Raw genomic sequence first — 66,879 nt, 5'->3', positions numbered from 1 at the left:
TGAGAGATTTAAAGAGAGAGAGAGAGGTCAGGAGTGGTGGCTCACACCTGTAATCCCAGCTTTCTTTATCCTGGTCTCACCGCATTGCCTAGGCTTATATTGAACTTCTGGTCTCAGGTGATCCTCCCGCCTTGGACTCCCCAGATAATGGGATTATAGAAATGAGCCACTGCACCTGGCCTCTTTCTCTCTTAACATTTCTTGATCCTTCTGTTGAATACTTTTAGTTAATATTTCAGGGAGTAAACATTAAAGACACAACCAATGAATAACTAAATCAATGTGCATATGTTTTAGTTTTTACCTACTAGATTTTCAAGTCCTTAAGGGCAAGAAACATCATGATGTCTCCACAACATTCTATAATTACGAATAATTTGACCTCAAGTGAGTCACGTGAACTGTCTGTGCCATGGTTTCATTAGCTACAAGATACAAATGGTAGTTGCTCCAACATCATTTATTTCTTGTGATAATATAATGAAATGATACAAGTGAAGTGTATATCATGGTGCCTGACCCATGAGCTCTATTTGTGGATATGTTGCCCAATGTTTGTAAATGCCCCGTTAGACCTTTCAGTCAGAGGGTGAAATCTCTCAAAGATTTTATTGTACTGCCCCTATGAGATTCCTAGAATGCTGTAACAAAGTATCCCAGACTAGATGGCTTATCACAACAGAAACGTATTGTCTCATAGTTTTCATGGCTAACAGGCTGAAATTAAGGCGTTGTGAGGGCTATGCTCCCTCTGAAACCTGCAGGAGAAAATTCTTCCTTGCCTCTTCCTAGCTTCTGGTGGTTTGCTGTCACTCTTTGGTGTTCCTGGCTTGTATCTGCAGCAATTCCATCTCAATCTCCATTGTCATATAGCCTTCTCCCTGCATGTCTTTCTTCCTCCCATAAGACACCATCATACTGGATTTGTGGCCCACCCTCTTCCAGTATGACCTTATCTTAACTAATTGTATCTCCAGTGGTCCTATTTTCAAAGATACTGCAGGTTAGGACTTCAATATATCTTTTTAGGGGGTCACAAGTAAGCCCATAAAACGACTTTATTTTATGTTCATTAACTCTATGAATACCTATAACCATCAAACATTAGTTCCAATTAAATAAACCGTGAAAGGGGAGGTTGTTTAGATTGCCCAAGATTATGGAAGATAGAAGTCAAACTCTGCTTCACAGCTCTTTACTAATAAAATACCTAAATGCAGGTATGTGACTGTAGATAAATAAATCACAAATGAAAGGTCAGCTTTTTTGGTAAGCAATTGCTTGATTTACATGTATTTACACATATTGTGTTTATGTTATGGTTGTGTGCTCATGTCAGGCTTTTTTGCAACAATATAGAATGCAATCCCAAAGCAACAACCTGGAAATAAAGTAAGTGGTGTTTTGAACGCAGTCTGGTACAGATGAGGTAGATAAATGTGATGTTGAAGGTTTTTATTGTTTTGCTTTTGCGTGTTTGTTTTTTGAGACAGGGTCTCACTCTGTCACTCAGGGCTGGAGTGCAGTTGCACAATCATAGCTCACTGAAACTTTGGCCTCTTGAGCTCAAGCGATCCTCCCGCCTCAGCCCCTGGAGTAGCTAGGATTACAGGTATGTGCCACCATGCCTGGCCAATTTTTTATTTTTTGTAGAGACAGGGTCTCACTAGTTGCCTAGGCTGGTCTCATAGACCTGGGCTCAAGTGATCCCCCTGCCTTGGCCTCCCAAGTGCTTGGATTACAGGAGTGAGCCACTACTCCCATGCTGTGTGTCTTTTTTTGTTCATTTGTGTGTTCAATAAAGAAGAAAACATTATTTTCCAGGAAAAAGATGACAAAGGGAATCCAACAAAAAGAGCACCTTTTGGGATCTTGGTGAAGTCAGAACCAAGTTACAATGTCTGAAGTTGTAAAAGCACATAGACAGGAAAGCAGTGTCCACATAAAACACGCAAATGACCTGAGCAGTCCCGAAACTTATTATGAATGAGGATACAGAGAGACACTCAGTACCTTTTCTGTGGTTCCTGGGCAGGTATGGTTATTAGAATGTTGGACTCCAGAGCCCTTGCTTGATTAATCATCTCATGCAGCCTCTATCTAGTTGGGACCTGCCTTGCCCCACTGTTTCTACCACCTCATGAAGATTTCTCAGTCCCAGGCTTCACATTTGGGCCTCTCAAGACCCCACCTTCTCAGAGAAGATGTCATTGAGCAACAATATTTTCATTACATCATCCTTGTTTTGTTTTGCATTTGTTGAAGAATACCTCATTTTGATTATACTTTGTAGGAATAAACTTGATTATTTGAAATGCAATTAAAAGCGAAACCTATATGACAGCAAGAATAATTATGGAACATCAGTTGAGCAAGGTTTATGTACAAAACACTGCCTCACTCCTTTTTACCCATCAACCCATCAATTTGATCCTCAGAACTCTTTAGACATAAGGTTAGATATGAGGTACTGTTATTTGTTATTCAGAGATTAGAAAACAGATTCATGAGGTTGGTGCTTTGTCCAAAGTCTACTGAGAAGAGAGTCATTCAGTCTGGAGAGATGTTGAGATCATCTTTGGTCTTAGATGTTTCTGTTCTCTTCTGGAAGCTTACTAGGCCTACAGCTAGTATTGATCATACATTTTGTTTGTTTAGGTCCATTACATGGCCATCACTGCTGGTTGCTCAGAGTCACATCTCATAGTGCTGCCTGGCTATTCCTGAGGAAGTCTCACATGTGCAGACGATCAGCTCTGGAGTGCATAATGCTGCTGTTATAAATTTGCATTTTCTAGTTGTAGAAATACAAAAATATTCCAAGGAAATGCACACAAAGTGTTTTTGAAAAGCAAACATTTGTGCAAAAATGATGTTTTTCATTTTTCTCTGTGTTGCTGGCTGTATTTCTTTGGAAGGTGATTATTATACTGAATGATTGTTAGCACAGAACGTCAAGGCCATCACGATCTCATCTTATGCAGTCAGCATTTCTATTGAATTACAAATGTGGCATTCATATTCTCAAACCATTTTTGTCTTTCTGGCATTTGCCTGAAAGACTGAGTTCCGTTGCTTGTTTTAATAATCTATCTCTCTTTGACATATAATAATTCAGATCTTCCTTTATGTGGAAAGATGAGCATCCCTCCTGTGATGAGATGCTCACCGCCATTTCTGACCTAGAGGTAGGGTCGTAGCAGGTAGGGGTGGAGTGTGGGGCTCTGGGTCTGACATAAGGTCAGAATCCCAACTCTGCTTCTGTGCTCAAAATTGCTTAACTTCTTTTGTTCTTGGTTCACCCATTAGTAAAATAAGGATAATAGCAATTATACCTGTTTCTTAGCATTTTAGTGAAGATTAAAGGAGATTGTTTGGGGGGGAAATGCTTTTCCTTTTCGGTACTCTCAGAACACTTCTGCTTACCAAAACATGGGGATTTCTCCCTTACCACACAATTCTCCAATTCTTTGCAGACACCAACTGGGTGTCCTACAATTTGTAAACCAAAATTAAAATTCTAACCTTCCCAGCAGGCTGAATGGAACCCCTCTTGCCCAATGGTACCCCAAAGAAACCTGAAAAACTAGTTCAGGCCATGTTGTGAAATGGGGTGAAATGCTTCATTACACCCTCATCCCTTTGGAGCTTAGACACAACTGACCAGCATTAACATTAAAACAGATATCTTAAAATTCACAAAACACACTCTGTAGCAAGAGATACCAAATTCTGACTCTGGTATTGCATCACATGACAGAAAACAGGCCCTGAAGGGAATCAAAGTAATTTTATCCTCAAATTTATTTATTTAACATGAGAATCTCTTTCCCTTGCTAGGTCTTTTCAGCAAAGTCTGACACCTTTTAGGGTCAAATAAGAGATATTCACCATCTATTTTCTCTGAAGCCTACTACCTAGAGACTTCATGTACATGACAAGAACCTTGGCCTCCACACCTCATTTATCTAAACTTAAGCACTTTTTCTGCTGAATTCAGCTCTTCAGGCAGAGCTCACCTTTTCCAACCGATTGCTAAATATTTGAATCCACAGATGACCTAGAGCCCCTGCTTTGAGATACCCTGCCTTGCCAGCTCAAACCAATGTATACCTTACATGTGTTGATTTAAGTCTTTTCCTATAATTTCTGTCTCTCAAAAATGTATAAAACCAAGCTATAACCCAACCACCTTGGGTACATATTCTCAGGACCTCCTGAGGCTATGTTATGGGCCACAGTCCTTAACCTTGGTGAATTAAAACTTTAATCTGATTGAGACTTGTCTCAGATACTTTTTGGTTTCCAAATTCAATTAAATTCTGACACTAACATAAGTTAGTGCACACCCCCACAGGTGAAGGGCTCAGGCCCATATGACTGCCTCCATGTAAGATGCTAATTGCAAGTAGTGGGTTTCCAGGTTACCCACAACTTCTGATGGACCATTTACAAACTGGAGGGTCTCATAACCCCCTTCTTGGGTTTGAGCATTTGCTAGAATGGCTCACAGAACTCAGGGAAACACTATCTTTACCTATTTTACTATAAAGGATGCAACTCAGGAACAGGCAAATGGAAGAGGTATATAGAGCAAGGTATGGGGGAATGAAACCACCTTTGCAAAGATTATGTTACTAAAACACCACAGGTTTGTCCTAGGTCCATTTGCTTGCCACAATGAAAGCCAATCACTGAGACAATGAGTATTGCCAGGAAAGAAGGCTCTAATCCAAGGCTACAGAAGAGGAGATGGGAGGTCAGACTCAAATCCATCTCCCTGACCAACTAAAATTGGGGTTTATATAGCAGGGAAGGAACATAACTACATGTGTGTAAACAGGAATTGGGTGGGGGTGAGTAAGGAAGAGGAGTTAATTAACCAACATGAAGCAGATGGTCAGATAGGCAATCATGACAGGTGAGAGATGTGGCATCTTATTGTTCAGATTCAGTGATCTGGTAAGTTTCAGTTTCTTGATACTATCTGGGAGGACTGATGGTTGGTTTCCTGAGAAAGGGACTCAGATAAGATAAATGTAACTTTCTTAAGTTTTAAGATTGGAAGTATCAATTTCTATGTTTATTCAAAATAAACCATAAACATCACTTCTATGGGAGAACTGGGCCAGTTTCAGTCTCCCCTATTTATCAGTTCCTCAATCATGTGGAATCTGATCGTTCATCCTTCTGGCTGCTTCATGCTAAGGAAGAGCATTGTGGGTAGTTCCATGCCATGGGTGATCATGTGACCACTCAGGAATCAGAGGTTAATCTAATATCATGATTTTCTTCAGAAGTACATTTTTTTTCCTCTCCAGTCCACAACTTTCACCAAAGACAAATCACAGCAGGACCAACCTACCTGCAAAATAATCTTCAGTCCCACTATACTGGGCCTGATTACCCACATGAAGTACAACAAGAATCACTGTCCATAAAGGCTCTTCTAAATGGACTTTTCTTAAACCTCTCACAAGGCCATTTTAGTCAAAGCCCTGGGAAAATAACCAGTTCTTCCAACTGTATCCCATTATGAAAGAAAACAAATTTTTATTGAACTTATGCAAACAACCACATTGTCATGAATTGAGAATATTCACAAATAGTTTATGAATTCTGGAGAAATTAGGCAGAAAGAGGAATATGACTCAAATTCTGCATACTCTACTTATTTGCTAAAGGCTATAAATAGCTCAAAGAAAAAATTCTGTAGACTATGAAAAGCGAAAGAATCAGCAATGTTTCAAAGAAAAAAAGCCATTATAAAGTATTTCTGCCTCCATTAGTTCAGTCCATGCAATCAACTTCTGCTCTGCTCCATATTGGATTTGTAAATGTTATCAACACATCCACCTTTCAATTAGAGTCCTGGACATTTTTCTCTAGTCCAGTGGTATAATCTCCAGTTACGAGAAACATGCATTGAAGAGTCCTTTTCATGAACTCTCCCAAAGAAACAAGCCCTGGACTATAGCTGATTATAAACTGCTTTTTGCAAAGAATCAAAGCAAAACAATTGTGGATGACAAAAGTTTCAGGACAGACACAATTGACAAAGAAATTTGGCATATAAAAATTTATATTTTTGTGGCATATAAAAATTTAATGTAATAATCATAATTATTACTGACAACATATGTTAAGACATATCAGGATTTTAGGAATCTGATAAAATCCTGAGACACATTAACAGCACATCTATATAAATATAACCCAAAGAAAGTTAAATACCACCTCACATTGACGATGCTTCCTGTATAACTTTAACAGAACAAATAATCCTAATATGTCTCTCTTGAACTTTAGGAGACCCAATATCCAAAAAAGTTAGAGTAAGGTCAAAATGATGAATTTAGAAGTTGATATTTTGCTTTTGGAAAGTTTGTCAAATGTCAAAGGCTTAAGACACTTGATATCACAAAATAGATTTGCAGGTCACTATAAAATAGTCATTCATTTGGCCAAAATGATAAAAACATATACTTTTTGATAAAGATGAAACTTAGTTTTCCAAACAATAAGACCTAATACAGACAACACATGGCCAGCTAAATCTGTCTTCTCCCCTCCATTTTGTTCCCCGGCAGTTTACTCAAAAGTTAAACAAAAATCTCTTATTAATATTACACAAAAATTTTGTTCAAAAGAGAAAATGAAATTTTACATTTGTACGGTGTATTATTAATGTTAAAGCTAATTTTAATAAAGCTTTATAAACAAGTCTATCTAATTTTAATCAGTTTGACCATAAGGTAAGATTTCCAAAAACCTTTTATAACCTTTCACAATTTTTTTTTTTTTAAAGAGCAGATCGATGCTTCAAGAAAACCCTATTATACCAGCACTGGCCTTGCATCAGTGTACTTTTGATATTAATGTTTAATTTATAGAGAAACTGTGAATTAATTTCATCCCTCAAAATCTGCCCTTACAATCTCACATGCCCATGTCTCCCATGATAATTCCTGGGCCTAGAGGGATTGAATAGTTTTAATTTTTGGCTTTGTGTGAAAGCAGTTCATTTTGATTGTTACCTTCTCCTGGGTCTGAAGATAAGGCTTTGGTGTGAATGTTCAAGATTTAGAAGGAGTAAGGGAGTAAGTGCCTTTTTTAGACCCTGGAGTCAAAGCCTTGTAACTTTTCAACAGAAGGACTAGGTAATAGGACATTTATACTGTGGAAAGTCCTATCATTCTCTCTAACATGTCACAAATTAAAACACTGTGACTTAGTGTCCAGTAGTTACTGCCCACAGCACTTCAAACCACTGTACTAAAGTGGTGAGGTTATTTCTTGCATGTGTCTAATTGCTAGCAACCTAGTGACAGAACTGAAAAAAAAGCGTAAAAAAAGTGACAGCTCCTATGACAACTTATCAAAGAAAGACAATTAACTTTTCTCTTTATCACTTAAAAAATGGTAAATGCAAATATCAGTTTTAGAAATTCAGCAGAGGATAAATAATCAATTTTCACTTAAATACTATACAACCAAACAGGGACCTAGTAAGAATAAGCACAGAATAATTTCGTTTCGGCTCTTTTAAAAGAGTACCATCACACATTTTCAAGAATGGTTTCTACTGACAACTTATTAGGTAACTTTTGCCACTGGAATCTTTAAACCAATGCAACACTGGTACTTATTTTGTTTTTGAGTATATATCTGAAGGCCTAATGGTAATAAAGGCTTGGGATCAAAAGTCACTGAAAAGTCTCACATTTTTCATTACTACTTAATTCAAGTGCATGTCACTTAATTTTAATAGTGGTAAACACAACTAAAGTAATTTGAGAGAAATCCCAGTTAATATGATTTTCCTAAGAACAAAGCCAATATTTCCTGAACATTAAAACTTTGTTCCCATACCACAATTTTCTTCTCATCACCTAAAGGAAAAGACTCGAAATCAACTTAAATTATTGATTGAATTACATTTCAATGGAAAGAAACATAATTTAAACAATTCTACTCCCACCTTCTTTACCAAATAACAAAATAAATATTATACTATTTCTATTCTGAACATTAAAAATAAGTCTTTTATTTGAATTTTTTGCCAGGAAACTTAAGGCTCTTATAGTTCTCTAAATCATCAGAGGTAAGCAAAACCAATCCAGTTTTAAATAGCTGGTATGCTTGATAATTTTTTTTCTTTTGGAGGCTTGACAAAGATTCCTTAGGATTTTAGATAAACAGAGCAAATACTGAACTGTTGGAAATGCCTAAGAAACAAAATGAATATTCACAGAACCAAATACACACCTTAATTTAGAAACTAAAAAACATTGACAGTTTTATATATGTATATGTAAGTAAGACCCCAAGGAGAACAAACAGCAAGTAAATGAAAATTAAAAGCAAAAGTAAACAGGAAAGTAACCCCAATTTTTTCTCCTACTCAATTGACTATGGAGACTGCAGTTGTTACCCAGAGTCTAAAAAGCAAAGAAAAAAACAAACAAAAAAACCCCATGATGGATATCCTGTTCCTTATACACAAAGTAATGTCTTTAAGTCTACCAATACCACTACATATTTTGTACAATTAAGAAAATCACTTTAGACCCGTGACCACTAAGTGCATTAGTGCTAGTACTTACTATCTATGCAGAATAGCAGACACAGTGTGAAACAAAGCAATGTGGCAAGTATGTAAAATGTGACTCCATGTTAAATGTAGCTTCATGCTTAACTGTATTAAAAAATAATTGCCAAACTGCCAGTGTATTTCTTTATAATATTTCTCAATTCACTTTCATCAAGACTAAGAGTTTTAACTATGAGCAACATTAATTAGCCAGATTTTTTAAATTTTCTATTGGGTATTAAAGAATATTTTACTATCTAAATCTTTTCAACTTTTATTTTCTCTGCATGTATGCAAAGATAGACATACAGAGAAACAGACAAAAAAACTACATGTGACATGCACAGACCATCTATGGCACGCTTGGACTTTCTGCTTTGTCCTAAGTTTTCTCTTGTTTAAAATAACCTTTCTTACCAAAAATATATCTTTATATTCATAACTTTCTTTACATTTTTGTCACTTGTTTGCTGGTTCCTTTCTACCCTGTTTTATAAATAACATTTCCAAGTCTCTAATTTGAATGAATCTTTAGATAACTTTTGAATAAGACAAAATTATTCCTTTTTTTCAATAAAGACATATATTATTTGACACATTTTATGTACAAAACTACATATTAACTACAATTCTTATTGTTAGTAACCTTAAATTTTAGTGTAAACCTAGGAAGCAAGAACTCTGAAACTGTCTATTAGATATTAGCATTTTATAGATAAGAACCATACCACAATTTTAAAAAACATGTTTCCTTGTATCATAACACTTTCTCAACTGGAAATGACCCAGACATTCAAGGAGTATCAAAAGTAATTTTAAGATTTTAAATTACACAAAAAGTTTACCCACAAGCATTTATCCTATTTACATGTACTAAATTCCTTCATTTTATAAAAATTTATCTAGATTACTTCTAAAAACTGAGATATTAGACAAAGCTAGTCATTTAAAATTATTTCCTTGTTAACCATTTTTACAGTCTGTGAAGAGCAGGTGCTCACCTAAGTAAGAACCTTAAAATTAAATATGTAGGTATTTTTTCCAATAACTAAGAATATTCAGTTGTTTTTATTAGACTAACATCATTAAACTAGTCTCATTTATCAACGAAGGCACACAAAGATCATTTTGTTTTGACTGGGTTTATAGTTTTACAAACTTCTGTGCCAAACACTGACATCTCAAAATATCTAGCAGAGACAAAGATAAAACCCAGACAAAAATGTATCCTAACATTTCTGATGATATTTCTATTTTCATCTTACCAATAATTTTAAAGCTTGTTTGTTTATGAAAGATTTATTTAAGTCATATGAACTTGACAATGCTTGGACACATTTACTTAATTTATGAGTGTTCTTTTATTTATAAGCCAATTTGGTAGATTAAACATATAACATAACATAACAAATGTACATACACATAAACACATCTAAATATGTACACACATATACAAACAGAGGTCCAATAGCTTTTACTTCAGAACTCTAGCCATACAATCTCACTGGTCTTACAAACACATTCACATGGCTAAACTCTGTTTGCTCCAATAGGTAATTCAAAGGAGGTTGTGAACCAAAATTTTGAGCAAAGCAGTTTCCATGGTGGTTTGGTTTTTAAAGGTCAAACTTCCTCAGTGTCCAAAGAACACTGGAGTCAAACAGCACCACAGAAGAATATTGCATACTAACCAGGCCTGACCTTGCTTGCATAAAAGCCTTGATACATGGAACTCCATCCCACTTTCCCATTCAATAGCATAACCCACAGAAAGGCCAAACTTCTCCAGATTATAAAAAATGTTGAAGCCAAGCAGTATTACCAAAGGATATCAGTTTATCAAATTCTGATTTCCCATGGCTATACTGACACACACACACACACACACACACACACAATCACAAAAACACAATCCAATGGCTGCAGCAACCAACAAGCCCCAAGACTGTTCAAACTGAAACAGTTACGGTACTTTCCTCTCTCAATCAGCTGGGCTTGTTTAACACGCAAATGGAAACTCCTGTAGAATTATCCAAATAGAAAGAAGCAGATCCCGCTGTCCAGTACCCACAAAATACATTCACTTGCCTGGATGCACACACAACTGCAAACAAGCCTCCAAGAGTGTCCAAACTGAAACAGTCAGGATACTTCCCTCTCTCAGTCAGTCAGGGTTGTTCAATCTCCAAATGGCAATTCCTTTAAAAATCTCCCAAATTGAGAAGAGCAGATCCTGCAGTCTGGGCCCACTAAGGACACTCTCCTATCTTGATGCAGGTGTCAAATTTCAAAAGCTGTTCTTCCTAAGCAGTCAGGAACACGGTTGGGGCTGGCATTTTTTAAAAGTTTATTTACATTGGCAGGGTCAAATACAGAGACCAAAATCCAACTACAGGTAAAGAAGGGCCAGACAGCTGCTTAGGAGGCCTTCTGAAATTCTCTTGACCCATGACAGCTGAGCCATGACAATGCATTCTCAGTCAGGGAACCAAAATCTGTTACCACAACACCAGGGGTTTGGTCTAGGTCCCGTTGCTCACCACACAGAAAGCCAGTCACTCAGTATTGTCAAAGAAGAAGGCTTTAATCAAGCTATGCAGCCAAGGAGATGGGAGATGAGTCTGAAATCCATCTCCCTGACCAACTAAAATTGGGGGGTTTTATAGCAGGAAAGGAATGTAACTACACATAGGTAAACAGGAATTAGGGGGGGGTAATGAAGGAGCTGATCAACAGGAAGCAGGTGGTTGCTTAGCCAATCATGATGCTTGAGGGGTCTGGCATCTTATTGTCCAGATGTGGTGATCTGATAAGTTTCAGTTTCTTGACACTACATGGGAGGCCTGATGGTTGGTTTCTTAAGAGAGGAACTCAGATAAAACAAATGCAACTTTTAAGTTTTAAGATTGAGAGTATCAATTTCTATGTTTAGTCAAAAGAAACAATAAACATCAGTTCTATGGGACAATTGGGCCAGTTTCAATAACAGTGAGAAAATTATGACAGTGAGAGATCTGACCTAAGCAACTCCATCTTGCCTTTAACCTCTGAGCTACCTTTGTTCCTTTCTGGGTGTATGCCATACTAACTTTGAGAGGAATTTTGTTTATAGTTTAAGACAAAGATGATAATAGCCCCCCCGCCGAAACAAATCCTTCCTTGCTTGAAAACCAGATCAGCTTTGTAAAACCAACAAATTAGCCACAAGATTAGAAATTATGTCCCAGGAGTCAAAGAGCCAGAGGCCACAAGATCACTAGCCTCCCCAGTTGCTTGTACGGATAACATCATTATTGTAAAACCCAAGTTTAGTATTTGAGATTGATATGGTTTGGCTCTGTGTCCCCACCCAAATCTCATCTCTAATTGTAATCCCCTTGTGTTGAGGGAGGGATCTACTGGGAGGTGATTGAATCCTGGAGGCAGTTTCCCCAATACTATTCTCATGATAGTGAGTGAGTTCTCATGAGATCTGATGGTTTTATAAGTGCTTGACAGTTTCTCTTTCACATGCTTTCTATCTCACCTGCTGAGATGTAAGACATGCCTGCTTGTTCTTCTGCCATGATTGTAAGTTGCATGAGGCCTCCCCAGTCATGCAGAGCTGTGAGTCAATCAAACCTCTTTCCTTTTTAAATTACCCAGTCTCAGGTATTTCTTTACAGCAGTGTGAAAACAAACTAGTACAGAGGTAATTTTCAGACCTTGAATTCTGATTAATGAACTGGTACCACCCAGATCAATAAACTGGCTCATCCTGTATTATGGCCCTCTAACCAGGAACTGATTCAGCACAAGAGGACAACTCCAATCCCAGTGATTTCATTCCCAACCCAACCAATCAGCATTCCCCATTCCCTAGCCCCCTGCCTGCGAAACTCTCTTTGAAAAACCCTAGCCTCTGAATTTTCAGGGAGACTAATTTGAGTAATAATAAAACTCTGATTTCCTGTTTAGTTGGCTCTAAGAGTGTTAAACTTTTTATTTATTGTAATCCCCCCATCTTGATAAATTGGCTCTATCTGGGCATCAGACAATATGAACCTCCTGGGCAGTTGCAAAAAGGGGTGCAGAACTTCCATGCCCTGTCCCGATGTGCCACACCTTTGGCAACTAGAACCTTCCTAAATATCTACATTTTTGGCAACTGGAAGCTCTTTGAACTCTAAGTTTTGGGTTTTTTGGAGTCTTCATTACATAGGCATGATTGATTAAGCTATTGGTCCTTAGTGATCAACTTAAACTTCAGCCTCAGTTGAGGCTGAAAGTTCCAGCCCTCTAATCACAAAGTTGGTTCCCCTGGTAACCAGCCCCCAATCCTGAGGCTCTCCAGGAACTCCCAGCCATCAGCCATCTCATTAGCTTACAAAAGGATGCTTATCACTTCAGAGATTCAAGGATTTTAGGAGCTGTGTGCCAGGAAATGGACTAAAAGCAAAATATATATTTCTTATTCTATCACAATATCACAAAATAGTGCATTCAAAGGGCTTAGCACAGTGCTAAATAGTAAGTCTAGAAAAAATATTAGCGAATAGTACCTTCACAGTTACTTCTTCTCTCAATTCAGAAGCCACAGGGCTTGTATTCTAAATGCTTTATAATTATTTACTGAGAACTTTTACCCATAGAGATGTCTTAAGAAATCTTGAATCAGTTTTATGAATTAATCTCAAAGTGAATTTAATGAACACTTAGTGACCATTTCTAGGACATCAGGCACTCTGCTCAGTCTTGAGAGCAGAGGCAACAAATCATGATGAATCCTGTTCTCAAGGATTCTTTCAATGTCTCAAAGGAGACATTTACAAAAACATGATTATAAATTGTAGGTGCAAGGATATAGGGTTGCAGTAGGAACAGGGGGAGTGCCATTTAGTTCTGACTACAGTTCCCAGGGCAATATCACACACTTGGTGAAGACACAGACGCTTCCTTCTCTCCCTTGTCTGGTGTATCATTCATTCCCATCACATTTGCCTTGTAAACATTTCTTGTCACTCTATGCCACTTCAGTGTCCTAGTTCAGAGGCTCATCGACTCTGGTCTGGACTAGTGCAGTGGTCCCTGTGTAATCTCCAGGTGTGTCCAATCCATTGTCAAAAATAAAACATTGGTCTGGATTAGTAAGAAGAGGCTTTATTCAAAATGATTATTGCAAGATGGCGGGTAGTAGGGAGAATGGAAGGAAGGAATTATTGCATCAGGGAGGTGATTGGATCATGGAGGTGGTTTCCCTCATACTGTTCTCATGATAGTTATAATAAAGAGAATGCTCTGACCATGAGATCTGCAAACATCAAAAGAATCTCTCTTTCAGGGGGAGGAATAAATAAGGAGAGAGAACCGGGTGCAGGAAAATGAAATAAAAGAGAATGGCCTGAGTGGACAGTAGACCAGAGTGTGTTGTAATGCCAGCCAGTTCTCAGTGTAGGGGGAGGTTGCTACGGAGGGTTGTGTGCTGGTTGAAGCTGAGGGTGGGCCAAAGTCAGGGAGTAGGCGGGGAGGAGAGAATCTTCACCAAATATTAAATGAGGTTTGACTAACAAGCATTTTGTTCTGGTTTGTCACCGGGGAAAAACATTTACCTAATTATTTCTGAGGCAAAAAATGGGAATTTGAAGGGTCTGTGTCTGGCTTTGTCATAGGTAAATTAGAGTGATGGTGGAGACACATATGAGTATTATTTAAATTATATAGGGACTCGTTTCCTTGTAGTAAGCTGTCTCCAGAAAACAAAAGGGATTCCTGCATCCCTAAACCATTACCATTTTCAAGGAACACAGGGCTCAGGCAAGTTCAATGTTGTTACCATCTTCTACTCAGCCACAAGAACTTTCTTTCTGAATGCAGGTATGGTCAAGTGAGTCTTTATTTAACATAGTTCCATGGCTCTCACCACAGGATAAAGTCCTTAACGGCCCTTGCATACCTCTCCTGCCATATCTCCAGCCTTGCACTCCAGCAACCCCAAACTGCTTGGAGAGTGTGGTCTATGCCATGAGATTTTCAGCCTCTACACCTTTGCCCAAGCTATCCCTTATGCCTGCAATGCCATCTCACCCCTTTACCTGATGAAACCTACACTCTTAATGATCCTCAATGTCTCAGATAAGGCAACATCTTCAGAAGCTGGATACTCTCTTTGGGTTCCTGCAGTATTCTGAAATTACAGCTCTTGTTACACACAGCACATTGTAATAATTGTTTTTCTTGTGTCATTAGCATCAGGAACTATATTATAAACCACAACAGTTAACATTTATTTAGCGTATGTCTGCTTCTTCACCAAGTACTATAAACTCACTTTATAATCTCCATTTTTCAGACAGGAAAACTGAGACTAGAAAAATAAGCAACTTGACAATTGTCATGCAGAGACACTGAATTGCATAGAATGGACATGCTAATGTGAAGATTAACTTAGAATTGCATCTCCCATGTTCTCTAGTGGTGCCTAGTACCCTAGTGGTGACAGAATGTTGGAGCTTGGAGGGATTGTGGTGTATATATCCAGTTCATTGCCACCAGTGTACAGATATTTAACCGTTGGGAGGCAGAAGACACAGAACGTAATGTGATCTAACAATACTGCCTATTCTAGTTCCTGTTGATGTTTAGGATGGCAAGTATATATTTTGTCAATAGTGTAATACTCAAGTTAATTTATGTGTACAGTAAATACAGCCCTAGAAACCTGATATCTTTATTCACAGTTCTGAGAAGCATCCAGCAGCTGTTTGGCTTTCACTCCCAGAGAAAGCTTTCTGGTGTCCAGGGACTTCTCCTTTGCCTCATTCCCTGATCCTCTGATAGTGGCAAAATGTGGGTTCTGTGTCCTTACTATGGCAGATAAAGAGCTACTGAGAAATCCAGTGGTCGTGACTTGTTATTTCATTTATTCACTCAAGCAGTTATTTATTTATTCATTAGATAACCTGACCAATATAAATTTTATTATTTTTTAATTTTATTTTTAAAATGTAATGTAATTTAATTTTTTTAAGAGATGGAGTCTCCCTTTGTCACCCAGGCTGGAGTGCAGTGGCGTGAACATGGCTCACTGCAGCCCTGACCTCTCAGGCTCAAGCCATCATCCTGCCTCAATCCCCCAAGTAGCTGGGACTACAGGCTTGTGTCACCACGCCCAGCTACTTTTAAATATTTTTTGTAGAGATAGGGTTTTGCCATATTGTCCAGGATGGTCTTGAACTCCTGAGGTCAGACAATCCACTCGCCTCGTCCTTCCAAACTGCTGGGATTACAGGCGTGGGCCGTTGTGCCCAGCCTGACCCATATTTATTAAGTACTTAACTTGTGCTGGGTACTATCCTAGGCTCTGGAGATAAAAAGAAAAATGGGACATGATTCCTATCTTCAAGGAATTTCCAAGCTTCTAGAAGAATCAGTCTGGTAAACAAAAAAGCAGTATGAAGATATCACTGCTAAGTTAGAAATAATGTTGAGTAAAGAAGAAGGAATAAAGAAGCTGTGATTCATCAAAGTATTATTTATGGTAATTATGGTATTATTATGGCAAGACCATGGGCTTCCTTACTATTCTAGGATTCATGTCACTCAAGTAATTATAAAAATTAGAGGCAAATTACCAATTAGATTCCATTGAGAGACAGCATGATTCCATCAAAATGCTATTATGATTTTACAGATTTATGTGTGTGTATATATATAGCACAAAATAAGCATACACTTTGAATCATTAACAAAACAGGCAGAGAACATGGGTGCTGATCGCTGAGTCTGAAAATTAGTACATGTCAGAGCATCAGGAATGAAATTGTCTGCCACACTCTCTTGTTAAAATGCCATGAGAGACATCAATGGGCTTTGTTCTGCTTTTCCATCTCTTGTAGGTGGTTGACAAGATAAACTCTGAAAGATCTTCTTAGGAGATACTGTTTCTCATTTTTGTTTTCTTTCCATTCTTGTCCTTCCACACTTGTCAAGGTTCTGTGGGCCTGGTGCCACCTGCCTCATGTCCAAGGGCACACAAAAAGACTGCCGTTTTTGGTAGAAGGCCGCTGGGGGAATACCAACTTACAAAAGAAATACTTGTGAAAGGGAAGTACATACAAGTCCAGGAAATATTTCTTTTTCCTCATGTACTTCTTGTTCGAATGAGAACAAACCATGGTAACTTATTCTGACTGCAGTGTTGTCGGCAAGATGTCATCCTCTTCTTTGCTGAGCTGGTAAATCATTGTAGATTCCTCTGAAGACTTGGCCGGGAGCCCTACACCACTTATTGAAGGCACTTCCTCTTCTCACCAACTAAGGATAGTAGTAATTTTCTTCCCCTGAGGACATAAGTTTATGCTTGTGAAATTCAGAACTTTAAATGGTCCAAATTTGGGAAAATGAAAAAATTATAATGTAGTATAATATATAAAATACTATGATACTAACATTGAGGATTACTTTTTTTACCTTTTTTTTCTCTTTTGAACATAAACTCAAGATTTTACTGTCTTCATAATAAAAGATGACACTGAGAATTGGATCACTTGGCCCTTTCTCTTCTTATATCCTCCCAGTTCAAAATGCATCTTTTAATAGCCTTAGACTTGCAATTGGGCTCAACCACTCAAGCCTTAGCACAATCTTTTTTGCAGTTTTAGCCTTTTTCTGGAAAATCGGTTTAGTCTGCCCACCATAGCCACTCTGCTTCCTGTCATAATGCCGCTTTCCCTGGGCATACAGAGAATCCTTGCTCTTCTTGTACTGTGTCACTTTGTAGGGTTGGTGCTTGCCACCCTTCTTACAGAAAGTCCGACAGGTTTTAGGAACATTCACCATGTTTGCATGAGTGCTATCGGCATAGAAAGACAGAGGCCGGGTGGGAAACAGAAGTATACAGCACTTTTTTACTTTTCTTTTAACAAGGGCACCATGGTGGAGAGTGGATTGTGTCTTAAAGCCAGATGGCCTTGTAATTGATGGCTTTTGTACTTGCTAGTCAAGTGTACTTAGGTTAATTTCTTAACGTTATTTGTCTCCTATATAGCACCATTTATAGTGGTAGGATTAAATGTGAGTAGAGGACAAGGATACTGCTAAACACTAGCAGATGCCAGGAGCATACTCTGCCCCTCAAGTTTTGACAATCAGAAATGTTTCCAGACACTGCTTGGGTGCTGAAATCATCCCTGGCTGAGAACCATGGTCATAGACAAAGACACCTTGGACTTGGAGAATGGAAAGTGGGCTCCGCTAGTTATAACACCTACTTAAATTTGCTTTTCTCAATTTTAAAATGTAGGAGTTAAGCAAGATGATCTTTAAGGTGATTTCTACTTCTAACAAGCTGTGATTATATGAAAGAAGGAAATAAATGTACCGGAGATTGAGGAAGGCGTGGGGTTGAAGACCAGGGAAATTGGCTAAGATAGGGAGTGGTCAGGTAAGTTATATATTTCTGAGCAGATGAAGTTGAGAATCCATACCACTAAATAGACAGGATTGCCCACTGAAGCTAACCAGCTAGGGAACAAAGGATTGGAAATCCAGACAAGGAACTGGGACTTCTAGAGATGACAGTGATGGTGGTGGTGGTGATGATGATGATGATGGTGATGGTGGTGACAGTTATGGTAAGGACAAAGCAACTAGTATTTATTTAGCACTAACTATGGACCAGGTTCTCAGTCCAGGCAGTGGGGAACAAAAGATCAGCATGTAGACTAGGGTGAGGTGTAATGGTAGATGTTACAGAGGAAAGCTATAAGAGTCAGGCTGCCCTCAGATCCAAGCCAAGGGAAAACAAGAAACTTGGGACTTGGGTCTATATTTCATGGAAGGAAATGAGACAAGACCAGTAGAGAATGTATCTTTGCTGATGAAAGTATTAATGCTTCATTATTAAAATTGAAGTGGAGGCATTTTTAATAGAAACAGAAGAAAGGGAACAGTGAGAGGAGGGGAATCCTAAAGGCGCTAAGAAGCAGTGGAGGTGATCAAACAACAAATCAATCTCATCAGTGGAAATATTTCCAGGTCGTAACTCTCATTCTTTCTCTCTTAGGTAGATTTTATTGTTAATTACATTATATTTTATTTATTTTTATGTTGAAACTGAATGAGTTTTGTTTTGGATTTTAGGATTAACGTATAGTTATTTGTCAGAGATTTAATACTTAGTGGAGATGTGCATATATTTTATGTGGTCGTATTTGGTACCGAACAAATGAATCCAGTTCTTAACTTCTTGCTTCATCAGACCCGGTTTGTTTGGCTTTTATTTTTTATTTATTTGTTTATTTTTTGAGATGAAGTCTCACTCTGTTGCTCAGACTGGAGTGCAGTGGCACAATCTGGGCTCACTGCAACCTCTGTCTCCCGGGTTCAAGCGATTTTCCCAGCCTCAGCCTCCTGAGTAGCTGGGATTACAAGCACACACCACCAAGCCTGGCTAATTTTTGTATTTGTTTTAATAGAGATGGGGTTTCACCATATTGGTCAGGCTGGTCTCAAACTCCTAACCTCAGGTGACCCACCCACTTTCTTGACTTTTAGGAAGATCAGTCTGTTAGGCTGGAGTTGCGATCAGTTACCAGGAAGGAACTTTGGAACTCCAAATCCTTAGTGCATTACAGCATGTGCTTTGGATAGTGACCTGTCTGCACATCCCAAGAAATCTTGCAACAATGTACATCTGAGGTGAAAACATTTTCCCCCATGAGCAACGGTTAGCAACCCATTTTTAAGTTCATTTTTCACTGAAGTCTATGTTAGTCATCTGTTGCTGCACAACAAATTATCCTCAAACTTAGTGGCTTAAAACAAGAACCATATTTTTCACAGTTTCTGTGAGTCAGAACTTTAGGAACAGCTTAGCTGGGTGATTCTAGCACAGGATCTCTCTTGAGGTTGATGTCAAGAAGTTGGCAGGGCCATCAGTAATCTGAAAGCTCAAGTGGGGATGGAGGATCCACTACTTTGATGTGTTGCTCATGTGGCTGTTGGCAGGAGGCCTCAGTTCCTTATCACATGAGTGTCTGCACATGGCAGCTTGAGTGTTCCCATGACAAGGCAATAGGCTGGTAATTGTTTTCCTTTCTGTGCTCCTAGCACTTATCACCAGATGATGAGCAGAGTCCCTATCTTGATATTATTATTATCAACTGTAGGACCTAGTGTAATGCCTGGGACACATGGCTGGTGCTTGATAATTATTCCCTGAATTGACAGCTAATGAATTATTTTTTTGTGAGACTGTTTTGCTCCTGACAGCAGAGTCAGAGCCCTGGAAGTGTGGCAGAGAGGTGCACCAATGGAAAGTGGAAACACTCAGAAAACTTGGCCTCCTTTGTTTTCCCCTAGGATAACATCCAAGGAATTTAGCAGACTCTGAAAGCCTTATCCTGTGTCTCTTCTTGACCCAGATAAATACCTTCTGCTTTTCATATCTATTCATTAATTCAACAGATAATTCCTGAGTTTCAACTATGTCTCAGTCAATTTTCTATGTACTAAGGACACAGCTGTGGAAAAAAAAAAATCCCTGTTTTTAGAAAGCTTACATTCTAGTGGAGAAAGAAAGACAATAAACAGATAATATCAGATTACCTTTTTAGCAGATATTGTTATGCAAAATCCAGTAGTTAGGTCATTTAGAAAGAAAACACATTTAAAATTTATTCTTCCAGGTTGCCTGGAGCAAAGAAAAACTATTTGACACCCGCTATCATAGCGATTTCTACCAGGGAGCTGATTATGTATTGACAGATATGCACATAGGGACTTTGTTTCAAGAGAATTTGTAGGGGTACAAAATTACCTAAAATTAGTTAATGAAAACAATAATGAATTATACTTGATGATTAGCCTGATGTTCTAAGTAGAACAGTAGTATTCCAGCATAGTAGTCTAAGTAGAATACTAGACTAACTTAAGAAAATAGTAGGGAGGGATAATGACTTTTTTCTATTGTAAGACAAAAATTGGGATTTTCCAAGGGCAATGTCAAAGGTGTATGTAGAAGCATAATTGAGATCTAATATTGCATAGATAGGTGAGGCATTAAGAATGTGAGTTTTTGAAAAATAATTAAAACCAAGTGAGTTAATAACAACAAAGTATAGTAGTAGTATTGGCTTTTTCCCTGGGAAACACACTGGTGATTTTTAATATTATGATTCCTTAATATCTCTTATTCTATACTTCCAGAATAATAGATGGGGTTAGTTTTCAAGGGGAGGGTGACAGGGGTGATGGGGGAGATATAATGTCTCTGACCACACTGAGCTTATATGCAATTCAGGAAAAAAACTCTCTTTCTCTCTGTATCTCTATCATCTCTATCTATCTAAATTTTCTATAGACTTTCCCACTCTTTAATTATGATAATTTATTGGCACAAGTTAATGAATTTGGAAGAAATTTTGCTTCCAGAAGTGAGAGTAGTCCTTAAATAAAATTTTGTAGTGAGGCATCACTTCCCCATAATACTGTTAACATAATCAGTGGAAGCTTGACTTATGCATTTATACTTCTCATCGTTGTGCAGTAACTCGGACAAAAAAAAAAATTTTTCTTATGGATCTTACACTAGGTGTGCTTAAAATCCCAACCCATCAACACTACTTTCTTAGAATAATAGAGAATAATGATTTAGTTTGGGCAAGTGGTAAAGAAACCATCACCATTAAGAGTGTAACCCAAACACAAACAAGAAATATGTACATTCCTCTTACTTACATTTGAAAAAAATGCAATCTGGAAAATCAAGTATGCGAGTTTAAAAGCATGTAGGTATGCATTTTGATTTGATAGTATGGCTAATGAAAGAAAAACAAATATTACATGCACAAATTTAGAAATCATGTAGTTCTAAATACATTTCAATTAGTTTGGCATTTCCACTACTGATTGGACTAGAAAATTGGTGTGAAAAAAGTTAGCATTCTCATAGGATTACCAAGTAACTCAGTGGTATGGTCTATGGTAGCTATGAAAATAAAATTAATACTTTACTATCAATATTTATAAAGTGTCTCATATCTTCAAAACAATTCACCAAATTAATGCTATCACTTGTTAGGAAGCAGCAACAAAAGTCATTTCAAATAAAATGCAAAAAGAACTTTTGTCTAGGTCTAGCTGAATTATAAGAGTTGGAAACAGATTTTCAGTCCTTTAGCTAAAACCTCCACACTTTGCCAAGGCATGTCTTCTTGGTCTGATACTTCTTTAAAAATGACCTCCAACTATATGTTTTTGGTTTTATCTCCTATTTTCTCATCATGCCCATCACACTCTAGCCAAGCTGAAGTTTTTGGGTTTTTTTTTTTTTTTCCTGTCTCTTTGCTAGTAAATCCTCCTCTCTTGCTGAGAATTTCCATTTCTTCATCTCCGTTTGTGAAATCCTTCACATACATGAGACCCACAGCCACCACTGCACATTTTTTTAAGATCGCTTATGATTTTTCCTGCTGGGTGTGATTTCTTATTTATTCTGAGAAGCAAACCTGCTATTATTTCTCACACAATGCCTACCCCAGAGTGCTGAATAAGGTATGAACTCATTAAATATTGATTAGATGCATTGTGTGTGGAATGATTTTAGTAGGGGACAGCAGAGATGTATTTTTCTTCCCACATCCACAGGGCATTATCCATACCCCATGGTATAATATGGGCAGAAAAGGAATAAATCTGTCCTGGCTCAGAGGAACAATAGGAGTACAGGCAAAGTGCTCAATAAAAACATCCCAAATATACAATATATACAGTGGCTTGCAACAGACTGAAGCTTACTTGTCTCTCATGCAACAGTATCTGATTGAGGCTATAGGGCAGCTCTGCTCTATGTGGTCATTCAGGGACATAGGTTGCTTCCATCATCTTCCTCCTTTTCCCAGGACATTAGCTTGTGTGGAAAGCAGAAGGTGCTTTTCAGGCATGTCTGTGTCCAGTTAGCATGAGGAGTAATAGAGCAAGTCCAGGGAAAATCATTTCCTATTAACAAGTGAAGCAGAAGTTACATCCATCACTTCTGCTTGCACTCCATCAGTGAGAAATTGAGTCACATGGCCACCATTAGCTGCAAGGGTGGCTATAACATTCAGTTTCTAGATGATGCCCTGGAAGAAGAGGAAAGTGCATTTGGTGATGGGGGAGGAGAATGGGTTTGGAGAGGAGGACACTACAAGTCTGCTTCCATCAGTAACTAGGTCTCTAGTCCAGGGAGGATCTAATTAAACTTCAATGAGTCCATACCACCCCTAGGAACTCAACTCCCCCAGCCCTCATCAGAACTCCTTAAGAGGAAAGAGCAAATATCACAAGTAGATGTTGGAATTCAGTTTCAAAAGAAGCAAAACGTTCAAAAAATATCATCAAGAGCTGTAATAACACAAAGGCAAACTTGACATGATGGGACATTCTTCATTATTTGGAGGTGAGAATGGAGAAAGTTGGAGAAGAAAAAAGAGCAGTGAGGATCAACTGAATTTTTTCTACCACCAAGTCCAATGTGAAGGCACTCGTGAGGATTGATTTAAATCCCTTTTATTAGCCGTATATGACAAACCCACAGCCAACATCATACTGAATGGGCAAAAGCTGGAAATGTTCCCTTTGAAAACCAGCACAAGACAAAGACACCTTCCCTTATGACTCCTATTCAACGTAGTATTAGAAGTTCTGGCCAGGACAATCAGGCAAGAGAAAGAAATAAAGGCATTCAAATAGGGAGAGGAAGTCAAACTATCCCTATTTACAGTTGACATGATCCTGTAACTAGAAAACCATACTGTCTCAGTCCAAAAGCTTCTTAAGCTGATACTCAACTTCAGCAAAGTCTCAGGAAACGAAATCAATGTGGAAAAGTCATTAGTATTCCCATCCACAAACAACAGTCAAGCTGAGAGCCAAATCATGAACCAACTCCCATTCACAATTGCCACAAAAAGATTAAAATACCTAGGAATACAGCTAACAAGGAAAGAGAAAGATCTCTATAAGGAGAACTACAAACCACTGCTCAAAAAAATCAGACATGACACAAACAAAAAGAAAAACATTTCATGCTCATGGATAGGAAGAATCAATATTGTTAAAATGGCCATACTGCCCAAAGCAATTTATAGGTTCAGTGCTATTCCCATTAAACTACCATTGACATTCTTCACAGAACTAGAAAAAAACATTTTAAAATTCATATGGAACCAAGCCAGGCGTGGTGACTCATGCCTGTAATGTCAGCACTTTGGGAAACTGAGGTTGGCGGATCACTTGAGGTCAGGAGTTTGAGATCAGCCTGGCCAAACTGGCAAAAACCCATCTCTACTAAAAATGCAAAAATTAGCTGGGCATGGTGGCGTGCACCTATAATTCCAGCTACTTGGGAGGTTGAGGCAGGAGAATCACTTGAACATAGGAGGCAGAGGATGCAGTCAGCTGAAATCATGCCACTGCACTTCAGCCTGGGCAACAGAGTGAGACTCTGTCTCAAAAAAATAAATAAATGAAAAATAAAATTTACATGGAACCCAAAAAGCCTGAATAGCCAAGGCAATCCTAACCAAAAAGAACAAAGCTGGAGACATCACACTATCTGACTTCAAACTATACTACAAGGCTATAGTAACCAAAACAGTGTGGTACTGGTGAAAGGACACATAGACCAATGGAACAGAATAGAGAACCCAGAAATAAGATCACAAACCTACAACTATCTGATCTTTGACAAATTTGATGAAAACAAGCAATGAGGAAAGGATTCAGTAAATTCAATAGATAGTGCTGGGATAGGCAGAAAATTGAAACTGAACTACTTCTTTATGCCATGTACAAAAAAATAACTCAAGATGGATTAAAGACTTAAATGTAAAACCCCAAACTACGAAAACCCTGAAAGACAACCTAGGCATTCAGGACATAGTCACAAGCAAAGATTTCATGATGAAGATGTCAAAACAATTGCAACAAAAGCAAAAATTGACAAATGAGATCTAATTAAACTAAAAATTTTTAGTTTTGTACAGCAAAGAAACTATCAAAGTTTTGCTAACTTTGCATCTGACAAAGGTATATTATCCAGCATCTATACAGAACTTAAACAAAAATTATTTTTAATTTTTTTAGCTTTATTTTTGTTTGCTTATTATTATTATTATTATACTTTAAGTTCTAGGGTACATGTGCACAACGTGTGAGTTTGTTACATATGTATACATGTGCCATGTTTGTGTGCTGCACCCATTAACTCATCATTTACATTAGGTGTATCTCCTAATGCTATCCCTCCCCCCTGCCCCCTCCCCACAATAGGACCCAGTGTGTGATGTTCCCCTTCCTGTGTCCAAGTGATCTCATTGTTCAATTCCCACCTATGAGTGAGAACATGTGGTATTTGGTTTTCTGTTCTTGTGATAGTTTGCTGAGAATGACGGTTTCCAGCTGCATCCATGTCCCAACAAGGGACATGAACTCATCCTTTTTTATGGCTGCATAGTATTCCATGGTGTATATGTGCCACATTTTTTTAATCCAGTCTGTCACTGATGGACATTTGGGTTGATTCCAAGTCTTTGCTATTGTGAATAGTGCTGCAATAAACATACATGTGCATGTGTCTTTATAGCAGCATGACTTATAATCCTTTGGCTATATCCCCAGTAATGGGATGGCTGGGTCAAATGGTATTTCTAGTTCTAGATCCTTGAGGAATCGCCACACTGTTTTCCACAATGGTTGAACTAGTTTACAGTCCCACCAACAGTGTAAAAGTGTTCCTGTTTCTCCACATCCTCTCCAGCACCTGTTGTTTCCTGATTTTTTAATGATTGTCATTCTAACTGGTGTGAGATGGTATCTCATTGTGGTTTTGATTTGCATTTCTCTGATAGTGAGTGATGGTGAGCATTTTTTCATGTGTCTGTTGGCTGTATGAATGTCTTCTTTTGAGAAATGTCTGTTCATATCCTTTGCCCACTTTTTGATGGGGTTGTTTGTTTTTTTCTTGTAAATTTGATTGAGTTCTTTATAGGTTCTGGATATTAGCCCTTTGTCAGATGAGTAGATTGCAAAAATTTTCTCCCATTCTGTAGGTTGTCTGTTCACTCTGATGGTAGTTTCTTTTGCTGTGCAGAAGCTCTTTAGTTTAATGAGATCCCATTTGTCAATGTTGGCTTTTGTAACCGTTGCTTTTGGTGTTTTAGACATGAAGTCCTTGCCCATGCCTATGTCCTGAATGGTATTACCTAGGTTTTCTTCTAGGGTTTTGATGGTTTTAGGTCTAACATTTAAGTCTCTAATCCATCTTGAATTAATTTTCGTATAAGGAGTAAGGAAAGAATCCAATTTCAGCTTTCTACTTCTGGCTAGCCAATTTTCCTAGCACCATTTATTAAACAGGTAATCCTTTCCCCATTTCTTGTTTTTGTCAGGTTTGTCAAAGATCAGATGGCTGTAGATGTGTGGTATTATTTCTGAGGGCTCTCTTCTGTTCCATTGGTCTATATCTCTGTTTTGGTACCAGTACCATGCTCTTTTGGTTACTGTAGCCTTGTAGTATAGTTTGAAGTCAGGTAGCGTGATGCCTCCAGCTTTGTTCTGTTGGCTTAGGATTGTCTTGGCAATGTGCGATCTTTTTTGGTTCCATATGAACTTTAAAGAAGTTTTTTCCAATTCTGTGAAGAAAGCTTAATGGGGATGGCATTGAATCTATAAATTACCATGGACAGTATGGCCATTTTCACAATATTGATTCTTCCTATCCATGAGCATAGTATGTTCTTCCATTCATTTGTGTCCTCTTTTATTTCACTGAGCAGTGGTTTGTAGTTCTCCTTGAAGAGGTCCTTTACATCCCTTCTAAGTTGGATTCCTAGGTATTTTATTCTCTTTGAAGCTATTGTGAATGGGAGTTCATTCATGATTTGGCTCTCTGTTTGTCTGTTACTGGTGTATAAGAATGCTTGTGATTTTTGCATGTTAATTTTGTATCTTGAGACTTTGCTGCAGTTGCTTATCAGCTTAAGGAGAATTTAGGCTGAGACAATGGGGTTTTCTAAATATACAATCATGTCATCTGCAAACAGGGACAATTTGACTTCTTCTTTTCCTAACTGAATACCATTTATTTCTTTCTCTTGCCTGATTGCCCTGTTTGCTTATTTTATATCAGTTTATAGACAGGACATAAGGAACTTAAACAAACATACAAGAGAAAAACAATGCAATTAAAAAGTGGACAAAACACACGAACAGACACTTATCAAAGGAAGACGTACATGCTGCCAACAAGTATACGAAAAAAAGCTCATCAATGATGAGTAGAGAAATGCAAATCAAAACCATAATGTGATACCATCTCACAGCAGTCAGGATGGTTGTTATTAAAAGGTCAAAAAATATGCCAGCAAGGTTGTGGAGAAAAAGGAATGCCTATACACTGTTGTTGGGAGTATAAATTAGCTCAATCATTGTGGAAGACAGTGTGGTGATTCCTCAAAGACTTATAGACAGAAATACCATTGGACCCAGCAATCCCATTACTGGGTATATACCCAAAAGAATATAAATTTTTCTACTATAGAGACACATGCACTTGTATGTTCATTGCCGCACTATTCACAATAGCAAACACATAGAATCAACCTAAATGCCCAATAATGATAGACTGGATAAAGAAAATGTGGTACATATACACCATGGAATACTAGCCAGCCATAAAAAAGAATGAGAGACTGGGTGCATTGGCTCATGCCTGTAATCCCAACACTTTTGGAAGCCAGATTGGTGGCTCACTTGAGGTCAGGAGTTCAAGCCCACTCTGGCCAATGTGGTGAAACCCCATCTCTACTAAAAATACAAAAATTAGTCAGGTGTGGTTGGCAGGGCAGTGCCTGTAATCCTCCCAGCGACTCAGGAGGCTGAGGCAAGAGAATCACTTGAACCCAGAAGGTGGAGCTTGCAGTGAGCTGCGATTGCACCACTGTACTCCAGCCTGGGTGACAGAGCGATATTTCATCTCAAAAATAAATAAATAAGAACAAGATTACATCCTTCACAGGGGCATGGATGGAGCTGGAGGCCATTATCCTTGGTAAACTAATGCAGGAACAGAAAACTAAATACGACATGTTCTCACATGTTCCCACTAAGTGGGAGCTAAATGGTGAGAACATATGGACACACAGAGGGGAACAGCACACACTGGGGCTTATCACAGGGTAGAGGGTAGGAGGAGGGAGAGAATCAGGAAAAATAACTAATGGATACTAGGCTTAATACCTGGGTTATGAAATAATCTGTACAACAGCCCCTCACGACACATGTTGACTTATGTAACAAAGCTGTTCATCCTGCACATGTACCCCTCAACTTAAAATAAAAGTTAAAAAAAAATCCCTTTTATTGTATCCTAACCTGCTTGAAACCCAACACCAATTGACAGAAACTTCTGGGATGGAGAAAGTGAATGACCAGTTCCTATTTCTCTGAAGATGTATACAAAAGACACATATTTTTTAAAAAGTTAAAATGCCAAAGGTTTAAACAGACAATTGCAGTAACAGAGAGAAAGCAGCCATTTAAAGCATTGTGAAGGAGCAAGAGAATCCGAATTAACCAGTGACAACCCATTTGGAAGTGGCATTTACACTGAGTGAGTCAGGATCTGCAATGAGGCCAACAGAAGTTTCCCCCATGGACATTTCTTGCCTATAGCAGAAGGTGGGAGCATTTTTAGAGTGCCATTTCACTGACCTTTTTATAAATTGCAACAGCAATCCAGAGAATGTTAACAGCCTTATTTTTTTTTCCTATGGAACATAATAAAATCTGTAATAGCTTTAGTTAAATTGTGGCAGCTCAGATAACTTGAAGTGCTTCTATTATTGTGTAGGCAGGAAACCAAGGTACCCAAGGATAAAATTTGGAAAAAGTAGCCGGATTTTCAGAATAAAACAATAACAATTTGTTATTCTTCCTGAGAGAGAAACTACATAACATATAAATACATTAAAATTATAAATAATTTCTTTAACCTAAAAATGACTACAAACATGAAACCAAAATTCCTTTTTTTGTTTTTTGTTTCTTGACAGTCTCGTTCTGTCACCCAGGCTGGAGTGCAGTGGTGCGATGTTGGCTCACTGCAACCTCCGCCTCCCAGGTTCAAGCGTTTCTTGTGCCTCAGCCTCCTTAGTAGCTGAGATTACAGGCATGCGCCACCACGCCCAGCTGATTTTTTGTCATTTTTATAGAGATAGTGTTTTGCCATGTTAGCCAGGCTGGTCTGGAACTCCTGGCCTCGAGTGATCCACCTGCCTCAGCCTCTCAAAGTGCTGGTATTACAAGCTTGAGTCACCGCACCCGGCTGAAAACAAAATTCCAAGAAACTAAAGGGATTAGAAATATGCTTACTAAAATAAACAAAAATGAAGGCTAAGAAACAGATTTTGTTTTTGATATAAAAGAGAAATTATTTTAGGGGGATATTGGAGAGGCTGAATTTAAGTCCATGGAAAACGATTTTTAGAAATAAATGTACTCATGTCATTGATACATTAGTGCACATATTCTGACATGAACTAACAATACAAGAGGCAGCAGTTTTATGAAGCAGAAACTTTGGGAACACAATGATTTCTGCACTCACTATGTGCTATGTGTTTCCAGCTTCTGAATCCTCTCTGTCATTGTTTCTGTGCTCATATATGTAAGTATACACAGATACATACCCATATATATGGTAAGCATTCAATAAATAGCAGTTACCTCATAATATCATGAGGTTCACATTTACTTTTCCATAGCCTAAGGTCAAGAGAAAGTCAACACAAACAAAATGAATACACAGTTCTATCAATATGGTTTTTAGCTGCAAAAAACGTCACATCGCTTAGTTCTGCTGGAAACCTCCCATAAGCAATTTGGGCTATAGAATAGTTTTTAACCATCACATCACAGAAGCAAACCTTCCTGTTTTAAGTGCCAAGTTGGCAATATAAACAAGCACTCATGTCATTTATAGACACATTTTTAGATGAAGAGCTTACAAAATAAGCTTTGGCTTACTACTGAAAGACCTATTTGGTGTAAATGATTTAATTTTCTGCTCTTTGAGCCTCATTAAATTATATTGTTCAGCAAGAAGTTTGCTGCTAACTAGATTTTATTGTCAAGACAAATCCTAGGAAGTGAAAACTTGGTAATTGTTAATCTTCCTAAAGAAAATGTTGTGTTTTTCTTGTTATGTAAAGTTTGGCAATAATCACTTTTCTAAATTATTAGAAAAATGATCTTTTAATTAATTAAAGCATAATTATATTCAGAGATAACACTATATTAGTGTGTAGTAATCTACCATTATATTGAACATTTGAAATTAAATTTCTGGTGACTCCAAAAAATAGTACATCCTGAAATAAAAATAGAAAAATGTTCTTGTTTACTTATTGATCAATTCTGCTCACAGCCGAGATCTTTTTCTCTCTCTCTTTTTTTTTTTTGAGGCAGGGTCTTGCTGTGTTGCCCAGGTTGGAATGTAGTGGCACCATCGCAGCTCACTGCAGTCTTGACCTCCCAGTTTTAAGTGATCCTCCCACCTCAGCCTCCCAAGCATCTGGGACCACAGATGTGCGCCACCATGCCTCGCTAATTTCTTAAACGTTTTGTAGAGACAGTGTCCCACTGTGTGGCTCAGTCCCAGGCTGAGTCTGGAATTTCTAAACTCAAGGGATCCTCTCACCTTGGCCTCCCAAAGTTCTGAGATTACAGGGTGGCCAGAGAGATCTCGAGGTTGCAGGCAGGGACTGTTACATTTGGCAGTGGGTTTGACCACCTAACAGAAGTTGAGATGCTATCATGTACCCACAGTTTTTTCTTTATTCTTTTTTATCTTTCTTCTTTTAGTTCTTTGATTTAATAGGAATAAATGGAATAAATTCAGAAGAGAGGACATGTTTTGAGGCTATTAGGCTATTAGTTTGTGGGGTTTTTTTTTTTTTTTTTTGGACAGCGTCTCAATGTGTTGCCCAGGCTGCAGTGCAGTGGTGCAGTCTCAGCTCACTGCAGCCTCAATGTCCCAGGCTCAAGTGATTCTCCCATCTCAAACTCCTGAGTAGCTGGGACCACAGGTGCACCCCACCACAGCCAGCTAATTAAAAAAAAAGTTTTTTTGTAGAGATGGGGTTTTGCCATGTTTCCTTGGCTAGTCTGAAATTCCTGGGCCCAAGCGATCCTCCTGCCTCAGCCTCCCAAAGTGCTGGAATTTTAGGCGTGAGCCACCATACCCAGCTCAGTTGTGTTTTTTATTTCAAAAAAGAACTAATATCCTTGAGACGATTGCTATTAGATAATGATAACAATTCCATATCCTAGTTTGTCACCACCCCCACCTCTCAGCCATGAGATATTCAGTAAGTAAACTGCCAATGAAAAATTTAGCAAGAGTAATAAGAATCGGACAAGATTAGGACAGTGAAGACAGAAGGAAAGAAAAGGAGATAAGAGAAAAGATATAGTCTCATGTAGATTCACGTTTTAGGCAAGACAAGACAGGAAATTAAGCAAACTTAGTTTGACATATGCAGCAAATAAAAGGATTTTTGAAATATCACACTGTACATTGGGATATTCAACAAGCAGAAACATTTTTTTCTTTTTTGTCTTTTAAAATGTTGTTTTCCAAAAATGTTGCCAGGGACTGCTTGGCCTAGTGGAGGAGATTGCAAGTCATCTTGAAGCAGACAGACTTTGCTCTGGAAATAACGTCTTGAGATGCTTTTTGTTATGGTTCTATTTTTTTAAAAACCGACACACACAATATCCTAGGAGAAGTATATAACAGAGCAATATTTTTTATTTGTCATAGAATCCTCAGCTATTGCTTGTTTTGTGAAAATGACATGTGGCTCCAGGAGAAGCAGAGATTTTAATAGGGGGATATTTAGTCTTCTAAGAGGAAAAGATTGAGAACTCAATTCCTCCTCATTTGGGAATCAGTGCTATTTGGTATTCTCTGATGGGTTAAAAAGGCCCTGGCTGAGCTCATCTGGCAGAAGACAATCCTAATTCTTACTGAGGGGTACTGGTTGTGAAGGAGAGGGAAGCCTGTGACAAAAGCTCAATGTCAAGGTCAAGTGATCCAGGAAGAGGCAATTCTAGAAACAGCCTACAGTGGGGGCTGGAACCCTCTCCTGACCGAGTCAATCTTGCTCAATGAGCCTATGGCTGGGCCTATGAAAATTAAAGCAGAATAGGGCCGCATTTCAGACCAGTGGTGGCAGTCAGTGAACCACAGCTCACCCTCAAAAAAAAAAAAATAAAATAAAAAGCTCTTTATCCTTGATATATGTAATCCAAGAGACCAAGACTAAGTCAGCAGGGGTACGGCCTCCATCACCTCAAGAGTGACCAAGGAGCACGTAGGATTATTCTTTATGAGGCCACAGGAGTACAGACAGGTGATCTGGTCCTCCTGATCTGTAGGAAAGGAGCACTGCAGGGAGGGATGCTGAAAGAAAAAGAAAGCCTTTATTCTGAGGATTGAACCTACACAGATGCAACCTAGTAGATAGAAGAAGCAAACACTCGCCCTCCTGAAAAGTCTCTTGCCAGCCATGAGAGCCTGGGCCACTGATTTAGCTCTTTCACCAAATAACATGGATTTCTACAGTTGTTCTTCAATCAGTAATATTTCTTGTATGCCTGCTATAGTCCAGGAAATGCTGGGTTGCCCAGTTTCAAAGACCTTAGTTCAGTTTTTCTGAACTCAGTTTTCTGCTCGGGTAGGAGGATGGATGGGTTTTCAAATAATGTGTTACTTGCCTTTTTATTTACATGACTGTGATTCTGGATGATGAAAAACCTCTTCTTATGTTCCAAATATTTTAAGGAACATTTTAATGTAAAAAAATCTGAAAAAGAAGGTAAAATCCCTACTATAGATTAATGTTTAGTAATTTTTTTCGTGTTCTCTGAATATTGAAGTGCACTGAAGACCACAAGCTACCTTAGAGCTCCTCGCCTGGGTTCTGGGAAGATAGAGTTAAGTTATGACTCTATACAGCAAGGCAGCACCCAATAATCTACAGAAAGGGTATAATAGGACATCTTTTTAAAAGTTGACCAACAAGCCTGCTTGCCTCTCAATCAACATTCTTAAGGTTATAAAACTGGAATTCTGTTTTAGAAGGAGTGGATCATTGTTCATAGTAAGACAAAAACTAGGCCCTTAGGAGAAGGTTGATGGAAACCACAAAACCTTCCCTTTGGTAATCAAATTTTGTTAGGTTATCAGCAATGCATTATGAAATTCCCAGTTGTACTCAGCTGGCAGGGCAGAACACCCAGTCTTCTGGGCTTAATATCCAGATCAAGTGGTCCTGGAAGACCTGAGTTGTAGGCACAGCCTGTAGCTGAGGCTGGGAATCTTTCCTGATTTAGCCAATATTATACCATTGTGCAGCTTCGTAGGGCCTGTGAGTATGAAATAAGAAACTGAAAGACTGGATTGCAAACTTCCGGTGGCATGAGATGACCACTGGTGAATCCAAATCTGAGGAGAAAGAGAGACCCCTCATTCTTGCCACCTGTTATCTGAGAGACTCTAGGAACATGCACCCACAACCATGGTACATGGAATATTCTCTACATGGCAGCGGTGGTGGCACCATTCGACTCCTCCTGCCCTGTTATATTATGGTTAAGAACACCAAGGCATGTGCTACAGGAATTATGAGAATAAGTAGCAGATGGGCTGTTAGTGAGGCTCCCTGACCTTAAAAGGTTACACCTGAATTCCAGCCCAAACTGTTGGAAAGAGTCTCAAGAAATGACTGACAGGTGTCAAGGGCATGAGGCCTTGGAATTTTCAGGGAGGGTGACCCTGGGAAGAGGAGAAGGATTCTTATGATTTAACTTAGACAACAGTTTGAAGCAATTTTAACTTCGGTAATAAAGAAAATCTGACCTTATTTTGTAGGTGATATCAGGTATGCTTCATAAGGAAAAGATTTGAATTTGTACCACGTGTTTTAGAAACATAGTGTAAATTTATCCAAATTTCAAAAAAGTAATCCTCAAATTTTGTCCTTTAAGATGTCATCATAAGATGGACAAAATTCATTCAGTGGAATGGAAAATTACATTTGTCAAATCTTGTGCTAACCAAGGTGCTTCTCCCACCCAAGAAACACAAGTGTTAATTTTTAACACATCACTGAAACATCCAGAGATAGTTGTACTAAGTAGAACAGTGGTTAAGACCTCTCCTTCCATTTTTCTCAGTGATTTTTATCTGCTAAACCAGACCTAGAATTTAGTGTAGTACAATGTTAGCATATATTGAAAGGGTTGAAAAGTGAGGCAGAATGGATGTAGGCGCTAAGAGAATGAAGGTGGGCGAGGCATTTAAAAATTTTCAAAATGTTAACAATTGCACTTGATATTTAAATTTTTATCAAGAAAACCTTTCCTTAAAGCCATATGTTACTTATTCTGTATCCAGAACAGGAGACACCTTGCATAGTTACCCATTTGTTCTTGCAGTTCTGGTTTCATATGCACATTTTATCAAAAAGAATAAGTAGTCTCCCCTTATCCATGGGAGATACATCCCAAGACCCCCAGAGAGTGCCTGAAAATGTGGATGGTATGGAACCCTGTATGTGCTATGTTTTTTTTTTCCTATACATATATGCTTATGATAAGGTTTAATTTATCAATTAGGCACAGTAAGAGATTAATACTAATAACTAATGATAAAAATAGAACAATTATAACAATATGGCAGCATCGCTAGTCTTGTGCTTTGGGGACATTGCGAAGTAAAGTGAGCGTTACTTGAACATAAGCTCTGCGAAGCCTCTACAGTGAATCTGATAAACAGCTACTGAGTGAGTAATGGGTAGGGAGTGTATACAGCGTGGGTATGCTAGACAAAAGGATGATTCACGCCTGGGCAGGTAGGAGCAGGATGGCATGAGATTTCATCACATTTCTCAGAACACTGTGCAATTTAAAAGTTATGAATTGTTTCTGGGTAGCTAAAACTGCACAACATGAAACCATGGATAAGGAGAGCCCTATCGTATTGGTGTCATCTATGATTAATTCAAATGTGTTGACGCATCATTAAACTTATGTGATTTATGAAGGCCAATTTCTTTAGAATGTAACAACATCATGATGTTTATTACTTGGCAGGCATTTGCAGGTGTTAATTCCCATTATGAGGCATGCACACTGATGGCTACACAGCAGGAAAAGTCTCCTATTGGAGGATACAATTGAGATGTACAAGGCATGGGGCATTTCGTGCTTGATTCTTTTCTCCATGGAGAATTTGGAAGATGGTATTATTTCAGACATTTAAATATTTATAGAAATTACTCTCTTTAGGAGGAATAACATGATGCCAACATATTGTGGGTTCAAACAAGTATCAGAAAAACCATGTCATCTGATCAATGTCTACTTTTCTTTGTGACATTTCCCATCTCTGAATCCCATGGCAGTTCTGTCTTTGGAATCATCCGTGTAACTCTCTAATGACATGAGGACAACTCTTCACGTCTAGGTAAAATCACACGTTAAAATTGTCTGTGGCCATCTGTCCAGATTGAAAGGAAGTGGACTATGTGCCTACTTGTCAAGATGCTTCAGTATTTATTTGGGAGTAAGAGTCAAGTCTTGGTGAGATGGCACTGTCTGATCTACTCAACAGAACGTGCAACCCAGATGAATCCGAAGTGGGAATGAGGGTCCCAGTAGGAATAAACAATGCTTTCCTCCTTTATTCCCTGCTTCTTCCTCCCCTCTCTTTGCAGTGGGCCCGCTGAGACCCAAGCTGTCCTGAGGAGAACAGCTGCTTTATGCTCAGGAGATTCGCAGTCAGGGCTGCTGTGTGCTCTTTTTCGAGGTGATAATCTCACCAAAACTCATCTAGGAAGATGGTGGAAAGACTCCTGTCTTGTCAGTTTCTCCTTGAGAGGAAAGTGAAACTAAAATAATCTTTGTAAAGAAGTTGCCAAAAGAAAAATGCAGAAAAATGCTATCTTGCCAACACAATTTGATCTTGAGTAGCCTGTTAGAAGGCAAACTTGGTTCCTCATAAGAAGGCACTTGGTCTGGCCAGGACCTGAGTCTACTGACTCAGCTCTGCAGTCATTTATTCGTTCAATCAACAAAAGATGTTTGATTGCCTAGTACATGTGAAGAAAATACTGTGCTTGCCTATTATAAAAAGCTTCAATAAAAACCTGGTACTTTCATTTTACTGCTTGACACTAGAATGGTTTTAAAAAATACAGTGTGTATTTTAATGTACGTAATTCTGGTTCTAGATTCCATGAAATATCACCTTTCTTTCCTCATACATTTAAGGTGCATTTAAATAAACAAGCTGGCAAAATTTCACTTTCTCATCTTCATCTAAAGATATTTCTAAGCTATGCCTGAGCAGTAAGTTTCACAGTGACATACCAATGTAGCTACTGACCCAATCGGCAGGATCTTTTCTTACACACATTTGCCAGTGGAGGAGTTTCTGCTGGATCATTTATATTCTCACACCCAGTTTTCAGGTCATGTTGCTAGAGACCTGCACAACCAGCCTGGGCAAGGGAAAGAATGGAAAGAGATTCCTCTATGAGAAAGAAGTGAAGTGATCCAAAGTGGAATTAAATAATAGCTTTAAGTTCTAACCAATAGAGCTGACTAGGTTTGTCCTTGCACTACTGAATTGGCTTACATGCACTGCTTAATGGAAAGACACAGCGGACCATTCTCTACCTCTTGAGGCAATGGCCTCCTGTTTAAGTTAAATCATATTTCTATATGCTTCTGTCAGTGCTTCTCCTTTCCCATTTAAAGCATTCAGCAGTCCTGTGAATACTTATTCAATGGGTTTTCCTTGATTGACTGTGAACTTCAAGAAGGCAAAAATACCCTCACCTCCTTGGTTCACTCAGAGGGATAAGCCCAGTTCTAGCAATAGCACTCAATAAATTATACAGAATTTAGTTAAAATAAAAAGTTGAGATTTTTTTATAGGCATGGATGACCCATAATTATTTAATAATAACAATAATTTAAATACTATGACTTTATTCTGCTATTACAAATTTAGGAAAAATGGTTTGATTGATAAGGATTTTAGTTAGTATACAGAAAATTAAAAAAAATTGTGCATGGAGTATTCCAGAAATGACCCTTTATGTCAATTCTTGATATATAAGGAAAGGTATGTTTCAGATAGAGATGTGTTTATATATAAAAAACAGAAGTTTTATTTCCAGAGGCAATTCAAGGATGTACTGTCCATAGCCTCCTGTCCTCTATTAGCATTAGCTACGAAACACAACCCATCCAGGGACATTTGTAACATTGTACATGACTTTCATGGAGAAAATCTGAAGTTTATGAGTCATTAATGATTGTTTTACTATTTCATATACAGAGAAGGCCGTAAGTAATAATTAGGTTTTTAGAGGTAGGTTTTCAGTGTCATACAGAAGGCAGTGCATAATCTCATTAATAATAGAATTTCTGTGTTGAATTACTTACACACCCACCTGCATATTTACCCATTCACAGATGGTCTCTAAAACATGAGAATATGTGTAACATATTGCTTTGACTGCTTAATAGCAGTTACTAGTTATTTCCAGAACAGAAATGATTTAACAACAGTAAAGATTATGTGTTCTGAAGCATAAGAGCACCTTGAAGATTGCTTCAGAGAATTTTTCCTGAGGCTTTCGCCATTGCATCAGCTTCTAATTGGTGCCCATTACTTTAGCAATAATTAAAACAAGGTGAACATATTCTAAGAGCGTTTAATATAACTGTGTTAATGAAATTGTCTTCCAGTTAATTAAGATGCTGAATGTTAATATGGTCATAGCTGCTACTGACAGTACTGTTCAATTTCATGCTGGCTTCTGAAGCGAATGTAGCATTACACACATTCTCTGTCCACTGGGTTTCTAATTGGAATGGGGTGCAGGCAAAGCACAGAGAAAGGAAGGAATCACTCAAGGGAAAGGGGCTTTTGATAGACTGGAGTGCAGGAATACTGTACTCAGTGTTATTCAACTGACTCTGGAAATCTTAAGGTGACTGAAGCTGGTTCATAAGAAAGGTGAGTTTGAGGAAGAATTAATATGAGGAAAGGAAAGGAAACAAGGTAATGAGCTTATTTATTTCATTCAAATGCATGTAAAGAAGTAAAGTAAGATTGTGAAAAAAGTAAAGGACCTAATAAGGATTTTAGTTTATTTAGGCTGAAGGAAGTGGTTGCAGTTACACCTAATACGCAGGCCAGGGAGGAGTGCCCAGTGGTCTTGAGGGGCTGCTCATATTTGATCTAAAAGGTTAAGTACAGCTCCTGGGATGAAATAAATAAGTGAGGTAATATGATCATAGAATGCAAAAGTATAGACACCTTTTTGTTAAATATATATTAAAGAAAGCTGGACCCAAAATTGTATTCTAGTCCCAGCTGTGCTGTTTTCTGACTGCAATTCTAGAAAAATCATGCAACTCCTTTTAGTACAGTTCAACATATTTTTTAAAATTATGTGGCCTGCTCTTTGCAGGGTGCCAGAAACAGAGAAGAATTATCTGCCCTCGAGGAAATTGCAGTGTGGTGGAAGAGGGTGCCCCCTAGACGGACTAAGCCTCAATTCTCCTCAGTTGTAACGTAAAGATAATATGTATCATTTTGGTTCAAATGTGTTTCCTAGAAGGTTAAAAATAAAAGCTTATATCAGTAAAACTAATGGTTTAGTAAAATTAATATTTCAAATCAGTTTAAAGCATATAAAATTTCCGCAGTAATTCCAATTTGAAAGTTTTGTTTCATTTAGTTGAAAGAAAGGTTTGGTAATGACTTATCAGACATCACATAATCTTAGTTACCGTAAGTGCCCCATGAGGAAAGGTTAATTTTCTATGTGAAGGTGTATGTGAGAGAGAGAGAGAGTGTGTGTGTGTGTGTGTGTGTGTGTGTGTGTGAGATGGTAGGGGTGGGAAGGGGTTGTCCCAGCTAAGAAGGGCCTGACATTCGGAAATATCTGTTGGTAGAATAAGACAAGACCTCTGCTGCTCGGGCATCTATTTGCAACCACCATTCAACATTGGACCTAAGAGTTTCCTGGGAAAAGGAGTTGAACTGTGTCTACAAATGACTTTCAAGAATATATAGCCTTATCTGGAGAAATGAGAGGACTGAGATGGGGAGAGGCAGCATTTAAATTTCAAGGGGCAGCCTAGGTGAGAAGTCATCCTAAGGGAAGTAGTTTAGCCATGGTATGAATAAGACCTGAGCATTGATGAGCACTGATGAGCATCCTTGGCACCACATATGGGCCATTACCTAAAACCAGCCCAGCAGAGAGGTGTCTATGGAATGAAAGATTTGAGTGTAATTCTGTGGTTCCTCAGAGTCCTCTTGTGGGACTCTTTTTTATAGATGCAATGGAGGAGAGAAAGACTTTCAACTTTTCATTTGCAACTAATTTCTAAGTAGTCTTGGAATCACAAATTTAGATGACTCTGCAGTGACAGCATAAGCCACCATATTGCAGCAGACAAACTTTGGCTCAGAGCTGAGCATTGAGCAAAAATGGCAGCATAGGCAAGTGGCAGCCTGGAATGGAGCATTGATAAGACTGTGGTAGCTCAGCAGAGCCAAGCACTGATCACTAGTGATGAGAGGTGAGCCCAGCTCCAAAATGATTTGAAGATGCATGTAGACATCCTCAGCCGTTCTCAGAAACCCCAGAGTTGTAGAGAAGCTGAAAGTGCCTCAAAGGTGATGGACAGATAAGACCTTGATGTTAAAATTCTTGTAATAGAATTGGCATCCAAAGTGCAAACCAGAAGTGGAAACCAGAAGATGCTATTGTCACATTTTCAGGAGCTCAGCCAATCTTACCTGGGCTTTAGTTTAGCACATAGCTACATTTTAAATTAATCACACCTTTTCCATTAGAATTAGTTGATTTATTTATGACAATGGGGCTGATGCTGTTAAAGAACTGATGCTTGAAATGGATGTGAACCCTTAGAAATCCAGGCTTGAGCAAATATATGAACTACAGGAAGTTTGAATTAAGATTCCAGAGGCCTTTTTAAAGACTCTAGTCATATATAAAACACTTGGCATGCATGTCAGGAAGGAAAAAAATCACGAGTGCAGGCCCATTAGAGTCTGCTGTCAATGAATCCTCAGAAAGATCCAGGGAAAGTTATTCTTAAGTCACCCTTCTAGCATCCTATCTTAGATGTTGATTTTTTTTTTAAAGGACAAAACCTCTAGCTAGATATGGGGCAAATACTTTTATGGAACCAGAATCTTTGGATATGAGATCCACTTTATAACACGAAGCTTCAGCATGCCAAGCTTGGAGAAAGAAGGTTCAGTTATTACCAGAAGTCATCCAGTTTTTCCCCTTGGTCATCATAGGTCACAGCTCTCTCAAGCTCAGCTCCATGAGTACTTCCTATGTGTATGGTGCCCTGCTAGGATACCACAGCATCCTGGGAAGCACACGTAGAGGGTGTGCCATAAATGCCAAAGGGAGTTACTGACAAGGCATTCCATCCCAGTTGGAGGCACCAATATATATGTAATAGAAATTAATAAATAGGCTGGACATGGTAGTTCACACCTGTACTTCCAGTAGTTTGGGAGGCTAGCACAGGAGAATTACTTGAGGCTAGGAGTTCAATACCAGCTTGGGCATTATAGTGAGACCCTTTCTCTAAATATATATATAAAACATATATATAATATATAAAATATATAATATATACATATATAATATATAAAATATATAATATACACATAACATATAATATATAATATATATAATATATACATATAATATATATAATATATATAATATATAATATATAATATATAATATATACATATATAATATATAATATATATAATATATAATATATAATATATAATATATACATATATAATATATAATATATATAATATATACATATATATAATATATACATATATAATATATACATATATAATATATATAATATATACATATATAATATATAATATATATAATATATACATATTAGCCAGGTGTGTTTTGGAATGTTGAAATGGGAGGATCAGTTAAGCACAGGAGTTCAAGCCTGCAGGGAGCTAAGATCATGCCACCACACTCCAGGCTGGGCAACAGAGTGAGACTCTGTCTCTGTCAATCATTCAGTCAACCAGTCATTGCTGGCATTTGAAGTTAGCTTTAAAGGATACATAGAATTCTCACAGGCAGAGAAGGTCTGGGAAAAGCTATTAAGGTACATAGGGGGAAATTGTGCATCACTGGAAACTACACGTTATCTACAGATTACTCCTCCTGGCTCCCTGATTCTATGAGAGCTATTTTACAGTTCTGTAAGTTGTGGGCAACTGATAGCAATGTGTGCTAGTTTCCACAGGCTGCTGTAACTTTGTGGCATAAAACAATAGAAATTGATTCTCTCATAGTTCTGGAGCCAGAAGTTTGAAATCAAGATGTCATCAGGGCTCCACCTCCTTTGAAGCTCTAAGAGAGCTTCCATTTCTTGCCTCCTCTAGCTTCTGGTGGCTCCAGGCATTCCTTGGCTTGTGGCTGCACCTATCTAACACCTGCTTCTGTGATCACATTGCCTTCCCCATGTCTGCTGCCAAATCTCCACTGTGGGTGTCTTATAAAAATACTTGTCGTTGGATTTAGACCTCAGCTTGGTAATAGAGGACTATCTCTTCAAATTAAAATCCTTAACCTAATTACAGCTTCGAAAAGCATTTTCCCAAATGAGTTAACATTCGCAAGGTCTAGGAATTAAGATGTGGACATCTGTTATTGGGAGCCTATCATTCAACCCACTAAAATGCAAATGAATTTTGTCCATAGATATGCAAATTCAATTTTTCTGGTAAAGGTTTAGTTGACTTCCCTACATCTTACCCTGTTTGGAAAAATCAGGTTTGCCTCTATTTTCACATTCATTTAAATACTCCTGATTTATAAATGAGTCTGTTCTTTAGATTCTCTTTTCAAATGGCAATGACACCTACTGGTATCCTCATTGATTGAGTTAAATGAATAAAATCTGTAATGTGTTCACTTTATATAAACACAAAGATTATGAATTTGGGGGATAATTGTCTTTTAAAGATAGCTGTAAAAGAAAATTGCTGATTGAAAAGAATGTTATAATCGTTTATTTACTTGTTCCCTCTCTTTCTCTCTCTCTTTCCATTAAAATGTAAGGTTCGGCCGGGCACAGTGGTTCACGCCTATAATCCCAGCACTTTGGGAGGCCGAGGCGGGCAGATAACGAGGTCAAGAGATTGAGACCATCCTGGCCAACATGGTGAAACCCCATCTCTCCTAAAGATACAAAATTAGCCGGCGTGGTCGTGCATGCCTGTAATCCCAACTACTCGGGAGGCTGAAGCAGGAGAATTGCTTGAGCCTGGGAGGTGGAGGTTGCGGTGAGCCGAAATCACCTTTGCACTCCAGCCTGGGCGACAGGAGTGAAACTCTGTCTCAAAAAAAAAAAAAAAAAAAAAAAGGTTTCACAGTAGCAGGCATTTTTTATTTTCTGTTTTGTTCACTGACGTATTTCTAGTATTGAAAAAGCGCCTGATACATGTTAAAGACGTCATAACAACTATTTTTTTTTAGTGAGTGAATGTTGGATTAAAAAATAATGAGCAATCTGGGGTGTTTTATATTTAAAAGCACTTGGTGGGAGTGAATGTGCTGAAGGAGCAGGGTGCAAATTGTTGGTGTACTTGAATGCCACGCACAAGCATTTAACCTTTGTCTAGGGGTGATGAGGAGTCATTGAAGGTGCAAGCCAATCTTTGACTGAGTTCTGCATTCATCTTGGTCTGTTTTTCTGAAACCAGACTATTAAGGCTCTACCCAGTAATATAATGATTTCTGCTCTGTGTGTAACATTTTTCTTTTTGAAGGGAAGAGAATTTAGATTTTACTAAAATGGAGATTTAGTAATGATAAAAGATAATAGTCACAGTGGCTTATAAAATGACATGAAGACATCAAGCTCAACTTCTGGCTATTGATGTTTGAAAAAGAGATGAAGAATTTTACAGTGAGCAGACACCAATATAAATTTATCTTAGCCTATCTGTACACATCAGAAATTCTTTTTGATGTAATAATATTGTTGAAAAGATCATTATTATTTATTTCAGAATAAAATACGGTATTTAATGATTTTCAATTCCAGATCCTAGAAATACATAAATATGAAAGAAGCTAGTGCAAAACCAATAGATGAAACTCAGAAACGTGGTGGGAAATCATGCCTAGTTTCTAATTTTCTGGGTCTTTTTATCTCTATTTAGTTTCTAAATACACATCAAAATATTTTTCTGTGTTACCTAATGTGTCATCACGTCATCCAACATAAAAGAGTATACACTGAATTCATAAAAGGCTTGTTTTTATAAGTTGGTATTTTTGGTAAACAATCTGTATTTTAAATTGATGAATCTTAAATTATTTACTGTAAGGAACTCAGTCAGATTGAATGTAAAATAGCATAGAATTTTTGGTAAGGTCTGAATTTGCTCAGGTCCAGGAGAGTCACAGGGCATCTCTTGTTCAGGGACAGTCCCTACTCTCTCTTTGTATTCTGAATCAATGACTCTGTTGTAGTCAAGGCTACGGGTGACGCATTGTGAGGCCAGGGAGAAATACAATCCCAGCCCTGAAGTTGTTGGAAAGAATACAGATTTGTAGAACACAAATTAGTCTCTAGTATGTTTTAGTGATACTTCAGATAATTAATGACCTGAATTTTCTATAAGTTTAAGTTTCTCTTATTATTAACCCAAACCAAAATTACCCTATTGTTTCCAACCAAGCTGTTTTCTCTCCTATGAAGTCATTTACCAGTGTAAGAACAAACTTTCTAAGTATTCTCAGAGAGTTTAAACAGTTTTCAGGGGGAGCGTGCAAGGGAAAATCATGGTTTAGAGAATATAAAAACTACAGATATATTTCTACTATTATAAATCTCACCATGAAATTATATTTTAATGGGCTGCCAAATGAATCGAGACTAGGAAGAATAATAGCTAGAGGACCTTTAAGTGTTTTGTTTCTATTGACTAAACAGAAGAACTGTAAGGAATATTCCTATAGGAATACATCTTAGAACTAGCAAATGCTCTTTTTAATTGGTTGAGAAATAACACCATACATTGATCTTAGTTAATGTTGCTTGTCTCCACATACCAACCGCAAACTTAAAAGAAGTTTTATTTATGTTTTAAAATACTACTACTTCCATCAGAAAAAACTCCAGACTACTTCATTCCTCATTTTTTTAAATTAAATACACACATGCTCACACACACGAAATCACCTGCAGTAAATGAATTGACCATGGTCATCTTATTTGAGTTTAAAGGGTGACAGAGGCTCTAATGGGAAGAGGGTCAAACAGCATAAATCTGAGGCAAGAGGAAGGAAAAATGAGCACTGTTCACAAGCCTTGGAAACAAATCACCTAATTAGCACATTTGCAGTTTCTACCCACGGGTAAACCTCTTTGGCTACTAACACATGAGCAGGCTGAAGAACTTCTGGAGACATAGATGTTAATGAGAACTCAAAAGCCTGGGCCAGTGGCTCACACCGGTAATTCCAGCACTTTGAGAGGCCAAGGAGGGCGGATTACCTGAGGTCAGGCGTTCAAGACCAGCCTGGCCAACATGGTGAAACCCCTGGTGCTCGCCTGTAATCCCAGCTACTTGGGAAGCTGAGGCAGAAGAATCTCTTGAACCCGGGAGGCGGAGGTTGCAGTGAGCCGAGATCGTGCCTCAGCCTGGATGACAGAGTGAGACTCCGTCTCAGAAGGAAGGAAGGAAGGAAACTCAAAAGATGGTGGATCTGACATACAAACATGATTAATTAGTCTCTAGTCTTTATAGTCCTTACTGATAGGGTGGGTGTATGACTTTTTGGTTAGCATCAAGTGTTTATTGATGAAATAAATACATATCCTTTTAGTTAAAACCTTTTTAGCTGAGAAGGGCGTTAATAAGAGAAGGGTAGAAAAGGCTTGGTGAGGGTTAGGAATAATGTTGAAGGAGTTCTGAACATGGGATAAGGCTGTAGTTTCACTTATTTTGCTATTTCTATGTGCCATAGTATCTATATTATTCATTGTTAAGAAGGTAATCAAGAATTATTTTTAAAATTCTTGTATTATTTAATGAAATGTATTATTTAATACATATGTATTAATATATTAATATGTATTATTTAATACATATGTATTAATATATTAATATGTATTATTTAATACACATTATTATATGTATTAAAATATACTTATATATTTTTATATACATACATATTTAAATATGTATGCATATATAAATAATATATATAATATAATGATATATTATTTAATAATAATACATAAATGATTTCCCCAGATATCATGGGAAAAACAGAAGTTTAATTCCTGTCATTTTAATTATTATTTTTTCCAAATTCAATCCCTTATAGATACCAATTTATTATGACTTAGTACACTTAAAAAATCCACATATAGTAAACTTCACTTTTTTGGGTGCACAGTTCTGTGAATTCTGGCAAATGCATAGAGTCCTATGACTAGGATGATATAAAACAGCTCCATCACTTCCCAGATTCTATCCTGCTGCCTATTTATGGCCATCCCCTTTCTCCACACTTAACCCCCGGCAACCAGGGGCTTACGTGCTTTATTCCTCTAGCTTTTTTCCAGGGTTTAAATGCAATCACTATTCTTTTTTTTGACAATATCTTCAAAATTTTCAAAGAGAACTGTATGCCTTTTTGAAAAGAAAAGTATAAATCAAGGATGTGATACCTTCATGTATAGTAGACTTGTTATATTGACATTCATTTCATTAAAAATACATAACATGAGTATTAGTTATGGTTCTGAAACTATACATTTCTTCTTAGACCCTGAAAGGCCAGGCAAGCCCATGTACATCAAATAAAAATAAAGAAATGCTTGGCTGTAAAGGCATATTGAGCTGAGGCCACCTCCAAAATAAGGAGGGACAGTTACTCTGGGAAGAGCAAGATTCTTTTTCTTATTGGCTTCCGGTTAAGCTGGTCATAGAGAGAAGATCTGATGAATGAATGGTATTTGAAACTCACATATTTGCATGGGAGGGCAGATTCATAGATGAAATTGGTCACTCCACCCAGCCCTTGGATCGAATCCACTGCAATGGTTTTCTTGATGGGTTTCCAGGATGCACAGATCACTACCATGTCGTTTCAGTGGAGAGGCCCCTTAACCAGTCAATGGCATGTGGCAAACTGCATTCCCTTCTGAAAACCTTGAAGCAACTTTGGTTAAAAGCCTCACAGTTTTTCCTTAATAGCAGGCTTTTTTCTTCCACATAATGGCTTTTTCCTTTTCTCTGCCAAACTCACTGTGTTGTTCAGTAATCAAAAATAATCCCATGAAAGGAAAGTGATGGTATTAAAGTGGTCCACAGGGCCTCATGCAGGTTCAGCCCACAATGCTGCCTTCACCCGAAATAGCACAGCACTACATTTATTTGGTAACTGGTTTTGGATGATAACAACAATATTGATTTCTTTTTTTTTTTTTCTTAATTTCAGAATTTGCCTTTCCAAAGGGCTGCAAACTAATCTTTTAGTTTAACCACAGCCAAGTAGCCCATCTAGGGTAAAAAGATGTATTTTGATGATTAATTCTTACTGTTACATTGTAGGTATCTGTAGGACTTGTAAATATTTTACTAAATTTCTTTTAAAAAGTCTCTGAACCCATTAATATTGGGAAATTGCAAATACATATAAATTATTTAGATATATGTATTAATACTAAGATAAAATCTTGAAATATTAATGTTTATGTGTTACTTTTCCCCACTTATTTATGCATGGCCTTTCTTCCACATTAACTCAAGAAGACTGTTTTACTGGGAACAAAAGATCAAGAAAGAGTTTGCCTATCTGTCTCCTCCTCCTCTTTTTTGTTTTTTAATTACCTAAGTCACATTCTTGATAATCAGCAGGAGATGAAAGACCTGAGGTAAACAAGCCCCATCTATTATGAATCAATACTAGATTTGGAAAGACATAGAAGAACCAGATTACTCCACCCACACTGCCCTCCTGTCTTCTTAGATCAGAAGTAGGATATCCAAGAAGAAGTAGGGGTTATGGGGCAGAGGGCAGGAGGTAGGAACTTCTCTTAGAGGAGTTTGGATGGGTGGGAGATCAGAGGATGGGACCTGGCTAGACTCTGTGGGAAGAGTGGGGTGCCGTGGGGAGACTGCTGAGGACTTTTGGGGTCTGAGCAAGGCTGAAAAACCTTTTAGAGAAGCACATCTTCCTGATCTGGGGAAGGCGCATGAGTCTTTTCCCTGTAAGAGAATTTGATGATTCCCGATGATCCCGAGAAACTTGTGGATGACCCACACATGTAGTCCCAGCAGTCCAGAACATATTTAAGTCCATGGAACAAAGGGTGGGCATCTTTGTATTCAAAGGTGATGGGAAGGTATGAGGGAAAACACCAACCCCAGCACTGGGATGGGACTGGCTAGCCGTGAACCAGCAAAGAATGAAAGACAATTCCTCAACTTTTAAAAACAGGCAAACTAATTAGAGTATCCACATGAAATAGGATGACTGTGGTCAACCTTAAAGCAGCAAAAATTCCAAGTGTCTCTTTGCTGCCTCTTGCTGCCACAGTCAATGTTTTCTCTTCCTCCCTGGGGGCCTGACTTCTATTTGCATCCATTCACAGCTAGCTGCACCTAACCCCTAACAGAGGTGTCAGCTGGCACATTTTGGGTACAGATTTGCATTTTCACAAGTGGCAAATTAAAGATCATTGAATTCAGAGGTATGTCTCAGGGTGGAATTAAAAGTTTTAGGAGGTTGGATGGGAAAACTTGATGGAATAATAAAAAGGAATGAGCTATGGATATATGAATCAAAATAATGATGTCAAAGATATAGTATATGATGTAATGTATATAAAACTTTAGAAAATGCAAGCTAAATATAGTCACAGATTGCAGTTCAGTGGTTTCTTGGAGGTGAGAGGGGATGAGAAGGGGCAGAAGGGAGGGATTACCACGGGGCACAAGGAGATTTGCGGGGGCGATGGATATGTTCTGCATCCTAATTGTGGTGATGGTTTCACGGTTGTATGCATATGTCAAAAATATCAAAATTTGAAATTTGTGAAGTGTGGTCAGACATGGTGGCTCATGCCTGTAATCCTGGCACTTTGGGAGGCCCAGGTGGGTGGATCACTTGAGCCCAGAAGTTCAAGACCACCCTGGGCAACACAGGGAGACCCGTCACTACACATAATTTAAAAATTAGCTGGGCTTGGTGGCAGGTGCCTGTAGTCCCAGCTACTTAGGAGGCTGAGGCAGGAGGATCACCTGAGGCAGGAGGTTCAGGCTGCAGAGAAGCATGATCACGCCTTTGCACTCTAGCCTGAGTGACAGAGAGAAGCTGTCTCAAACAAAAACAAAACAAAAAAGAAATCGGAGAAGTTAATTTTATATAAATTATAATTCCATAAAGCTGTGAAAAACAAAACTTGATGGAACAAGGAGCCAGATCTGCCTTCCTTGAAGCAGAGCAATCATTTGCCTGCTCCAGCAACTCATAGAGTCGCCCTTGAGAACAGAGTTTCACTTTTCCTTGAAGCTGGTGAAGCTACAGGGTAGAGGGGGTAAAATAACTCAAGAAAGACCACATGGTTTGAGCTGTTTCTCATGTTACAAAGCTGCAGTGCTGTGGAATGCCAGGCTGTTTGGTGTCTCAGAGAGGCAAGGTTCCCTGAACTGTCCTTCATTTCTCCACGGAAGTATTACTTAGCATGAGTGAAGCATCCAGTATGTGCTAGTGACTGAAAATATTGTGGGAAAACACATATTATCATTTAAATTGTAGCATTAGACATGGCCCCTACAGCTACATTAGCAGGCCCTGGCGACTTTTCATTCACTTTGCTTTTCTTCGTGCTACTTCTCTGAGTTGCTTAATAGGCATCTCTAATTTAGCCTTGAAGAGAGGAGAGTTTCCTAACCATCCTTTAATGTATGTTTAGACCTTGTTTAAAGATGTGAAATTGCCTCACAGATAGGGAACCTTAAAACGTGTTTGGGGTCGTGGATAATACCACTTATCTTTAACACATTTGTATTTCAAAGCTCTTTAACTATACCAGCTCCTCTGGCTTCTCACTCTTTCTCCCTTTCCCTGCACTTTAGGAAACAGAGTTCTTTGCTGTGATAAAGGCCACAAGATGGTCCATGAAGAGCCAGGACAGGACTTGATGCTGCTTGGCCCCTTGCCCAGTGCTCTCTGCACTCAAACTCCACAAGAAGAGCCACATGTGCGCAGGAGAGTGCTTTCCCATTTGAACTATGTTAGGTGTCCGGGAGCAGGAAGCCCCACAGGTGCTGGAGCTTGCTATAGGTATAAGCTATTTCTCATTTCAATGATTCAATAAGTCAGACATTCTGACATTCCATGTGCAAAGCATAAAATTGGGCTGCTTAGAATGTTTTTCATTAGTGATGCCCCAAATAAACATTTACTGATTAAACATTTTCATATTCATTCTAAGGAATTACTGTGATTCTGAACTGGAATTATACTGAATATCAGCCTCTTCCTAACAAGGAGCTAAAAAGTATAGTCTGTGCAAAGAGTATTTTATGGAAATAACATGTAAATAATTAAAATAAATCTTAATAATCTTTCCTTCCCAGAGGGGATAATGAGTCATTCTTTTTGCTCACCTCTACATATCTGTCAGAAAAAAAAAGGCAAACTTCATCAGTATTTGAGATGCTTCTGTGGATGTAAGCCCCTAAACAATCCCTTCCTCCCTCCCATAAAATTAAATTAATCCATGCCTGAAAGCATAGCCCTGTTTCCTTTGCTTATTTTTGTCCTGGAGCATGTCTGATCTCTCTGGCTGTCTCTACTCTAATCCTGCTTATGGACCTTAACTCCTTGAGGTCAGGCAAGGATGCAGCACAGATTAAAGTGTTGTGAGATATTGCAACTACCTACATCCCTAATGTATTTTTAATATATTTTGAGGTATATTCTTACCTTTGTTTATTTGTTTTAGAACTCTTTTCTAGGAAGAGGGCAAAGCAAACCACCAAGAAATCCATTCATAACCTTCCAGAATGCATAGAGTACCAGGGCTTGGGAGTGGGTCTCCAAGTGACGGGCACAGTGGCTCATCTTGGCTCTACCGCAGGAGGGAGCATTCAGGTGAAGTCGATGCAGGGGCTGCCTTACCCTGAGTTTAGATCCTTGTAGCAGGGAGTGCCTTCAGGAGTATCAAATCATTTTCTCAAACGAGGATCTCATCCCAGGTTCTGTCAAGGGAAGGGGCACTATCTTGGTTTAAGGCAGCTATCTAAGGCAACCTTGCTGCAGCTCTGGGAAGGAGGGGCACAGGAGGATTATCTGAGAGTAGAAGGAGGGGATAAAGCAGGAGAGGATTTAACTGACACATTCTATGACCCTGATCACCATGGATTTGATCAAATACTTTTTTTTTCTTGTCTTTTTTATTGAGACCCCTAACACTGTTGGTTTGATAGTCTCAGAGTAAATAGATCATTGTTTGTCCACTCAGGGATGTAAAGTTATGCTTGCTACTTATTTTAAATATATATTTCTTGGGTATAGCAAGTATCCTCTTTATGTTGTTTGCCAAAGGAAACAATCTCCAAGCTAAGCAGTCAGTTGAATGGATTGTCTTTCATAGCACTGATAACCAGCCAGCTCACTCTAATATTTCAAAAGCATAATGAACCCCATGGCCCACCACCAATATCTGAAAGCTGTTCTAGAACCAGCAACATTCTATATTGGTAGCAAAGACAATAGGCTTTTCCAGAACAAGTGCTTTGCTGGCTATCCAAGAAATAATGATAATAAAATAAAAATAAAGTAATTTTGGGGTCAAAGCAACATAGAAAGCATTTATTACACAATTTATTATTTCAAAAGGTAGGCACAAAAGAAGAATTTTTTTCTGTTCGTGATAGTTACCTAATGATTTTATTTTAGTAGGCTTCACAACTAAAATCTTGCTGTATATCAAAATTTTTAATGATATTAACTCTAAATGTAGGCAAAAGTTTTAAATGTGATTTATGTGACTTTCTTAATTCCACATTTGATAATGAACTTTTAAAATCTTTGAAACAGTTGATTTTCATAACATTTTCTCAACTTTCTGTCAATGGACCCTTGATATATATGGCAAAATAATTAATCCTTCAGGAGGTTTCATGCTATCAGATTTAGGAAACCAGAAAAATATTTTAAGATCCAAAAAGATGAGTGGTGAAATTTCACACATGGTGACAGAATGTGAGGAAGCTATTTTGGGACCAAGGGCCATCCCATAGGCAGACGCATAGATATAGAGGAGGTGAACAGGCTAATCCAATTTAATTGTCTTTTTGTTTTTTAAATTTATTTTTAGAAGATTTTTCTACTGGTTACAGAACTTTTTATGCAAGCATATTATACATGATTATCTTTTTATATATTGTGCGAGAACAAAAGAGAAAGTAAAAAACACGGTTATCCAAGCATGGTATAGGGAAAGAAATCTGGGCTGGTAGCCAGGAAAGGTATATAAATATGAAAAGGAGATATTTTATACTTGATTTTGGATATACCCCCACACTAAGAATACAGAGATCACTTTCAGGATTTGACTGTATTTTAAATGGAAACCTGACCAATTAGATTAGAGTTCAGTCTCTTGCTTATCTAGACCCCACGGCCAACCCTTAATTGCTAGTGTGATTATGAGTTTGTCAATGACCTATATTGAGGCCTAATATTTCACATTTTAAAATATAGATGTTGAGCAAGTTGAATCTCTAAATCCCCTTTTAGATCCAACCTATCAATGTTGAGTACATGATCCTAATTGTATCTCTTATACACATGAAGTGTTAGGACAAGTGGTGCGCTGAAACTGACTGGTAAGAACACACATCTTTCCAGCTCCTCCTTCAGTGATATCTCGTTGGTATTTTGACATCAGTCAGAGTGGGAATATTTACACTACAGAAATTGGCAGACTCTACAAATGTATCTTCCCCACACAACGGGAAGATTGTTTAATCTTTACCTAAGCACTCACTGAGTAAGTTAATATACTTGTAAAGCTTTTGGAACAGGGCTGGTACATTGTAACGTCTGTATAACCATTAGCTATTTGAGAAATTCATCTTAATAGAAAATTGTTGCTTTTCAATGATAGGTTTCATTGAATTCACACAATTTAAAAGTTGTTTTCAGCTAGCTGGTGCTCCAGTTTCTCTCAGATGTCTGATCTTACTCCTGTCTGTCCTATCTTTTAAGCCCTATAAGGCTTAAAGTTTGCATGACCAAATCTATGTCTTGTCTTGTATTATTTTCTAATTTTTAATGTATGAATTGTGTCTTTCCAACTAGATAGCACTTTCACGGAGTGCAGCAGCCATATTTTCTCCTTGTATGTCTCTCTTATTTAACCAATATAGACACCTGGCAGTCAAGGCTGTTGATTAATTAATTGAGCAAAGTCAAGGAATGAGGATAGTGAAAGGGAGGATTTTTAAAAATATCCCAAACAACCTAAATTTCAGGTTGTCTCTGATTCTTTCTTTATGTTCCCATTCCACTCTTGCTCATCTTCGGCCTTTCGCCTATACCCTCACCTATGTTCTCTTTCTCTTCAACTAGGCTGCCTATTCACAGAAGGCAGGAACCCTGCCACGCACCTGTTTGTTATTCCAGTGCCTTATACTTTACAGTTCTTCAGTGCAAATAACAGAAACTAACTTTTACTTAACCTAAAATTATATTTATTGAAAATATATGTAGAGATTTAAAAGCTAAGAAGAAATTGCTGAGGATTCAAGCTTGGGACAAACAGGCCCAGGAAGTCCATGCAGCAGACAGCATTTGGGAATGTTTCCTGGGCACAGCCACCAGACTCTGTCCACTCTGTTTGCTTCATTTGTGCTGTGTCACTCTGCTCACAATTCAAACATCCCTGGGTATAGACTGATTAACAAACTTGAGCCATATGCCCACCCTTGGCTATACCTGGGGAGTGAGAAGAAGAATCTATCAGCATTTGATAACCTTTTAACTTTTTTTAGAGGGAGTGAAGACTCTTGGATTCACTGTCTCATCAAGGCTATACACGTCTTTTAAGAGATGGTTAGGAAAGCTGAGTGGCTTCCAAATGACAATTGTCCGTTAAAGGATTCAAAAGTATTCGATTTTTTGGTTGATGATAAACGAGAAAATATGGGGGTTAAATTTTTTTCACATTTATTTACGAGGAAAGAGTATCTTTCCATAAACTTTGATGTTAATTTTTTACAACCTTCTATCTATATTCTTATAAAATATCTAGGCCAGGCACAGTGGCTCATGCCTGTAATCCTAGCACTTTGGGAGGCCAAGGCAGGCAGATTGCTTGAGTTCAGGAGTTTGAGACCAGCCTGGGCAGCATAGTGAAAACCTGCCTCTACAGAAGCTAAAAAAATTAGGCATAGTGATGCACCTGTAGTCCCAGCTACTTAGGAGTCTGAGGTAGGGGGATCACCTGAGTCTGCAAAGGTCGAGGCTGCAGTAAGCCTTGATCACACCACTGTCCTCTAGCCTGGGCCACAGAGCAAAATCCTGTCTCAAAAAAAAAAAAAAATCTCTAAAATAATTAATATCCAAAATTAAGAATGGGAAGATAAAAATATGTTCAGTAGGACCCTATTTTAACAGAGAATCACTATTAGAAGTGTCTCACAAATTCAATTATTTCTGTTTCCAATTTAGGCATTGGCTGTAAAAAAAAATGCTGAGACAACCAGCCTGTTGTAGGGGACCATGGTCTTCACTGTATGGAAGGACTTTGATGTGATATCTATGTTTATTACTGAAACTATGTTCCCATAACTCATAAGGTTGTAGTGACTATCACAAAGTGCTGGACTAATTAAATTCATTGCCAACAGTTCCAGGGTATGCTAGGTTCCACAGGTCACAGTGGCTTCCATACTAACTTCAGTCCCCTCCCTGCACTGTGCAGTGAGGAGTGAGCGCAAAGGAGCTTTGTTTGTTTGTTTGTTTTGTTTTGTTTCATTTTGTTTTAGAGACAGGGTCTTGCTCTGTAGCCCAGTTTGCTGGAGTGCAGCGGTGCCATAATATCTCACTGTAACCTCAAACTTCTGGGCTCAAGGGATCCTCTTGCCTCAGCCTCCCAAGTAACTGTGACTACCCGTGCATGCCACCATGCCTGGATAATTTTAAAATCTGTTGTAGAGGTGAGTTCCCACTATATTGTCCAGGTTGGTCTTGAACTCTGGGACTCAAGCGATCCTTCTGCCTTGGTCTCCCAGAGTACTGGGATTGCAGATGTGAGCCATTATGCTGGACCCCAATGGGGATTTTTAGAGTGATAGTAGGACAATCCCGGAAGAGCCAGGCTTTGGTGGAATAGTCTGCTTGTAGGATTTATGCACCCATTCATTTTTTTCATGCATTCATCAAACATTTATTGAATATCTAGTTCTTTTCCAGGCATTGTGCCAGACACTAAGGACAGAATAGGCTAATACAGTTGCCCCTCTGTATCCATGGATTCAACCAATTGTGGATCAAAAACATTTGAAAAAAAACCATTCATACAGTTTCTTAAGCAAACCTTGAATTTGCCATGTGCCAAGTACTATGTGGAATCCCCACAAATAAAGTGATGTGTTGGCATTTTATTGGGTATTATAAGTAATCTAGAGATGATTTAAAGTATAAATGAGGATGTGCATCAGTTATATGTAAATACTATTTGCTTATGTGTCTATTCCTTCTACCAAACTGTGAGCTGTGGATTTTAGTATCTGTAGGGAAGAGGGTTGAGGCAGTGGGGGGTCTGGTGGGTTTTGGAACCAATCCCTTATGGATACCAACGGATGACTGTATTTAACCAGCACACAAGTCAGCCATATTGGTGATTTACAGCTAGCATCCATTCTAATTGGTCAGAACCTCTCTTGTACTGGTTACTAAATACTTTGAGTATCATCTCTGGATATGAACATGAGTAAGGTAAAGCTCCTATTCTCAAGAAGCTTGCAGTTTGGTAGAAGGGATAGACACATAGGCAAATGAAAGCTCCATGGTATGGGAAGTGCTATTCTTCACCTGACCATCTATTTATTCTAGTTTGTTTCAGGTTTCTTGGCTTCTTTTTTTTTTTTTTTTTTTTTTTTTTTTGAGAGGGAGTCTCGCTCTGTCGCCCAGGCTGGAGTGCAGTGGCGCGATCTCGGCTCACTGCAAGCTCCGCCTCCCGGGTTCACGCCATTCTCCTGCCTCAGCCTCCTGAGTAGCTGGGACTACAGGCGCCCGCCACCGCGCCCGGCTAATTTTTTGTATTTTTAGTAGAGACGGGGTTTCACTGTGGTCTCGATCTCCTGACCTTGTGATCCGCCCGCCTCGGCCTCCCAAAGTGCTGGGATTACAGGCGCGAGCCACCACGCCCGGCCTTCTTGGCTTCTTTACATGTTTAATTTTCATTGTAAAAATTAAATCCATCCAGAAACAAAGTAAAAGTATGCTATATTAATGACCAAGGTATTGCTGGAATTCACTGACCTCTCGTTCTAACACATTCTTGGAAATAATTTATTTTCCCAGGCAATGTCTATGGCTCTAATACATACTTGGAAATGATTCATTTTCTCAAGGCTTGTATATTCATATAAGCATGATGAATTTCATAATGAGAGACAGAGACAGAAAATAGCCAATGAGCAGCTATGTTCCTTCTTTTTCTCAATTATGTTCTACAGATTTTCCTGCAACTCTAAAAACCAATACCTGCTGAGAACCTCCTAAGTACCAGGCGGTAGATGTGAGGGCTGAAAATACAAACATTTGGGAAAACAAAATTCACGAAATTTCTTAAGCAAAACTTGAAGCTTGCCATGTGCCAAGTACTATACAGAATCCACACAAATGAAGTGATGTGTAGGCATTTTATTGGGTATTATAAGTAAGCTAGAGATGATTTAAAGTATAAATGAGGATGTGCATTGGTTATATGTAAATATTATTTGTTTATGTGTCTTTTCCTTCTACCAAACTGTGAGCTGTGGATTACAGTTTACAGTAGATGTGAGGGCTGAAAATATAAACATTAAACAGATGTGGCTTCTTTTTTTTTGAGATGGAGTCTCTCTCTGTCGCCCAGGCTGGAGTGCAATGGTGCGATCTCGGCTCGCTGCAACCTCTACCTCCCAGGTTCGAGTGATTCTCCTGCCTCAGCCTCCCAAGTAGCTGGGATTACAGGCGCCCACCACTAATTTATATATTTTTAGTAGAGACAGGGTTTCGCCATGTTGGCCAGACTGGTTTCAAACTCCTCACCTCATAATTGGCCCAAGTTTGCTAACTCTTCACCTCTTCATATAATTATTTAACAGTTAATTTTAAGGTACTAGGAGTAAACCCTAGTCAATACAAACCAATATCATCATTTTTGTTTTCCTGCATTTCTTTTTTTCTGCACTTGGTGCCATTCTGGTTTTTTTCGAAGGAGTAAGACTGATTTAAGTGTTACCCCATGCAAACCAGTGTCTTTAAATTTGATTTTAGCTCAGTTAACAAATGAAGGAGACAAAAAAGCCACAGCATCTATAGCCTGGTTGGTTAGAATGATGAGGTTGTTAACATTTTGGCTCCTCATCTTTCATTTTTCACCTGGGGCCAATACCATCTTGCCACACACAGGATTCTTTGTATCTTGCTGTTTGATTATGTCAATGTTTATTTTACAGGCAACTAGTGCCCATGAGGTCACCTAGGTGAGACCCCACATGTGTGTGATGTACATTTTTAAGGAGCTGCTTGTACAGCAGTGCACGTTAATGAGCAGGTGGAAGCTACAGAGCAGCTCCAGTAGCAACATGACAGTGTGAAATTGTAAGTGGTGACGTCTGAAGAGGAGTTTGGGAAGAGCAGACTCTGCCTTTCTCATGAACTCATATGAAAAGTCACCTGGGGAGCATTGGGGATTCTAGCCTGTTTACAGAGGAAACAGGCCAGGTGCGGTGGCTCACACCAGTTATCCCCGCACTTTGGGAGGCTGAGGTGGGTGGATCATTTGAGGTCAAGAGCTTGAAACCAGCCTGGCCAACATGGTGAAGCCATGTCTCTACTTAAAATATGAAAATTAGCTGTGCATGGTGGCACGTGCCTATAATCCCAGCTACTCAGGAGGCTGAGGCAGGAGAATTGCTGGAATCCAGGAGATGGAGGTTGTAGCGAGCCGGCTGCACTTCAGCCTGGGTGACAGAGTGAGACTCCATCTCAAAAAAAAAAAAAAAAAAAAGAGGAACAGCCCCTATGTTTAGCAGGCCATTGGGCCACAGTAATGAAATGCTTGTAAACAAATTACAGGTTAATATTTTCCATTTTAAATGCAGCCAAAACTAATCATGTTAGGATGCTTTCCACACCTCAGCCTTTGAGTGAAATCTGTATCTTCACCCCTGCAAATGAAGAGAACTGGAGGGGGGTCTCCCTGCTTTAAACCTCTAGAGACTTTTGGTTCTGCAGACTGTACAGGAAACATGGAACCAGTATCTGCCTCGCTTCTGATGAGGCCTCAGGAAGCTTTTACTCATGGTGGACAGTGAAGAGGGAGCAGGCCTGTCACATGACAAAAGAGGAAGCAAGAGAAAGAGGAGGAGGGGCCAGGCTCTTTTAAACAACCAACTCTTGTGATAATTCACGATCAGGGGAAGGACACCAAGCCACTCATGAAGGATCTACCTCCATGACCCAAACACCTCCCACCAGGCCCCACCTCCAACATCGGGGATCACATTTCAACATGAGATTTGGAGGGGACAAATACCCAAACCATATCACTGTAGATTGGCAGGTTCTGGCCATCTTTCTCAGCTTTTAGCTTTTAAATTTCAGCTTCTGCAAAGGTTCTAAATCTAATATAATAATAATAATAATATCTACCATATACTGATTATGCACCAGACCAGGCGCTTCATGTATTACATCAAAACCTCATGACTCCACAAGGACATCCAGTGCCTTTATTTCATAGGTAAAGAAATTGTGAGAGATTAGGCCACTGCTCAAGTCCTCTTAGCTAATAAATGCTTGAGTCACATTTTGAATGAAGTCCTATGTGACTCATGTTTGTTTTTGTTGAAGTAAAATATGCATATGCCAGGCAATACGAAGAGGCTTACAAATCGCAAAACTTGATGCTCACCCCTTTTCATGCCCTATTGTACTTCCCATTGGCCAACACTTTCAACTGTCAATTTTCTCTAATGATGTTTAACTCCACTTTTCTAAGTAATATTCTTTGTGATGGTTAATTTTATGTGTCAGCTTGACTGGGCTAAGGGATGCCCAGATAGCTGACAAAACAGTATTTCTGGATGTGTCTGTGAGGATGTTTCCCAAAAAGATGAGCAATTGAATCAATAGACTGAGTAAAGAAGACTCACCCTCACCAGCCTGGGTGGGCATCATCCAATCTGTTGAGGGCCTGAGTAGAACAAAATGCTGAAGTAAGGGCAGATTCATTCTCTTTTTTTCTTTGAGTTGGACATCCATCTTCTGCCCTTGGACACTGGTTCTTGGAATTTCAGAGTTGGATGAGGAATAACACCATTGGCCCCCAGTTTTCAGGCCTTCAGACTCTGACCGGGACTTGCACCATAGGCCCTCCTGGTTTTCAGGCCTTTGACTTAAACTGGAACTATATCACCAGCTTTCCTAGGCTTCTAGCTTGCAGGCAGCAGATTGTGGGACTTCTCAGCTCCATGCTTGTGTAAGCCAATCCCTCATAATAAATCTCTTTCTGTATATCTCTACATATCCTGTTGGTTCTGTTTCTCTGGAGAACTTGGCCTTATATATGCATATACCATTGTTTCTTTTTTATTTTAAATTAAAAATTACACGAGAAATAAATAAATTTACATTCTCATTGTAAAAGATTCACACAGTACTGAAATTCATTGACTAGAAAGGTTCTCTTTACTTCCCCAATCCTACTCCCCAACCTACTTTTTAACTTTGTATAATGCAAAGTTTTACACACAAATAGATGTGGAGAGGATAACATATTAAACCCCTGTGGCCACTCTCAGTAATCTTTGATAGCATCTCTGCTTTCAGGCATAACAAATGTCCTAGGCACATCTTGTGCATTTCCTATTCCAGACCTGAAATCAGGCATTTCTCCAAGGAATGCTCATTCTTTTTCCTGGAACATGATATTGAGAGGCTCAGCAATATCTGTTAACTTCCTATTACATAGATGAGGAGTTTGCTCTCTTGTATCATTCTCTGTCCTTAATAGCTGATTTCTCAAGAAGTTTGTAATCTAAATGGAGAAAAATTAAGGAACTATTTTAGTAGGGATAAGCAATTATCTGAGAACGGAGATTTACATGTTGGAAGAGGAAAATTTAAAAAAAAATCTGCTTTAACTTTGGGTTAAAGCAGTATTAATGGATGACATTATTATGACCATGTAATATAGTTCATGTATGTATTATGACTATATTTCTATTCTTACATAATTTTTATCTTACCTTTGAGCTATTTATTGTTCTTTTATTTTCATTTGCTCAGTTTTCTATGTACCTTATTCTGTATAATCAAGTCCCCTAGCTGTTTCTTAATGAAATTTTCTTGACAAACACATCAGAAAATCTATCACTCTCATTTTTTATTTTTTATTTTTATTTTTTGTTCTGGACATTTGTTTGAGTCATTCTAATCAATTCTATACTGGTTGTTTTCTTGGCCTATTGTAAAGCTGTTATTCTGAGGCTTTTTCTTTTTTGGTCATCAAGAGAATTCTGTTGGATGTTCTTGTGTGTTGAATCTCCTTGTTTTCCTCTTGGATCTTGTGTCTTCCTTTTTCTTGGTTTATTCCCTTATTTTGATAGTGAATACCCTCCATTAAACTTCTAAGAAAACTACAGATTTGGAGTTTCAAATACCTTGGTGAAGTTTCTAAGAACTTGGATGTCTAAAAAGGTATTTGTTCTACCATTACTCTTGATTAATAGCTTGGCTGGGTATGGAATGCAAGATTGAAAATTCTTTTCATGAAGAATTTCATGATGTAGCTCTATTTGTTTCTAGTTTCTAGTGTTGCTTTAGGACTATGATATTATTCTTATACCTGATCCTTAATAAATGATCTTTTTGTTCTCTCTCAAAATTTTGGAGTCTTCTCTTTATTCCTGTATTCTGAAATTTCACAATGATTATCCCTGTTTAAATCATTTTTTTGTTGTTGTTCATTATAGTGGGAACTCAGTGGGCCTTTTAATCTGGATTTCAAGTCTTTAAATTCTAGAATGCTTTTGTGATTTATGCTTTTGATCATTTCTTTTCATCTGTCTTCTTTCTTCCCTATGGAACTTCGATTATTAGATATTTGACTTCTGTGTCACATTTCTTTATCTTTGAGCCCTTTTGTTGAAATATTTTTCTGCTATAGTATATTTTATTTTCCAAGAGCTTATACTTGCTGTGTTCCTTTTTAAAAAATAGAAAAAGAGCTTATACTTTCTGTGTTTCTTAATTCAATATCCAGTATCTCTCTGAGGATACACACACACACACACACACACACACACACACACACATATATATGTGTGTGTATATATATGTGTGTGTGTATTTGAATATATATATGTGTGTGTATTTGAATAGTGTATCATTGACATGGTTTTACGTGGTTTCTGTATGTATGTCCATGTAATGTATGTCTGATAAACAGCATATAAATCAAATTATTGTGAATGTTAAAAATGGTTTTAAAAATATTGTCAAGCATTTCTGATTTAGACAAAGAGAAACCTTCCAGAGCTAATTTAATACAAGAAAACATTTTCTTTTCTATCTGTGAAAGAAGCTTTGTTCTTTTAGTAAGTTGTGGTTCAAAAAGAGCAATTATAAAAATGGCAAAGCCATGACCCATCACAATCTCTCCTTTGATGAGACTGTGGTTGATGCTCTATACCAGTGATCCATGGATTCCCTGCTTGATTACACAGGTAAGTTTAAACCCTGCAGTGAATCAGTGTGTACTGTTACTGACAGGCTTTAATCTGGAGATATGTGATAACACAGTAGAGTCTCATAGCTCTCTGTAACTCTCTTAAGGGGCCCACATCAAAGGGAACATTGTGGTTACGGTAATTTTAAAATGTCTATTGGTTTGTATCTAACCGATAATAGGATGTACCCTGTTCCACTCTATGAATTTTTTTCCTTTTAAATTTCTCTTACTTTGATCTTCTAGTGCATCTGGATGATCTGCTTACTTGAAGAACCTCTCTTGTATCCACAATATACTTGCTATTTCAGATCTGGCTGCTTTCCAAATGGCAGACTGGTTTTAAAGCTTTCAGTGAAATTTAGTTAAATGAACCACTTTGTGTTGATATAATAATAACAATCTCTCTTAGTGGTCATTGTTTATTGTCTTTATTGACTCTGGATTTTTTTAAAATTTTCCTCCTCCAACATGTAAATCTCCATTCTCAGATCATTGCTTATCCCTGCTAAAGTAGTTCCTTATATTAATTTTTCTCCATTTAGATTACAAACTTCTTGAGAAATCAGACATGATTTTAAAAAAATAAAATTGCTGTATTCCACTAAGCAAAATACCTAATTGATAATTTCTGTTTCCCATTTTGCACAACCTAAAGACTTCTTTTCCTTCTTTGGTATGTTTTCCTAAACTTCTGAGGCCCCAGTTTTTTAGACAACATTGTGCTCCTTGTATAGTAATGCTGGTGTTCCTTACCATTATGTCAGGATATCACCCATCAGAAATGAGGAAGGTTTAGACAGCTGGGGTTTTCAGTGTGTGTGTAAGTGAGTGTGTGTATGTGTGTGTGTACATCTGTGAGCACGTGTGTGAGTGTGAGTGCATGTGCATGTATTCTGGTCATAGAGACACAGCTGGAGATTCCATTGACCTCTTAGTCACTTGCACAGTATGCAGAAGTAGGAGCTTGCTTCTGAGTAGAGTGATGCTGCACACGGGCTCCTCTGCTTCTGTATCCTTCGAGGCAGCTCCAGAGAAACCTGAATTTGAATCTCAGCTTTATCACTTATTAACTGTGTGCTGTAGTTATCTTCAATAGCGAGATAATATTTTTCCCTTGTCATAAGAGTGAGGTGAAGTCTAAATGAGGTCATGCATATAAGGTGTTCAGCACAGACGGAACCTTAATAAACCCCCAACACTTGGTTAAGGAAATGACATGCTTTTTCTAGGCTATTGCTCTGGATACAAAGCAATATTGAGAAAGGTCTTACTTGGACTCTTTTGGTGGCATTTTCAGAATAGGGCAGGACATTATCCAACTTGCAAGAGACTGCTAGCTGAAAATCATCCCATTTTATGGAGAACAGGTAGAAAATCCAGGAGGTGAAATGGAGAACATGTTCAACTGGAGAATTTTATTTCTTATGCATGTCAAATATGTTTCTTTCTCCTGCACTAGCTGTTCCTTCTGCTAGAAGAATATTTATATGACTGGCTAAACTTACTGTTCAGATCTGAGAGTAAATTTGCATTTCTCAGAGAGTTAGTTCCTGATCACCCAACTCAAAGTACTAACACTCTATCTAGTCCTTTTCTTGTTTGTTTTTCATGTTTGTTTATTTCCCTCCACTAGAATCAGCTTTTTGAGAGCTGGCACGTTGTTCATCTGGGTCACTGAATCCCAATGGGTTATTCACAGATGTATTTAGTACATAGTAGGTGCTCAAAAAATATTTCCTGAGAGGTTGTTTAAATGCACAGATCATATTTCAACTAAGAAAGTGAACAGAAGGAAGTTGGTCATTGACTTATTACTAGTAACTCACTACTCTCTATGTATGAAGATACCACTTACTGATGGTTATGAAGCAGATGCTCAATCATTTTTTTCTAATAAGCAGAAGGGCAAGGAGTCAATATAGTTTGTAGTGGAGGGTAGTCATGGATACTGAGAGTATGTTTTAGACACAATTTATCAATGGCCAGCCTCAGGCTGAGACAAAATATAACAGAGTTTGCCGAGGTCTTTCATGCCCAGGCAGTCAGTGCTCATATGTTCCCTGTAACTGCGTGCGTACCTTTCCCTGAGTCACCAGTCCTGTGTCTTAATGTTTTTTGCAGCACCTGCATTCTGCTCCTTTATCCTTCCATCAATCAGATCTTATATACTGTGTGTCTCTTTCTCAAGAAGCCTTGTGCAATTCATGGTGATGTCAACAGCAATGAATATTTCCTTCCCTCTGACTTCTTATGAAACCAGGATAACGAAACGAATTAGCATGTATTTTAACATCACTCTCCCTTGTTTGCTGTCTAGCTAACGAACAGTGAACTGGCTGAAGAAAGACCAGCATGAAACACAAAACTAGTTTGATGAAAAATTCAAGAATGAGCCAATATCCATTAAAAGATTGAAGAGGAGATGCTTTGGGCCCACCTCCACTGGGAACAGAAATTCCATTCAGCCAACACCCCCTCCATACCCATTGTCTGAAGGATGCACTGCTGTTGAGTCATAAGTGGGCTCCAGTGGCCCATGTTGACCCTTTGAAATGCCCATGGGACTGTCAATTTTATCTGTTCTGGGAGCAGCCAACCACAGCTAATTACAGGTCTATGGTATTAGTGGAACAAGCTTCAGCTTTTTACAATGACTTGATTGAGAACTGAGTAGATATAGAAGTGTTACATGTTTTTCTGTAATCATAATTATGTAATCTTATTTCATAATCATTAATAACATTTATTGACCAGCTAATATGTGTTGAGTATTTTTGTAAGTGCTTAACACGCAGTTTTTAAAAACTTAACTCCTTTTTACAGAAAGGGTTTACAGAACGCCAGAATGGGTAGGTGATTTTGCCAGAGGTCATTCAGGTAATAGGAAGCAAAGCCATTTGATCCCAGCTAGTTTGACCCCATAATCCAAGCATTAATCCCTGAACCACACTAGCTCTGGCAAGGGTACAAGTGAGCAGTGCTTACTAACTGACTTAAAACACAATAGGAATTATCCCCAATGAATTCCAACATATAAAATAAAGGGACAATTTTTCTTGCCATAGAAAATCTATTTGATAAGTATGAACAAGTAGTTCAAAAGTTATCAAAAATAATTTCTAATAGTTAAATTCTCTAAAAGAAATGGTGTATCTTATTAAGCATAGTCTCTAAGGCAAAGAACTGTACTTTGCCAATGGCCTCAGGAGGGCTATCATGGGTTATTTTTCCAGATGGATTTTCCATCTGTTCCCACTAGATGGTGCATGGGTTACACAAACACCCCCAATCTCTTTTTGAGAGGAAGTACCCCAAAACAAAAAGAAGAGAAATTGAGCAGAGAAAGGTGAATGTGGAATTTGGACTCAGTTGAAGATAGTAACACCCTAAACAGTGACTTGCTAACTATTGGATCCTGGGTTTTGAGTTCCATCTTTTTTTCCTTTCAGAATAAACACTAATAGCTACTTAATATGAGTTAAAGAAAATGTGAATAATAGTCAAAAGCTGTCTGAGAGTTTGTTTTGTCAGAAAACTGTGTTACCCATAATTGCAGCCAGGACTGGCATTTTGAAAAAGATATTGAGGAACCAATTCCAATGAGCCAAATAAATGCTTCCTTTAATTTTAATGTGTGTTTTCCAGAACAAACCAGAATCTGCGAATTGTTATTTCTTCCTAATTTTCCTCAATTCGTTTGTAATAAAATGGTCATGAATAGCCAGTTACCACTTTCTAATAATCATACAACCAATTATTATGATATTCTAAAATTTCAGATAGTTCAATGAATAGGACCAGAAAATTCTGGGAAATCCCTTGAGAATAAATTTTAAAACCAACAGTCACTTATTCTATTTGAACTTTCATGTCTTCTTCTACAAAATGAAGTAGCAGATCACCAAAACTCTTTGTAGACTTCTTTATGATCTCTAAAGAAAAGAGAACAGTATGGGTGCTTATACCCAGAAACACACATATGTACAGATACACTCCCCTGTTTGAGTCTAAAAGAGAGTTATGTTCTGTTTCCAGAATCAGGAGTATGTGGAAACATTATTATGTTTGCGGAAAGGGTTAGAAAACAAAACCTCATTTATGTAGAAGAATGAGGTGGTAATTGGAATTAGGTACTGCGCAAGAGAGTATTACCATACATTGTATTTTTCTCAACTCATGTAGATCCTGTTTGAAGGCAAAAGATGGTGATGTGATTATAGGTACTAATGTGCACTTCTAGATTAATTTATTACTTTTCATCATATGAGAAGTTCTTTTCTTAACTTTTTTTCTCAGGTAAATCTATTTGATATCTATGTGCATTTAGTATCTCTAAAGACTGAGTAGAGCCATCTCCCACTTAATTAATTGTCAATCTCATCTAATTCCATTCATAAATGGGTCAATAAATATGCCAGCCCTGAGTTGTGCTGGATAATCTATAATTTAGTACAGAAGATAGAAAGCATTCAGTACAAGATTTTACGATATGTAAATGGTGCATAAATGGTTATTCATTTCCTTGAAAAGAGTTTTAGTCCCAGAAAGGAATCAATCCTTCATTGAAAATAAAAAGGACATTTGGTTGTAGTATCACCAGTCATTTTATATCAGAATACAATGCTTTATTTCCAAGAAAAATGGTCAATAATAGGCTCTGTACATCCCTTTAAAGCTGATTTTTCAGGAACAATAAAAAAGATTATGTAAGGTTTTAGTTAGCACTGAATAGTTTCAGCACCAGGTACCTGGGTGTTGCAGATGGAAGTCAAAGGAAAAAGAGGATTTTTAGATGCTCTCTAAAACCACTTCTGTATCTTAAATCTTCAAAGAAATAAGCTTGGTCTATAAATGAAAACAAGTGTTCCAAGAGTCTGGGCATGTCACCCAGTGAATCTGGCTATGCTAGAAATGCTCCCTTTTCTGAGGAAAAAATAAGTGCTGGGTTCTATGACATGGCCAAAAATGGAAGGTTTTTTCTTAGCTTACAGTCTCTTGGGATCACATATCACTGTAACTCACTCAGATCCTCCAACATGCAGGAGATTGATCTCTACAGTGCTGGGTATTAAACCAGGTAACAGGCTCACTGAGGCCATCATAACTTTATTATAATGCCATTGTTTAGGAGTTAGTAACAAATAATGATGACAATTCAAAATTACTTGCATAACAAAAATATAACTAAAAAACAAACACACAAAACGCTGGCTAGTCAAGGAAATATCTAACACACCAATTCCTGAGAAAATCATCTAGTAGATAAGTCTTGCAGTTGTCATTCTATGGAGAGCAAAGGAAATTTCTGTGAGCTTTCCAAAAATGCTCCTTAGGGTATGCTAATATGGAATTATTTTCTTTCACCTATTTCCCGCAGCATATGCTTACTTGGAGGAAAGAGAACAACCCCAGTGATTGAGCGCTTAGATAAGAGAGCTAGTCTCTTGCTTACGGTTGATTAAAAGGAAGTCACGTAGTTGTGAAACCTTCAAACCCTAAAGGAAATGGGTGGTATTTGATGGGATAAAACCCACTGGCTGCCTTATATTACAAGGTCTGGATGACATCTTTTTAATTTCTGCTGCCTATTTCATTGACTTCCCAGGTCAAATGAGTGAGACCTATTAATAAGATGCTTCACACAGTCTAAGTTGTTGAGTGGTCTTGGATTTAGTATCTCTGATTTGATCTTAGGTCTTTTTAAAACAACATTGCTTATTTCGAATAAGCTTTGATTCTCCAAGTTAAAAACAAAACCCAAGAAACAAGTGAAGTATACCAATGAAATGTGTTGAAACCAAATGAATACTACAGAGAGACTGTAATTCTTTTTCACTCCAGTGATATGATTTTGTCAACAGGATTTTATTTTGTAGATAACTATCACTTTTAATATATTAATTTTATAGTTTTAAAAATCATTGTCTCTCCTTTCGCTCATTCGTGGCAGTGAACATATTTTTTGCACTTTTTTGTACTAATTGTAATAAAGACACCATAAATGGAGTGTACTTTGAATCCTAACAGAAATTGTATTGGTAAACATCGTAGATTTCCTCAGCATTATAATCTCTGGAAATAATTGA

General features: G+C 38.1%; 1 long non-coding RNA gene and 1 pseudogene across 1 annotated transcript; both read right to left on the bottom strand.

Annotated features, from left to right (window-relative positions):
* Positions 1 to 15,585: 15,585 nt before the first annotated feature.
* Positions 15,586 to 17,846, bottom strand: LOC135964544 (large ribosomal subunit protein eL42-like; annotated as a pseudogene).
* Positions 17,847 to 30,049: 12,203 nt separating this feature from the next.
* On the bottom strand, positions 30,050 to 32,111 carry LOC135964543 (uncharacterized). Its single transcript, XR_010577029.1, has 2 exons — positions 31,971 to 32,111; positions 30,050 to 31,326 (listed from the first exon to the last, which is right to left on the bottom strand). It is a non-coding gene; the product is annotated as an uncharacterized lncRNA (long non-coding RNA).
* Between the last annotated feature and the right edge of the window lie 34,768 nt (positions 32,112 to 66,879).

The sequence above is a fragment of the Macaca fascicularis genome, chromosome 8 (genome assembly GCF_037993035.2).
Source record: "Macaca fascicularis isolate 582-1 chromosome 8, T2T-MFA8v1.1".
NCBI lineage: Eukaryota > Metazoa > Chordata > Mammalia > Primates > Cercopithecidae > Macaca > Macaca fascicularis.
The sequence above is the reverse complement of the archived record's forward strand: the minus strand, read 5'-3'. Positions and strand labels throughout refer to the sequence as shown.